The sequence below is a fragment of the Humulus lupulus genome, chromosome X (genome assembly GCF_963169125.1).
Source record: "Humulus lupulus chromosome X, drHumLupu1.1, whole genome shotgun sequence".
Lineage (NCBI taxonomy): Eukaryota > Viridiplantae > Streptophyta > Magnoliopsida > Rosales > Cannabaceae > Humulus > Humulus lupulus.
The window spans coordinates 67,625,123-67,697,211 of record NC_084802.1 but is presented as its reverse complement, the minus strand read 5'-3'; positions in this window follow the sequence as shown (position 1 = coordinate 67,697,211).

The window sequence follows — 72,089 nt, the reverse complement described above, 5'->3', positions numbered from 1 at the left end:
TTGAAAATGAGGAGACAATAGAAAAGAATAGTATTAATGATGAGTCAACTACAAAGAAAGATAATCTTCCTATATATCAACTTCCATTACCATATCCTCAAAGATTTCTCAAGAAGAAACTTGATGAGCAATTTGCCAACTTTGTAGAGATATTCAAGAAGATTAACATCAACATTCCATTTGTTGATGCTCTTGAACAAATGCCCAATTATGTCAAGTTTAAGGAGGTTATGTCAAAGAAAAGAAGTTTTGAGTATTATGAGACTGTGAAGCTTATAGAGGAATGTAGTGCTATACTTCAGAAAAAGTTACCACAAAAGCTAAAGATCCAGGTAGCTTTACTATATTCCTTGTAAGATTGGGGGATTGTCATTTGATAATGATTTGTGTGACCTTGGTGCTAGTATTAATTTGATGTCGTTATCAATTTTTAAGAAGTTGGGTCTTGGGGAGGTAAAGCCCACAACCCTTACTTTGCAACTTATTGATCGTTCTTTTACATATCCACGTGGAGTTATAAAAGATGTCTTGGTTAAAGTGGACAAGTTTGTATATCCTACTTGTTGACCACGATTTTGGCCAACGACGAGTAGACGTCAAAACTACAAAAAACCTTCAAGAGAAAATACGACACTGATAATTTTATAGTGGTTCAGCCCCAATACGTTGGTAATCGCCTAATCCACTTAGAGTTTGATATATAGATCTACACACAAGATCAGATGAACCTGTGTCAACTGAGTTTCTTAAGTGTAAATGCAAGAAAATACAAGATTTCTCTCAGAATACAAATGCTCTCTCGGAAAAATCAGAATCCGACCCCCCTAAAAGATGCCATGAGCCATTTATTTATAGGCTCATGGATCGTACATCAGATATATCCCTTTGACCAGGTCCTTCATTCTTCCAACAGACTTTAATTAATAAAGCTTAAATGAATTCAAATTACAATAATATAGCTATTATTCCGGGATTTCTGAGAGATTCCCGTGGCAGTTGAGAATGGTTCGGGTTGAAGTTGTTACTGAAGCTTTCACTGAAGAGTTATTGGATGGTAACTTCTGAGATTCTGTTTGGTGGACCGACCAAATCCATCCCCGAAGTGACTGGTCGACCAGGACAACTCACCGGTCGGCATAGGCAAAGAAATCCTCTAGCACTCCTCTGGTCTAACATGACACACCTCTGGTCTAGCATGACACATTTTTGGTCTAGCAAAACACTTTACCGGTCGAGAAAACACTTTGCTGGTCTAGCAAAACACTTTACTGCTCTAGCAAAACAAATGACTGGTCGGGTAAAACAAATGACTGGTCGGCCAAAATACTCTACTGGTTGGCCAGAACATTTTACTAGTCAGTCAAAAATCTTTATCGGTCAGACAAAAATTCTACCTGGTCGGTCAAATCACTTTATCACAACTCCGAAGAGCCAATACATTTATTGACTATTAATGTGTCATTTACTGACCATGCATTGCCACTTGTCACTTCTGATTGCCACGTCATCGAATTTAAATTTTGGGGATAACATTTGCCCCCCCCCCCCCCCCAAGTTTATTATATGATTTACTCGTATGATAAACTTTTTCTCTATCAAAATATTTTTAAGGTCATCCAAAAGCTTCCATCTGGTAAGTAACCTACACTTTTATAGTAAACCCACGATTGAACTTTTCTTTTGAATTCTTCAAATTCCATTTTTTGATCTTGTTGTAGTACCCCATGAGTAAGAAAACATGTTTGTGCCCCATGCTCTTGAGATTTGTTGTCGCCTTGGATCCTCTAGCCGATCGATCATTTTCTTGGTCCCTTGAATAAGTGTGTGACTAATAGGATAGGATTAGCTCTTCAGAAATAGCTTGGCCGATCAGAACATACACTCATTTCTTTAAACCGTTTGGACATGCAGCCTCGGACGTAGCTTCTCGGATGCCCAGCCAGCAGCTCCTCAGACATGCATCCCAACACTCGGACACCACCCAGCCGTTCAGACGCATCAACTCCTCGGATGTGCACCTCCAGCCACTCAGACACACGGATTGCTTCTCGGACACATGCCTCCGCTCGGACATGCACCCTGCTCCTCGGACACATGCATCCGCTCAGACACACACCTTGTTCCTTGGATGCAGCACCATCGCCCAACTGATCGAACATGCTCAATTCGCTCGGACACGCTGCCAGCATCTGCTCGGACGCGCCCTCCAGGTTGTTTGAACACGCCCCATCTGATCGAACACAGCACCATCAGATGTGCCAACTCCTCGGATGCCCCTCAGCTTCTTCGAATGTACCAACTTCCTAGCTCCTTGGGTTTGTACAAAACTTTATGGTTCATACATTTATACTTCACTTTTCTTTGTTAACTTGAAACATTCTAAGTCATTTTAGACTTAAAAATGTTATGAGTTTTTTGTGAATAGTAAAGTCACTCTGATGTATGTCGTATATTTTCGCATGAGTACTTAGTTTTCTAACTTAGAAATTCTAGACATTTCATAAGTCCATACCAAGTATACTTTCTCACACTCTTATTGCTCTAATATTTTATGAGCATAATGTTTATTGTCACAAAAATATTTGCTTCTAACTTGAAATTTTAAAAAACTCAAAGTTACTTAAGCTTTGTCAAACAAGTTAGCTTAATGGCCTTTTTGGACTTCGAGAATTTACAAGTCAGCCTAAAAATAGATATCTTACTCGTGCTCTTATTGCCTATGTTAAATTATATACCAGCATACCCTATGTGCCCCCCAATCGATCGAGGGTTGAAAGATCCTAGGTCACTTGCTACTTGACCGAATCTGTTTGAGCAGTTAATTGCTCGTGAAACACATAGAATATATTGAAAATATTTGAGCAGTTGAACACTGCTTGAACGTATCGACCAGTTGAACACTGTCTGATTTTACCGACCAGTTGAACACTATTCGAATAATTAACACACATGCACATTTGTAGCAAGAATCGACCACGCTGCGCGTAATCTCTTTTATTGCTCGTAAATTAGAAAAGGACAAAACGTGTCTAACAACGAGTCTTAAACAACAAAAATTGTTCAAAAATAGATGACTGGTCAGCAAATAACCAGCTCATAAACCAGATTTAAATAACAAGTTAAACAACTTGAAATTAAACTACCACTCTGAAAATGGTATTTAGTAATAATATATCCTCTGATGCTCGCCATTCTAGTGGTTCTTTATCAAGCTCTGTTCACCCAATCTGGTCCTAGCATTCCAGCTCATGTCAAAGTATCTGGGCATACCTCTCCCTTGCTTTTATACTATCTTCAGCCAAGTGTGGGCCTCCACATATAGTGTCTAAGGTAAAGTCCACAGGCCCAGGTTGCAAGGGTGGAGATCTCTGTCGTTTGAACCCAGAATTGATGCTACCTCCTTCTCCTTGGGGTGTCTCTGCCCGGTACTTTTTCAACTAGCCCGACCAGAGAAGAAATTCTATCTCGTCTTTGAGGTGATTCCATTCATTCGTGTCGTGACCATAATCTCCATGGAAACAAAAAAACTTATTCATGTCTCTCTTACTCATCTCTTTCCCGATGGGTGGGGGTTTCTTGTAGGGAACCTCTTCATGACTAGCAAGATATATCTCTGCCTGGCTGGTCGAGAGAGTGGTGTAATTAGTGAACTGAGGCTCATACTTGGTTGGCTTTTTGTTTGTACTCAACTTAGCCTTCTTTTCTTCATGGTGGTCAGACCCGTTATTCCCATGTTTCTTTCTACCATTCTGACTATTTCCATCATTCTTAGGAGGGTCAGTCGATCCGCCCAGATTGTTTATGCCATTCTCCTCTTTCTCGATTGCATCATCCAATTTCATATACTTGTCTACTCGGTCAAGAAATTGTTGAAGTGTTGAAATTGGATTTCTATGTATACTATCCCACAAAGGGCTCCGATAAGTTATCCCAGCGGATATGGCAACCATCTTCCCCTCGTCTCCTATAGCAGTTGCTATATTGTCTTCTCTCACGAATCTATGTATAAAATTCTTTAAAGACTCATCTTTTCCTTGTTTGATATCTGCCAAGTGGTTGGCATAAACTGGTGGAGTTCGGGCAGTGCTGAACTGTCTACAAAACTCCTTCTTGAATGCTTCCCAAGAGGTAATGGAATTCGGTTTAAACTTCCAATACTATTCTTGAGCAGTATCGGATAACGTGGTTGGAAAGAATCTACACCGGTAATCGTCACTTACACCGAGTAGCTCCATTTGGTCCTCAAATTTCCCAACGTGCCTAATGGGATCTGCCTTTTCTGTATACATTGTATTTTTCCGGCGGCTGGGCTGCTCTAATCCAGGCACAAAATGAGTTGCCACTCCGGTGGTCTATCGCATCCATCTCGGAAGGATGTTTTGACAACCTTGCATTGCAGCTGTTAGCACGTCAAGCTGGGCTTGGATGGCTGGTGCAACAGACGAAGTTCCAAGGTCTTGACCGCTTGGTCAGGCCTTACCATCGGGTGCATTGTCGTCAAGTATTTCTACTTGACTGGCAAGGTAGTTTAGATTTTTCCCTTCGACCGGGACGGTCCTCCTCTTGTTGGTGATAACGTCCCTCAGATCCTTCTGGGAAGCATGCTCTCCTGCCTGATCAAACACTGTACTTTTCAATTTTTTAGAGGGCTTACTACGCGGGACTTGCTCTCTCCCACTACATTGTTGGCCGGGGTGCAGTGGAGGCCTTTCATTACGTCCCGGGCAATCTTTTCCTCCTTGTTGGTCGTTGCCCCCCTTTTCCTTTGATTAGTCAGTGTGATGACTATCAGCCTCATCACGACCATGCCCATCTTTGAATTGTGAAGTCCTCTTATCTCGAGGAGTCCTGGTCTGATCCTGCCTGGGTGGAGTCTTTTTACTGCCCGATCGGTGACTCCCTGATCTAGAAGTTTCTAATGGGTGGCTCTTGGAGGGGGTTCTAGAGTTCTCCCTTTGCGCTGAGGCAGTTCTGGATCGGACCCCATCATCTTCCCGACCAGGGGGGTTACTCCTACTTCTGTCCGGTCCTCAAGAATTGACTCTGTCAGTGGTCCTCCGACCAGCATTATTATTTCTTGCTCCCTGGGTGGTTTCTTGTGCCACTACTTGAGCATTGGCTTGGGTCCATTGGGTAGCCGCTTATAGAGCAAGTGCTGCTTCACGATGTCTTCGGTCGACTTCCTCTTGTCGTTGTCTGATCTCTTCGCTTCTGGCCTCCATATCGCGCCTTTGCTGCTCTAACGCAGCTCTCTGCCTGGCCATCTCTTCAGCGAAAGACTCCTGCCGAGCATTGAATTGCATCATCTCCTCTTGGAAAACACCTATTTCTTCCTGGAGTTGTTCAACTTCTGGGGTGGTCTCCTCGAGAAAGACCCTAGGTGCAGTCTCTGGGTCCTGCGGTCCAGGACCTTTTCATCTAGCAAGCTCTTTTGACGTGCCTGACTTTTTGGATGCCACATTGGTATTCTTGGGTGCCATCTTGATATGATAGTCGTGTGTTTCTTCTCTTCAGGCTCTCAACGAAAGCACCAAAATGTTGACCACGATTTTGGCCAACGACGAGTAGACGTTAAAACTACAATAAACCTTCAAGAGAAAATACGACACTGATAATTTTATAGTGGTTCTGCCCCAATACGTTGGTAATAGCCTAATCCACTTAGAGTTTGATATATATATCTACACTCAAGATCAGATGCACCTATGTATATTGAGCTTTTTAAGTGTAAATGCAAGAAAATACAAGATTTCTCTCAGAATACAAATGCTCTCTCAGAAAAATCAGAATCTGACCCCCCTAAATGATGCCATGAGCCATTTATTTATAGGCTTATGGATCGTACATCAGATATATCCCTTTGACCGTGTCCTTTGTTCTTCCAACAGACTTTAATTAATAAAGTATAAATGAATTTAAATTACAATAATATAGCTATTATTCCGAGATATCTGAGAGATTCCCGCTGTAGTTGTTAGGGTCATTTTAGGTTTGTTTTAGGGATCGTTTTAGGTTGTGTTTTTAGTTTTTTAGGATTGTTTAGTGCAGATTTACGCTTGTTTTCTTTTTGTTTCAGGTTTTAATGATCAAGTGCATATCATGGCATGAGATGAGAAGAAACATGTTAAAAAGGATGAATAAGTTGGATTTAGTGTTGATTGTGGAGATTCAAGACATCATGTGTGGAAGATTCAACATTAAAGAGGCTCAGTACATGTTGTTTATGTTCTATAACGCAAGTCTGAGACTTTATGCCACATTTTGACAAGGATTTAATCACTTTCTGGAAACATGTCTAGAAAAGAAGTTGTAGATATTTCTCCTAGATTTCCACAGCTTTTTGAATCATTCAATTTGGATTTATATTGAAGAAGTTATGATCAAAATACGATGAGCTGACGCTGCAAGCTGTTCAAGATGAGTCAAATTTATTCTGTGCAAAGTAGTGCCCCAGCACTGTTGAGAAACAGAGAGCACATTTTTATTCGGGTTGTAGCGCCTAGGCGCTACGTTTCAGCGCCCCAGCGCCATCAATTTTCCAGAAGCGTGTTTTAAGACTTATTTCCAGCGCCTCAGCGCTATCCCGTAGCGCCCCAGCGCTAGGGTCCATACGGAAACACAATTTAGGGGAATTTTTAGGGGTAATCTTGTCTTTTCATGCAAAAAATGAATTAGGGTCTCTAAAAGCTTGATTATTGACGTTTTTAGAGGGGAGAGATCAGATCAAGGAAGGTGGCTAGAGAAGAAACAACAAGACAACTCAGAGTTCTTTTTCTTTTTCTTTATCTTTTGATTCCATGTTTATGTTTGATTTAGTCATGTTCATGAACTAAATTTCTGTTAGGTTTTCTAATTGACTCTCTTGAAACTCTATTATGATTTAATGCATTTATCTATTTCATCTTCATTCTGAAATCTATTCAATTTGGGTTTATTGTGTATGTATTTGACTGCGCATCTTCTACATATGATTTACGAATTTGAATCAAAATCTGAAAAGTGAGATTTGAATATGCTAAAATTGAATATACATAGACTTCAATTTAGAACGAGAGTATCAAATTGGTTTATGTGATTGAGGGTTGTATTCACTGCTTCCTATTGTTTGAATTTACCATAGAAATATAGGGAATTCACACTAGGTCGAGTTTTCTATTTCTTAACTCGAATAGTTAACACTTTTGCATGCCTATCATTTCAAGGAGAAGAGTTTCAGTAGTAATTGCATTAAAGATTAATAGAGTGGATAGTAGAGAAGATTAGGATTCCTAATTATTTTACGGTGAATTTAATCCTTGAGTTCTTGTTATTATTTGATTTCTGCAATTTTTATTTAATTCTGTTTTCTTGTTATAAAAATTCACAAATCTAATTTTCATTAGTCAAATAGAAACCAAAAATTAATTATTTGGTAATTGATAAATCAGTCTCCGTGGGAACGATACCGGTCTTACCGGAATAAACTGCAAAAGCGATTACGTATACTTGCGTAGCCTTAAAATATCGCAACAGTAGTTGAGAATGGTTCGGGTTGAAGCTGTTACTGAAGCTTTTACTGAAGAGTTACTGGACGGTAACTTCTGAGATTCTGTTTGGTGGACCGACCAAATCCATCCCCGAAGTGACTAGTCGGCCAGGACAACTCACCGGCTGGCATAGGCAAAGCACTCCTCTGGTCTAACATGACTCATCTCTGGTCTAGCATGACACATTTCTGGTATAGCAAAACACTTTACCGGTCGGGCAAAACACTTTGCTGGTCTAGCAAAACACTTTATTAGTCTAGTAAAACAAATGACTGGTCGGGCAAAACAAATGACTAGTTGGCCAAAATACTCTACTGGTCGGCCAGAACAATTTACTGGTCAGTCAAAAATCTTTACTGGTCAGACAAAAATTCTACCTGGTCGGTCAAATCACTTTATCACAACTCCAAAGAGCCAATACATTTATTGACTATTAATGTGCCATTTACTGACCATGCATTGCCACTTGTCACTTCTGATTGACACATCATCGAATTGAAATTTTGGGGATAACACTACTAATTTTGTGGTGTTGGATATGGAGGAGGACCATGAGATTCCATTGATTCTTGGTCGCCCTTTCTTTGCAACTGGTGGAGCTCTTATTGATGTACAAGCATGTCATTAACCTTGTGAGTTAATGAAGATAAGGTTCGATTTGATATTTACAATGGTATGAATTGGCCATTAATTGTGAATACTTGCAAGAGTTAAATCATTCTCTCCTTTAGTGAGTGAAGATCAAAAAGATGAGATGTGTGTAGATCCTTTACAACATGGTAGCGAGAAAATTTCCTCAAAAGAGAATTACCAACTGTTATGGCTCATTCCAATGTTTACAAGGAGAAGACTAAAAAAGTGTGTGATAAGAAGATGCCACGGAAAGATTTGTACTGTGACAACAAGTCTTGCTTGCCCACTCATGTTTTAAGTCTTTATAGAGAAAGCACAAATCAAGGTGGATGGAGCCCTTTACCATTACCAAAGTTTTTCCTTGTGCTCTCATCAATTTAAAAGGAGAGAAAGAGTCTGTCTTTCGAATTCATAAGCATAAACTCAAGTATTATCATGAAGACGATGAAGACTACGAGAAACTAATTTTGCTTGGAAAACCTAGTTAAAAGAGAATGGCAACGTCTAGCTAAAGAAGATAAAATAAGCGCTTTGTGGAAGGCAATCCATCTTTAGTTTTTTTTTTTTTTTTTATGTTTTGGTTTTGTTTATGCTGAACTAGAGTATTCTTTTTTGTTTTTTGTTTTTGAGTTTTAAGTTATTAAAAAAAAATTAAAAATAAATGAAATTGCAGGGCCCCAGGCAATATGGCACAAATACATATGCTATAGCACCTTGCGATGATATTTAAGAGCATATTACAAGAGTGTAATGGCCTCATGATGATGACGCGCCTGCTAATGATGATGATGATGATATGACTCAGGATCCTTAGACTTAGCCATAGGTTTTGTGTTCTTTCTTCCTTGCGATGTTTTATGAACATTAAGGACAATGTTCTGTTTAAGTTTGGGGGAGAGCATATTTTTATGATTTTTGCTTTATGTTTGTTTACCCAAAAAACGTCACTGATGACATGGCAAAGATTACTTACACATGGATTGACACGTGGCAGAATTAAAAGGCAGAGGTGTTGTTCGACTATCGACCAGAAGCATGCCTCCTTGTCGGAGTTAATGTTTGTCACGACCAGGCTAGTCATGAAGCCCGATTTATTTCCTTCTTAAGTTGTAATCTAATATTAACTGAATTTGAATATTTCTTGATAATTATCCTTGATACGCGGTTGTTGAGGATAAGATAAGACACGTTATCATATGTAACCCTCCTTGAGCCTATAAATATGCATGAAATAGCTCAAGGAAGGGACTTTTGAATTCATTTTTTAGCTCTTTTGCTTAAGATTGAGAGAAAACAAGCTAAGGTGAGTGGTTACCATCTGATTGTATTACGCCTAAGGTCAGTGAAACTCAAGAACCCTAGTTCTTTGATCATAACTTTAGGATTCTATAATAACAATATCATAAAGTGGACGTAGGTCATTACCAATCATTCGGGCCGAACCACTATAATTCCTGGTGTTTTTTCTTTTCCATTAGATTATCTTTTCAAGCGTCGTGCTATTTCCTGTCGTATATTTGACTCCGCGTCATTGGCTAATTTGAGGGTCAACATTCTGGTGCTTTCATTGAGAGCTTGTGAGAGAATCTAATGGCAAAAACATCCAAGAAGACCAGACAGGCCGCAAGCGCTGCATCATCCCAGCCTCCTCCCCCAAATGAGACTGAGGACAAACCGCATTTGGAGTTTGATGAGGAGGAGTTAGATTCTAAAACCTTGAAGGCAACACTGGGAGTGTTAGAGGATGAGTTGGCCAATCAAGAGAATGTTGCAGAGATAATGGCGTTGCAGCAAAGAGAAATAGAACGCCAGCGTCAGGAGCTGAGCGAACGGCAGGCTGAGATGGATCATTGACAAAGGGATGCCATGGACGCCCTTGAAGCAGCCATCCAGCTAGCTAGGAATCAGGCTGCGCCAGCCTCCCAGCCAGATCAGCCACCAAATGGGCCACCTCAAAGGGGTCCCAATCCTAGTCCTCCACTCCAGCCAGTAAGCCCTCAAAGGCTGGAGCAGTCACCTGTGGCTCGGGATGATGTCCCACATAGGGATCCTGAGCAGCAGCCTCCATCTCAAGCTGGTTGAGACAATCCCCCACGCCCGAGGCAGAATAGGGTCGGGCAACCGCCCCGCATCCCTAGACGCCCACGGGATGAAGAGCCACATCCACCGAGCAGGGGGCAGCGTCCTTCTGCCAATAGGAGGAACTCTGAGATAGGCTCTACGGTCAGGGGCCCCCCACGACATAACAATGCACGGGGACCCACTGACCAGCGCAGGCCTCCCCCTAACGCTCGGGCAATTCCAGCCCAAGGAGGCAACAAAGTGAATAGCCGGTCGCACCATAGTCAGCCATCATTCAGAGATGGCCACGACTACAATGAAGTCGACTCTGGCAGAAGAAATGATGATCGGAGGAACGAAGAAAGAGGTGGAGGCAGGAGCCCCCCACCTAGAGAAGACTGACCAGCGGGCCATAACACTGGGGGGCAGCCCAGGCAAAATAACGTCTTTAGTCGGTTGGGAACCAGCGAGCAGCGGCGAAGAGACGATGATCTGAGGGACATACTTAACAACCGCCAAGAAAGGAACGATGAGTACATTCCCCCGGCACCAGAGGCCCTAGCAATCCCAGAAGATGCTCAGGCTCAGATCGATGCCCTGAACCAGGAGGTGCAGCAGTTTGTCAGGGGGCGAACATCCCACATTGAGTACAATCGGAGGAGAGGCACCCCCTTCATACAGAGGATTGTTGTGGCTGAAACCCCTAGTAAGTTCAAGATTCCAACACTGCCAAATTTCAACGGATATGGAGACCCGATATCTCACGTTGATAAGTTTGAGATACAAATGGATATACAAATGGTGTCGGAAGATGCCCGCTACCGCATCTTCCCGGCAACACTATCTGACACTGCCCAGGAGTGGTTCTTTAAGTTCCCTCCTGCTAGTATAGTATCATGGGAAATGTTCGTAAAGGAGTTTTACGGACAGTTCTATGCGGGTCATGTGCACCCCACTGAGGCAAACCAACTGGTTGAGATACGCCAAAAAGAGGGAGAGCATTTGAAAGAGTATGTTCAACGCTTCATGCGAGCTGCAGCTGGAGCCCAAACTATGGGCGATGAAGGTAAGATGATGGCCCTACCTGCTGGGGTTAGACGCCCTTCACCCCTCTGGAGCAGCCTCAGAAAGAATGGGGTAAGAAGCACACAAGAATTCTTAGATCAAGTTGATCAGTACATCAAGCTCGAAGACACGATTGCCAACGAAGGGAAATCGCCAACAAAAGGCAAGGGGCCCAAGGAAGAACCCATCAAAGCCGCCAATGGGTCCAAAAAACCCAATGGAAATGACAAAGGCAACGGGAATGGCAATGGTAGAAATGATGGGAAGCAGGCGAACAACGAACCCTCGACCTCCGAGAATAAGCGCCCCAAAGGTAATCGGTATGAACCGAGATTCACCACCTACACTGCCCTTGTTGAAAGTCAATCTGAGGTCTACCAGGCGACCAGCTCAAGCGTGCCCTACAAACAACCCGCAACTATAAGGAAAGATATCTCCAAGAAAGATACCCCAAAGTTCTGTCATTTTCACAACGATTACGGGCACGACACTAACGAATGTAACCAGATGAAGGATGAAATTGAGTTCCTGATAAGGCAGGGACATTTAAGAATATTTGTGCGAGGTGTGAGAGGTTCTCAGCGAGAGGCTCAAGGTGGAAATGAGTCGGCGCCTGCACGCCAACGCTCGCCACCTTTACAGCCAGCTCCTGTGGCAGGTACCCTACTCACCATCTGCAGAGGCCCACATATTGCAGGAGATAATGGGAAAGCGAGGGAACAATATGCTCAAACCCTGCACCACGACCGGGACATCGAGATGATGAGTGTTGAGGATCGAGCACCAAAAAAGGCTCGAATGGAGGAGGAACTGATCACCTTCTCTGAAGACGACGCCCAGCACATGCGATTCCCACACTCCTATCCGCTGGTTGTGGATGTACAAATTGCAAACATGATGGTGAAAAAGGTGTTGGTTGATACTGGAAGTTCGGTCAACATCCTATACAAGTCTTCGCTGGAAAGGATGAAGTTGTCCATGAAACACCTAGAGCCATGCAACCAAACCATTTATGGTTTTTCCGAAGAAGGGTTCGCCCCAACAGGGTTGATTAGACTCCCAATCACAGCAGGCACTGCACCTGCTAATAGGACATTACTCACTACTTTTATAGTAGTTGATTGCCCTTCGGCGTACAACGCTGTAATAGGGAGACCAATTTTGGTTGACCTACGAGCCATCACCTCCATATGGCACCTCGCTATGAAATTCCCAAAAAACGCAGGGATAGGATGCATATTGGGAAACCAGAGGGAAGCGAGGGAGTGATACAATGCCTTGATCACCAAGGCAAAGAAGGGTGTATTGAGAGATGCCATCGGAAAGGAGTTGCAAATGGCGACTAATGTTTAGGCCCACTCGGGTGATAATCTCACCAAATAGGGCATTGCCCAAAGTGAGGATAGGGACTTAGATCCTTGCTTTGGGGATTTTGAAGAAGAAGTGGGGCCCATCGAGGACCTTGAAGAGGTCCAACTCGATGAGGAAAATCTGACCAGAGTTGTGAAAGTCGGTAAAAACTTAGAGACAAAACCAAAACAAGCACTGGTGGAGTTTTTAAGAAGGATCCAGGAGGTCTTTGCCTGGTCGCACAAAGCAATGGTCGGGATAGATCCTACAGTCATCAGCCATGTCCTGACCATCGACAAGAGCTTTCTACCAGTACAACAAAAAAGAAGGCTGCTCGACAAAGATAGATCTAGGGCCTTGAAAGAGGAAGTCGAGAAGCTGAAGGAGAATGGGTTCATCAGGGTGGCGTTTTATCCATTGTGGGTCTCTAATCCCGTACTAGTGCCCAAGCCGAATGGCAAGTGGCGTATGTGCATGGATTTTACAGACCTAAATAAAGCCTGCCCCAAAGATTGTTTCCCACTCCCAAGGATCGACCAGCTGGTCAATGCCACTACAGGGCATGAGATCCTCTCATTCATGGATGCGTACTCCGGGTATAATCAAATCAGTATGCATCCCCCTGATGAAGATCACACTAGCTTTTAGACTGATACAGGGCTCTACTGTTACAAGGTGATGCCCTTCGGTTAGAAAAACACTGGTGCGACTTACCAGAAACTCGTCAACCACATGTTCAAGGAGCTGATCGGCACAAACATGGAGGTCTATGTCGATGACATGCTAGTTAAGTCGAAGAAAGCAGAAGGGCGTGTAAGGGATTTGCAGGAATGCTTCAACGTCTTGAATAAATATCAGATTAAGTTAAATCCCCTTAAATGCTCCTTCGGAGTAGGATCAGGGAAGTTCTTGGGATTTATAGTTAACTCAAGAGGAATTGAAGCCAATCCCGAGAAAATTAAAGCCCTGATCGAGATGAAATCGCCAGTAAAGATTAAAGATGTTCAAAGCCTGACCGGGAGGATTGCTACTCTCAGTAGATTCATTTCGAAATCGAAAGACAAGTATGTTCCTTTTTTCAATCTACTAAGAGGCAATAAGAAATTCGAATGGACAGATGAGTGAGAACAAGACTTTCAAGCACTAAAAACACATATGGCGTAACCACCCATCCTGTCAAAGCCAGTCGATAAAGAAACTTTGTTCATCTACCTGGCAATCACAGAATATCTTGCTAGTGTTGTTTTAGTAAGAGAAGAAGGAGGCGTGCAGAAGGTTGTCTACTACGTAAGCAAAAGGCTGAATGGAGCAGAACAGTGGTACCCTCCCATCGAGAAACTAGCCTATTGCCTAGTTTTGGCCTCTAGGAAGTTACAGCCTTACTTCCAAGCTCATCCAATTATGGTCTTGACCGACCAGCCTCTTCGACAAGTCCTGCAAACACCAGAGGTAGCGGGTAGATTGCTAAAGTGGGCAGTCGAACTCGGGCAGTTTGACATATCTTACTTGCCGCAAGCAGCGATAAAGGGACAAGCCTTGGTTGACTTCATCGCGGAATTCACTGAACTTACGAGTGGCGAGCAAACTGAAGAGCCCAGCGAACCTGAACGTCAAATCCAAGCACCCACGTGGAAATTATTTACGGATAGTTCTTCTAACGAGTTCCACGCTGGGGCAGGAGTAATACTAATAATGCCAGAAGGGCATCGATTTCACTGTGCAATCAAATTTGACTTCACTGCTTCTAACAATGAGGCCGAGTATGAAGCACTACTCGCTGGATTGCGGTTAGCCAAGGATATGAATATAAAAGCGCTCGACATCTATAGTGATTCTCAGCTGGTGGTGAATCAGGTCCTGGGAGAATACCAGGCACGAGGTTTAAAGATGGTTGCCTATTTGAACAAAACAAAGGATCTGTTAGCCCAGTTCGACAGATACAGTCTCCAGCAAGTACCTCGCGATCAGAATTCCAACGTGGACGCTTTGGCAAAATTGGCAAGTGCGAAGGATGCTGATACTCTGAACATAGTGCCAGTCGAGCGACTATCTGTACCAAGCATCCAAACAACAAAGACCACTCTGGTAATCCAGATGGCGGATACGTGGATGGCACCATATGTAGAGTATCTATCAAACGGCGTGTTACCAACGGACAGAAACAAAGCCAGGACCCTTCAACGGCAAGCTGCTAGGTATATCCTGGTCAATGGAATCTTGTACCGAAGGGGATACTCAATGTCACTCCTGAGATGTATTACAAAGGAGAAAGCCAAAGAGTTAATGAAAGAGGTGCACGAAGGTTTTTGCGAAGACCACGCTGGGGGGCAAAGTTTGTCAAAAAAGATCCTAAGGCAAGGATATTTCTAGCCAACGATGAATGAAGACTCGATGGAATTCGTGCGGAAATGTGATAAATGCCAGAGATTCTCCAAAATCCCATGAGCAGCCCCTAATGAGCTTAAACAAATGCAAACCCCATGGCCGTTTGTGGTTTGGGGTATCGACCTTATCAGATCTTTGCCCACGGGAAAAGGCGGTGTCAAATATGCGGTGGTTGCCGTTGACTACTTCACCAAATGGGCCGAAGCTGAACCGCTGGCAGCCATAACGACCAAGAAGGTGCTAGATTTTGTGATCAAAAACATCATTTGTCGCTATGGATTGCCAAGGAAGATCGTCTCGGATAATGGCACCCAATTTGACAGTGATTTATTCACAGATTTCTGCGAGCGACATGGTATTATCAAGAGCTTCTCTTCAGTCGCTCATCCCTAAGCAAATGGACAAGTTGAAGCAGTCAACAAAACGCTGAAGGATACACTGAAGAAAAGGCTAGAAGAAGCTAAGGGGGCGTGGCCGGAACAATTTCCTGAAGTACTCTGGTCATACAGAACGTCCCTCCGAACAGCAACGGGTCATACTCCATTTTCTTTGGCTTATGGATATGAAGCTATGTTGCATGTTGAGTTAGATCCGCCTTCGCATCGCAGAATAGCGTACGATCAAGATTCGAACAGCCAGCTATTGATTGAATCCCTAGACTCAATTGATGAGAAATGTGAACAAGCCCAACTTCGAGTAGTTGCGTACCAGCAGAAGGTCACCTGGTATTTCAACTCTAAAGTGTGAGAAAGAAAGTTCATTGTGGGAGATCTTGTACTCTGAAGAGTTTTTCTAAACACCCGCGACCAAGCTGCTGGAGTACTTGGACCTAATTAGGAAGGGCAATACCAGATTGACGAAGTCCTTCACCCAGGCACGTATAAACTTGCACGCTTAAACGGAGATCTCATTCCTCGCTATTGGAATGGAGAACACCTGTGCAAGTATTACCAATAAACAATTCTTCTTAAAGAATTGGCTTGTATTAATTTTACTTTTTACAAGTTTTGAAAAAAGGTTGGTCATTTTATGTGACCGATTGCTTATAAGTGTAAGATCTTATTGATCACTCGTACAGACATGTTTCGTCCATTTATTACGAGAAATATAAGGGACTGTGCGCAGCCAGTCATTTCTTGCCAATTATTGTATTTATTACAAGTATTTGCTCCTTACATGTGTTGTTTTGCTGTATTATAATTCTAATTATATTGCTACGAGCAGTAATGTTCGAACAAGTTCTGGTCAAGGCAAGTGACCAAGGACCTAAAGCTCCTCGATCACTTGGGGGGCATATAATGTACAATTAAGCAAAACATATCATTAAAACGTATGTAAACACATGAGCAAAATAAGTGAAAGCATGCTAGGGTACTTAAAGTATTTTTTCAAAATTTATATTTTGTTAAATCAATTTAAAGTGCTATGCTAAGTTCGGTCATGCAAACAAGATATTATAATAAAATAAAAAGGTGTTATAATATCAAAAAAGAATTACTTTACACCGCGAGCAGAACTGCTCGGATGTAATTGTCTGATTAAAAGGAAAATAGCTACCCATACAGCAATAAAAAAATTAATGTCTTTACATTGCGACCCGTAGGTCGAGTGCTTGAAATATTAAAAGAACAAGACTAAAGGGCCGGAGGATCTTGAGGGGGGCCCTGATCGACGATATCTTCAGTTTCATTGTCCGCCCGTCCATGCCAGTTGCCAAGGAGATTTCGAGCGAGGCAGGTACCCTTGCCCTCTCCTCTTCTGCCAGTCGAGCCACGCAGCGGACTATCTTAGCTTGCCTTGCGTACTTGGGAAGGTAGCTGAAGTCCGCCCCTTGGTTGTGTTTCCAGAATTCATAAAAACACTTACTTGTGGCGTTCTTGTACCTTTCCAATAGTATTTTCCCACAATCTGCTAAAAATCTGTTTCTTTAAAAGTTCCACTATTAACCCGTACTTTCAATAGTCGGTAAAATATATAAAAGATTTTAGCCGGTATTATATCCCAAAAATACTAATTAAATTCCTTAATTATTTTTAAAGAAAATAAACTCTTAATTTTCCTTTTATTTTTCTTAAGGTTTTAATCTCTAAAACCAATTTTAAGAAAATTGCCTAATTTGTCTTAATTAGGAAAACCGTTAAAAATTTCTCATCTTGACTAGTTAATCTTTCCGAAGTCAATTAATCAAGTTTACTTACTAGAAAATAATTCACTCAATTATTTTATCAAAATATACAGTTTTAAACCCTCTTTTAATTTATTAACTTATTAATAAATTAATTCTTTTATTTTTAAAAGAATAAAATTAATTCTTTAATAAAAATAATTCACACTAAACTCAAAGTGGTATTTTAGGTCAAAATATGTTTTCAAGACATACCAAGTTTTTATCTTGCAACAAGCAAACTTTCACTTTTTACCTTAAGTTCCAAAATCTCATTTTTACACTAAGTGTGAAAACCCTATTTTTCACATTTTTAACTACATACTTTGTTAGGTCATAACTTGAAATTTACTTATCCAATTGTTACCAAAATTTTCCAATTCCATTTTTGGTATGCCATTTAGGTCTTTGTAAAATCTTATGTCAGAAGGAGCATTTTTTATTGGTGAAATTATTTTCCAACAATGAGGTAAAAATTACCTTATTTTCAAGTACTTATTTTTCCAAACTTTGACACTTAATAAATTTCAAACCGTTCAGTATTTTCTTACCAAATTTTACAGTGAAATACTAGGTTATGTCAATAATATTTCCACCAAATTTTAGAAAAAACTGGGTTCATTTTCCCTATACAGTGGCTGTCCAAACTTGGTCTCGAAATTAAGAATACAAAAAAACAGTTTTTTACCTAAACTTTGAAATACCATAACTCACTCATTTTTAAACATTTTTTAGTGTTTCAAAAGCTCAATTTTATGTACTAAATCTCAAAAACATCACAGTACAATTAAATTTTACAAAATCAATATACAATGGATGCTTGACCCCTTGGAAGTCACAGCTCACAACATGTATTTTGTTTTAGGGTTTCCAACAAAACCCTTGGGGGTTTTGGTCCCTATTTTCAAAAATCAGCACATAAGCATCATAAAAATTATAAAACAACTACCATAACCTTATTACATCACCAATAAGAAACTTTAAGCATTAACTATACAAAATAATGCTTAAAATTAACAATCATACAATAACAACCATAAAAAGTAAACTTTTTACCTCTTTGTTGTTCTTGCTTAAGGTTTGGATCTTCCTATTAGCTTTGACTCCTTCAAAAACCTTTCAAAACCTTAACCAACTCCTCCCAACAACATGGATAATTAGCTATTTGAAAATCTATGGTTAAAACTTTACAAAATTCTAGTTTATTGAAACTTTACCTTAGGGAAAACCCTTCCTAGACCAAAGCTTAAATGCTTCCAAGCCTCCTTAGTGTTCTTGAGGTTGAAGATGGAGAGAAAACTTGAGAGAGTTTTCAAAAAGATGATAGTGAAAGTGAGAGAGGTTGTGGTCGGTTTTGGAGGTTAGAAGAGCTTACACAACTCTAAAAATATCCTAAAAACACTAAAGTGTTTTGCTATCCACTTGATGACTTTAACCCTTATAGTTAAAATGGGATTAAACTTAAAACCATTTGGTCCACCCAAATAATTTCCCACAAGGCCGGCCACCTCTTTAATTATATATGTGATCATATTTTTTTATATATATAAAGGTTAATAATTATTTCCTAAGAAGAAAAATCCAATTTGACTTCCTACAACCTTTTTTCACTCTTATTAAGTTTTGAACACAAAACTCAACACTAAATAATTAAGGTCTCTCACATCTAATTTAATTAATCACACAATAAAATTTAACCTAGGGCCCATTCATGGAATAAAATTCCCCAATTCGATAAAATTAAGCATTTAACACAAAATGCCCTAAAATTTCCATTTTCTCATAGGTTTATTATTTTTGACCAAACTTTAATTTTTATGAATATATTTTATGACCAAAATATATTTGCCATATTTTTTCATTTTATTTTCTAAGATTTTACCCGAACAGGGTTTTTGTGTCGGTCCAAAACCGAAAGTCTTATCTTGACTTTTAAATCACAAAATTCATAATTTGGCTAGCAATAACTCATGGAATAATTTCCAAACAAATATAATATTATTTAAAATAATATTCTTAACTCGGGAAAAAAAATCTGACCCGAGTCATTTAAAGGTACCCAAAAATGTAGGACGTTACACCAAGATTGTGCATTCCCCTTATGTAGCTCAACCAAAACAAGCTCAAGTTCCTATCCAAGACCGCTTCCTGTCAATCTCGACTCATGTGCCCGAGTTTGTGGTCGACAGCGCTGTCGGAACCCCTGGGGTCAACCTTGGTTCTGATGCCTTGACTCGCGTGGGTCAAGGCTTCAGCAACCTCAGGGCTCCCCAGTGGGAATTTCTGACCTCCTGCCGGGATGCCAACACTCTCTTTGACAAGAGTGGCAAATTTTTTTCCTCGGTTAGTTACTTTCCTTCAAGTTCCCCGCTTTTGTGCTAATTTTGAAATTGTGCTTTTGACATTAATTTTTTTTCTTTTTTTTATTATCGCATGCATTCATATCCTTTATTCAACATAATTTTGTGCTAAACCGCAAGGTCACAGAGAGCAAGGCGCTTGCCCAAGAGGCCCGAGATTCCCAACTGAGGGTCGAAGACGACCTTAAGAAGGCTCGGCTAGAAATTGAAACAAGGGATGAGGCGATCAAGAGGATCTCAGAGCTTAAGTCCAAGCTAGAGGCGACCTTGAAGGAAGTCGATACCAGTGACTCAGAGATTAGAAGGATCCATGAGCTCAACGCCAAACTGGAAAAGGAAAAGAAGATGACCTTCGAGTTCATCGAGAGCGAGAAGGCTCGTCTTCTTGAGGAGTTTAAAACCAAAAAAGATCGCGTCGTAGACATGGTGATGTATCAGATTTGGGCTAATAATTCTGACCACGATACCAGCTTCCTTGCTGATCGGGAGACCAAATCTATCACCAAGTGGTAGGCTCGACTCGAGGAGGAAGAGGCCAGGCTCGAGGCTGAAGAGACGGCGGAGGCTTCCAAACAAACCGGGAATGTGGCTGATGGGAGGACTATTTCTTGAAGTTCAAGTCATGGGTTGTGTCCCATTTTTGTTTCCCATTGTAATTATACTTTTTATATATATATAATTTCCAGCCATAATCTCGACTTATAATTTTTGTTGGTTTATGTAGAATTCCAACTTTTTATTGTGTCAATTAGGTTTTGTTGGTTTGTTCCAGACTTGTTTAATTCGTGTTTGGTTAATGATCCATACACTTACTGTTTTCTTCATGTTAGGTTAATAATCCATACATTGTTATTAGGGTTTATTTTTATTGATGTTATATTTTTTCGAGCTCATGGTATGATTGTATACCACTTATGCCCCCTTAATATCCTATGATTGTGATCTTAGGTTATTGAATTTTGAGGGCTTGCAAAAAATAATAATAAAAAATACAATATTTGAATGAATATTCAGTGCTTTATTGATGGAAAGAAAAAATTAAATCCAAGCTTGGTTAAAACGAATAGAGATCATTCCTACATTACTGATAATAAGGTCGTAGATGTTCACCATTCCAAGCTCACGGGACCAATCCTCCATTCAACCTTGCTAGTTTATAAACCCCAGGTCGAATGATGGAATCAATCTGGTAGGGTCCCTCCCAATTAGGCCCGAGCACCCCAGCAGATGGGTCTCGTGTGGACAAAAACAAGCATCTTAGCACCAACTCTCCCAATCTGAATTTCCTGCCTCAGACTCTTTTGTTGAAATATCTTGTAGCCCTTTGCTAGTATGCAGCATTTCTTAGTTGGGCTTCGTCTCGTTTTTCTTCAATAAGGTCCAAACTTTCTTTGAGCTGGGATTGGTTCGAGTTTTGATCATATGCGTCGTGCCTTATAGTTGGGATTTTGACCTTGATAGGAAACATGGCCTCACATCCATAAGCCAGGGAGAAAGGGGTATGCCCTGTTGAGGTTCTTTTCATCGTTCTGTATGCCCACAGGACTTGTGGTAGTTCCTCTGGCCATCTTCCCTTAGCTTCTTCTAGAATTTTCTTCATAGAACTCTTTAGAGTCTTGTTTACAACTTCTACCTGGACATTTTCCTGTGGATGGGCCACGGAGGAAAAGCTTTAAATTATTCCATTCTTTTCATAGAAATGCGTGAACAAATCATTGTCGAATTGGGTCCTGTTATCCGATACAATCTGTTGAGATTGGTTAAATATAATGGTTAAGCTGTTTACACGTTGAGGTGCAAAAAACTTAACAGCTTTCACTTAAAGAGAAGTGAAAACATGAGATTGTGTAGAATGCATCTAAAAGTAACTTTTATGGGTCTAAAGTGATACAATGAGGTATCAAAAAATTTGGTAACATTTGGAGCAATTTTAGGACCATTGGAGTGGCCCAAAGTCAGAAGGGTGGCGATACGTCGCCCCCTAAGTGGTGTAGCATCACCTAAATGCGAAGGGCCTCAAAATCTCTAGCAGGTGATGCATCACCTGCTAGTAGGCGATGCATCGCTTGTGAGGCGATACGTCGCCTACATGCAGGCGATGCATCGCCTGGGCGGTCTTTTAGGGTCATACAATTTACCTAAAATGCTCCAAATGATGTGTTTTAAATGTCTAATCCTAGTGGTCAGACTAATGATGATGCCTACACTATATATATGGGTTATTAGAGTTAAAAAGCATTGATCACACTTTCCAACTCTCTCTTTCTAAAACTCATTCTCTTTCTAGCTCTCTAAGACCAAAGTTTTCTCCAAGAAACTCATCAAGCTTGCTTGACTTGCATAAGTTTCAAGGCTTGTTCAATCCCAAATCTCATTCTACTTAGTTGAAGCTTCAAGCAATTGGGAAGGCTTGGAATAGAAATTTTGGACAACAATATTTATATTGTGTATAAGCCTTAGAAGTTTCCCATGTTGAAGATTCAAGTTGCTCAATACAAAGGTTGTATCTCTCTAACCCTAATCTTGTATTTTGTGATTCTATTATGTTATTCATTGTTAGTATTGATGATTCAATGTATCTAAATTCATATTATCATCATTTAATCATTTAGTTCATTATATTCAAGATTAACATTCAAATCATGAACATGTTTCTTTGAATATCAAGAATTGTCTTCATACTTTAAATTTGAATCTTGATCAACATCTAGGGTTTGGAATATTGCATTATTATCATAATTCATTGTTGATTTGCAAAGAGTAAAGCCATATAATCCCAATAATCAAAATCCCTAATTCTAATTACTTTCATCTTGTGTTTTTCATAATCAACAATGAGGAAAAGTGGTTCATCTTCTACAACCTTCAAATCCTTGTTTCAAGATTTGGTTTGTGCTGGACACATAACCATGAAAGATCAAATAAAGTTCTATTTGGAAATGCTCTACATGAATGTGGATATGGATTCAAAGTCTTCATCAACAATGGATGAGACAACTCAATGGGATTACATGCTTAAGGAGATTGGTATCATCAAGTTCTTTATTTCTAAATGTGTAGATTTCAAGAATTTGAATAAAATGTGTTTGTTGCCATATTTTTGTGAGTTTGAGATTATTTTTTATATTAAGAGTACAATAGTGGATGTTAAAAAACAATTCAAGGGTTATTGTTGTACTTGTTTTGTTTGTAAAGATATTGATCGTCATGTGAGACATAGAAATTGTAAAATTAACCATAATGAGATTAAGGTCAATGATATTGATGATGAGATATCTGTGACCTTAATTGAATTTAATGCATTCGATGAGGAATGTATGATAACCAAGAATTGGCATGGTTCATGGATGTAGTGATGAGACCAATGCAACCTTAAGAGAAGTTGAACATGTCAATGCAATTGATGTTGAGATCATTGCAATCTTGAGTGAAGTTAATGCAACTCAAGGAAAGGTACAAGGAGGGTGGTATGATATTTGTGCCACCATTCATGCAACCTATGATAAAAGTCTTTTTAAAAACCTTTGAAAGTGCAAATGTGGGACTTGAGTCCAAATGGGAAATGAAAGGAGGTCCAAGGTACTTGCAAGGGACTGCATTGATGTGTTCTTCACAAATGAAAAGAAAGTGATCTTAATTAATGTTTTCTATGTTCTCAATATTACTAGAAAAATTATGAGTGGAATTCTATTGAGTAAATATGGTATCAATATGGGGTTTGAATTCAGTAAACTCACTTTGACTAATTTGGGAACTTTTGTGGGAAAGGGTTATACATGTGATGGAATGATCAAACTTTGTGATCTTGATGTGACAATAATGATTTGGCATATAAATCTTGCAATGTGATTAACTCTAATTCTATTACTTTGTGGCATAATAGACTTGCTCATATAGGTTATAACACAATTAAAAGAGTTGTTAAAAGTGGATTGATTAATTGTGATATAAATTAGCATGATAAATGTGAATTATGTGTTAAATCTAAAATGGTATAGAAATATTTTCCAAGTATAAATAGATGTTCAAACTTACTAGATTTAATACATAGTAATTTATGTGAATTGAATGGCATGTTGACTAGAGGAGGAAATAGATACTTCATGACTTTTATAGATGATTGCTCTAGGTATACATATGTGTATTTACTTAAGAGTAAGGATGAGGCATTTAATGCATTTAAAATCTATAAAGCTGAAGTACAAAATCAATTGGAAAGGTAAATAAAGACTCTTAGAAGTGATAGAGGTGGTGAATACTTTTCAAATGATTTCAATGTGTTTTGTGAACAACATGGCATTATACATGAATGCACTGCACCATACACTCCACAACAAAATGGAATAGCTGAAAGAAAGAATAGTACTTATCTTGAGATGATTAACTCTATGCTTTTACATGCTAAATTGTGTTATAATTTGTGGGGTGAAGCCTTGCTTGCTACGTGTCATATATTGAATCGAATTCCTATGAAAAAGAACAATGTGTCTCCATATGAGTTATGGAGAGGAAAGAAGCCTAACCTAGTGTGGATATCAAAAATCCACCAAGAAAAAAAAAGTTTATATTCCCTTAATGAAGTAAGCAGCTAAGGGGCACCAAGGGCGCCAAGTACACAATGGAGGCAGAAGGTTATTACAGGCCAACAAAATGTCAGACATTCGCAGGGCCCTAGGCCTCACGAGGTCATTCCAGGCCTCCAATCTGCATCACCTCGTAAGACGCCTCTGTCACATGCACATGGCCCTTATCCATGCCCCTTGGAGTCAAGGCCCCAGCCTCGTGAGATGCCTTGCGCATGGGCCTCGCGGACACCACTCCGGCAGCACCCAGCTGCGCCTCACGCATGGGCCTCATGGACACCACTTCGTACAGCACCCAGCTGTGCCTCACGCATGGGCCTCGCGGACACCACTCCGGCAGCGCCTAGCTGCGCCTCGCGCATGCCAACACCTCACGCACACGCCTAGCCTCGTTCCGAGGGTCTCGCACCATGTGTCCCACACCATGGACCTTGCATCAAGAAGACGCCTCGCAAGTGTGGATACTAAAAATTTAACACCGGTAAAGAACCCACATCTCATGTCTAAGGTCCCTGGAAGGTCCCAAGCAACCATGTTTGAAATCCCTTTGTTCCCTCAAAGTAGTGCTCAAATCAACCCTGCTCCAAATGATCACTTCACCTCGGACACCCACCAGCGTCTCGCGCGCCCCAGGCGCCAAGCAACCGCCTCGCACGCCCTTGGCGCCTTGTGTGCCTCACGCTCCCCACGCGCCCCAGGTGCCTCGTGCACCCCAAGCGCCTCACACATCCCATGCGCCCCGCGCACCCCAGGAGAGAAGCGTCTTGCGGCCCTCAAGATGCCACGCACAACAGTCACGCCGTGGTCCTCGTGGTGGCCTCCTCTCGCATGCCAGCCTCGTCCTTAGGGGTGTCCACGTGGTGACTATGAAACAAAAAGAGGTACAGAATGAGCCTACAGACTAAGAAGAGTTATAATACAGATGGTACGGTGTCCACGCCAGACAGATAGTGGCAGTACAAGAATGGTACATGGTCAGGACTCCCTCAACACGCTTATGAGATCCGTACCCAACAAGTAGTGGAATCATAATATGGTACCAAGACAGGAGTACTTTTGCAGACCCCAGACACATACTAGAGCAAACCACCACTCTTCCAACACGACTACCCCTGAGACCACTCTCCTGACAGTGTACTTGCGTACCATCTGGTCCCTTGGACCACAATGTATCAGGGGCCATTAAAGCCCACTATAAAAGGAACCACACTTCCACATGGAAGGGGGTTGGAAAATTCATTGTAGGCTGAAGCTATTAAGCAATATACAGTTTTTACTCCATTATTGATTTGTGCTTATCCTTCCATAAGTCCATTCTAAGTTCTTATCTAAACATCACCTTATTTACCTTTGAGTTTTCCGATCTAATTTCGTTGATGAGATTTCACCGTCAATACCTAGGCTATCTTAAAGTGTGGGGGTGCCTTGCTTATTGCAAGAGCATGGAGTCTAAAAGGACCAAGTTGGGTCCAAGGGTCGTAAAGTGTGCATTTTTTGGCTATGCCTAAAATAGCAAGACCTATAGGCTATTAGACTTATAGTCGAATGTGATAGCAACTCGCAAGAACCCACAAGTGTTGGAGAATCTCTTATAGAGAAAGATCCAAAGGTTGATGAGCAACCTATATTGCCTCGGAGAAGCCAAAGGCTTAAATAATTGGGATCAAATGAGACATTGTTTTCAAGTGGAGACACTCTACCTAGTAGAGGGAAACCTTGAAGAAGTCACATGGAAATTTCCAATGGCTCTTCAAGTTGAGGATGATCCCAAAACATTCCAAGAAGCAATGTCTTCGAGAGACTCCACTTTTTGGAAGGAGTCAATAAATGTTGAGATGGATTCAATTATTTCAAACCACACATGGGAATTGGTAGACCTTCCACAAGGATCAAAATCAATTGGGTGCAAGTGGGTATTTTGGAGGAAATATCACACCGATGGCACGTTACAAACCTTCAAGGAAAGACTAGTAGCCAAAGGGTTTAAACAAAAGGAAGGAGTCGATTATTTTGACACATATGCACCGGTTGCTAGGACAACCACTATAAGAGTACTATTTGCCTTATCATCAATATATCACCTTTATGTTCATCAAATGGATGTCAAAATGGCCTTCCTAAATGGAGATCTCGATGAGGAGATTTATATGGAACAACCAGAGGGTTTTGTTCTAAGGGGAAATTAACATAAAGTGTGTAGGCTTGTTAAATCATTATATGGTTTAAAGCAAGCACCCAAAAAAATGGCATGTGAAATTTGATAAAGCCATAATTTCAGATGGGTTTAGACATAATATTGTGGACACATGCTTATACTCTAAGACTTTTGATGACTATGCCATCTTGGTGTGTGTATATGTTGATGATATGTTGATTTTGAGTAATGATATGAAAGACATAATGGAAACGAAGAGGTTTCTATCTTCCACTTTCTAGATGAAAGACCTTGGAGAGGTTGATACCATCTTTGGTATAAAAGTGAGAAGAAATAGTGGGGGTTATGCCTTAAGTCAAGAACACTATGTTGAGAAAGTGCTTGACAAGTTTAGTCATCTCAAAATCAAAGAGGCAAATACACAATTTGATTCAACCATAAAACTTGAAAAGAATAATGGTAGAGCAGTGGCTCAACTTGAGTATGCAAGTGCATTAGGGAGTCTAATGTATGACGCTCATTGTACAAGGGTGGATATTGCATATGCGGTTAGTAAACTAAGAAGGTTTACTAGCAATCAAAGTAAGGAACATTGGAAAGTGAATGAGAGAGTTCTAGGGTACCTTAAAAGGATCAAGCAGCTAGGCCTCCAATATTCAAAGTTCCTAAAGATACTTGAAGGATATTCCGATGCGAATTGGATATCAAGTGTAGGAGATAATCTCTCCACAAGCGGTTGGGTGTTTATGCTCAGAGGAGGAGCGGTTTCTTGGGGTTCTAAGAAACAAAATGTATTTCACACTCAACCATGGAGGCCAAATTTATATCTCTAGTGGCAACCAGTAAAGAGGTTAAGTGGCTTAGGGATCTCATGTTGGAGATCCCAATTTTCGCGGATGAGGTATCGATGATCTCAATACTTTGTGTTAGTCAAGCCACATTGGCTAGAACATATAATGGCGTATATAATGGGAAGTCTAGACATATAATTCTAAGACATGAGTATGTGAGATAATTGATTCATGGAGGAATCATATCAATCTCATATGTTATGACAAGTGAGAACTTAGCGGATCCATTTACAAAACCTCTTGCGAAGAGGTTAGTGAGTTCTATTACAAAAGGGATGGGACTAAAACTCCTAGAATAATATATTCACCAATGATGGTAATCCAACTCAAAACTTGTGAACATCAAGGGCAAGATTCAAATAGGAAAGAACAAGTTATTGGGTGAATTGTTTCAACACTAACAAAATCATGAGTTTCATCCAAGGATGGTTAGTGTTGTTGCTACTGAGTGAGAGTTACGCCTAAAGCTTTTAATGAAGTTCAGTTGTGTAATGACCCAAATTTGCTAATAAGGCTTAGAACCTTGATTAGCGTGCCTGGAGGCCAATAACTGAATTATTGTTATAATATTAGAATTTGTGTGAATATGTGATTAGTGATGCATGTTTAGGTGAATTAAATATGCATGTGGGCCCCATTTGGTTATTAGGAGCATGTTTGCAATTTTAGCCAGTTTGAGAGCATAAATGTGATAATTGTGATATATCTGTGTTGCACGATCTGAGACTGTCCAAGGGAGCGGTTAGCTGGAAAGTCACAACGGGGTCGAAAATCTGACTCGGGGTGAGTCGAGGGGCATTTCAGGTATTAGACATTTTATGGGGTTATCGGGTTATGGAAATAAATATTTGGAGATATATTTGAGGTCAGAATGTTTAGGAGGGAATATTGGAGAAATTTACCATTTTTCCCTCGAGGACGTTTTTGGTACCCCGAGCCTTGAGGTAACCTTAGGAACTTAAGTTAAGTAAAACAAAACCAAAAGAAGCCTTTAGAAAAGAAAAAAAAAAAAAGAAACCGACCCTCCCTTCTGAACTCTCTCTCTCTCTCTTGGAGTTTCATCATTTGGAAGCTTGGGGAAACCTTGGTGAATCTAATCAAAGACTAAGGAATTTTAGATGGGATTTAGGGAGCTAGAGGCTTGGAGCTTAGAGAACTGACTTGGGGATTCACTTCAGCTTAAGGTAAGCTTTAATCTCAGTGAATTGTATTGAGTAGTTGCTGGTTTTTCTTAGAGTTTGCATGTGTGTTGGGTGAAGGATCATTCTTGAGAATTGATGAGGTTTAGGGCTAGTGCTTTGTTAGGTTTTGTTGTTGAATCTATAGTATAACCTCTGTGATGATTAGTTTGGATTGTTGGCTTGATTTTGGGGTTAATTGGATTGGTTTTTAAGGTGAAAATGGTGAGTTTTTCTAGGCTCGAGGGGTCGGGCCGTGGCACTGTTCTTGCTAAGCCGCGACCCCTTAAAACATAAGGGTGTCTAGAATTGGAGGTGCGCCGCAACGCCCTTCAGGAAGGGCCACGGCGCGTGTAGGCTGATTTGAGGCAGGGCCTCGAGTTGAGCTGGGGGCCGCGGCATGAGTTCCTAGGGCCGCGGTGCTTAGTGCATTTTTGGGTTCTATAGAGGTTTTAGCCTCAGGAATTCAATAGTTAAGGCTCAGGATGGATTTTATCACTCGGATTGATAGAATTCAATGTTCCGGAGACTAGAATTATGACCCAAAGCTATTCAATGGATTAGAATTTGATGGGTGGAAATTGTTAATGCGTTATGACTAGGGTTTCAATGAGGCTCGGACTAGGGGACTGTGCTCGGGACATCGGTGCTTGGAAAGCTTGGGACACAGGTAAGAAAACTACTATTCCCATAGAGCTTGAGTTACTGGGCGTGGCCCTTAATGATTGAGTTGCAGGGCTCAGCCCTATATGATTGTGTTGCAGAGCGTAGCCCTTTGATTGAATTTATGTGTTTAAGTATCTGTTTAGTTATGTTATGTGTACATATAAATGAATGAACGGAAATGGCCAGGAACGACGAAGGTCGGGAACGACGAAGGCCGAGAACGACAAGGGGCCGGGGGTAGCGTTTAGCACACGGAGTGCGAGTTTCCAAGGCGAGACCCCAAAGGATACCTGGGATATCCTCACTGTGTGGACTACGAACCCAAGGCCTAGTAAAGCGCCTGGGACGGCATAGTCGTATGTGTATAGCCTGATGATGGCTTGTTTATATGTTAAGTACTTTATATCCATATATTATCTGCTTGCGAGGGTTTTCTTGCTGGGCTTCGGCTCACGGGTGCTCTATGGTGCAGGTAAAGGCAAGGGGAAAGTCAACCAATCTTGAGTATGGTGAGCTTGATGAGCGGCACGTACATGTCTGCTTTTCCTGGCTGCCACAGCCAGGGGTACTTTTCGGGGATGATTGTACTAAACTTAAATTTTTTCGTTAGTCGACTCTGGTTATATTTTTGAATTGTAAATATTTCTAGACAATATTTTTGGGATCCCAAATGTTAAACACTTTACAATTTTCAATGAATGGTTATTTTCAAAGTTTATTACTCTGATTATGGTTTAATTACACTTTTGTCTTAAAAACCTCGATTAGCGAGTTAATGGCATGTTTTAAACTCACTTAGTAACGGCTCTAAGGCAGTAGGGCATTACAACTTGGTATCAGAGTGAGCCAACGTTTATGGTTTTTGGAGAATGACCGAACATGTACGCTCACTATCAGTGGCAAGTTCGACTATGGATTGGTTGGTAATAATTGAATTGTATGTCTGATTATGTGCTTAAATGCCCTGTTTGCCTGCTTATTCCAAATAGAGCATGATGAATGATTTAACGTATGCATGATGTCAGGGCATGACCCATTGTGTGTTATATGCTATCTGTGTGTTATGTGGATTGTTGCTTATGGTTGATTGATGTGATTGGGAGGTGGTTTTGGATGTTGTTATCATGCCTGATGAGCAGCGTCGTTGATTGCATGCATATTTGTTGAGATGCCTCGACAATCATCTAGACTCTGTGGCAGTCGGGCCGAGGATGATAACCAGGGTCAGGACCCTCCACCTGCCCCACAGAATTGGCAGTAGATGTTTGCCAAAATGGAAGCAAGATTGCAACGAACAGAAGAAGAGCTCCGACAGTTGAGGCAACAGGCCCCTCCACAGGTCACTGGTTTGCCAATTCAACAGGTTATGGCATCAGTGCTAGTTCAACCTATTGTGGAGAACAAGTGGGAACCTTTATATGAGAGGTTCAGAAACATCCTCCCACCTTTGAGGGTGGACCAGACCCACTGCGGGCAGAGCAGTGGATGAATATGGTTTCCTCTATCCTGGATATCATGAGGGTTGAGGGGAATGAGAGGGTAGCTTGTGCTAGCTACATGTTCAGAGAGGATGCCCGCATCTGGTGGGATGTAGTGATTCAGAGAAGGAATATGGCAGTTATGTCTTGGGAAGAGTTCAGAAATATCTTCAACAAGAACTATTACAGTGTAGCAGTCCGAGCTGCAAAGGTTGACAAGTTCATCAACCTGGCTCAGAACCGATTGAAAATTACTGAGTATGCTTTAAAATATGACCAATTGGCGAAGTTTGCGCCAGATTTAGTGTCGATGGATGCGGCAAGAAGGGACAAATTTGTACGGGGATTGAACGTTATGATCGCCCGCGATGTGAAGATGACCTTAGATCGAAAGACTACTACTTATGCTCAAGTCATAGACAAGGACCTTACAGCTGAGGGGGCTGAGGATCAGATTTGGAGAGAGAGAGTTGTTAGGCGCGATGCCAGGAGGACGGTGCCTTCTTTTATTGGATCCAGTCGGGGTAGTGGCTCCAGTGAGCAGAAGAGAAAGGCTCCAGGTTCTTTTGTTCCTCCTAGCTCGGATAGGAGGGCGTGGGGTGCTTTTGGTGGCCGACAAGGCGAAGGTGACAACTGGAGGAGTTTTCCAGTGTGTCCTCGGTGCCGGCGGCGTCATCAGGGAAAGTGCAGGATTAGGGCCTGCTTTATCTGTGGGAGTGCCAATCATCTGAAGAATGACTACCCACAAGCCACGAAAGAGGAGTCGAAGCAGGGCGACAGTCTCGCTCCTGCCAAGGTGTTCACTTTGACTCAGACTGAGGCAGAGGCTAGCCCCTCGGTTGTGACAGGTCAGATTTCTTGTGCTGGTTCTTATTATACTGCATTGTTTGATTCGAGAGCTACTCATTCATTTACGTCTGATAGAGTGATAGATCAGTTGTGTAGACCCAGTGTTTTGTATGCTAGGGGTTTTCTGACTTTGTTGCCGACTGGGGAACTGTAGTCTCTAGGAGATGGATTAGAGCTTTACCAGTAGAGGTAGATGGTAGGGAGTTATTTGCTGATCTGATTGAGCTTACGATGGATGACTTCGATATGATCCTAGGGATGGATTAGCTATCAAAGTATGGGGCGACGATTGACTGCAAGCGCAGGATGGTCACTTTTGAACCAGAAGGGGAGGTACCCTTTGTATTTGTGGGGACTATTAGTGGACTGCGAGTACTTATGATTTCAGCACTGAAGGCTAGAGACCTGATGTAGGAAGGTTGCATAGGATTCCTGGCAAATGTTGTAGATACCTCTAGGGTTGTGTCGGTTGGACCAGGGGAGACCAAATTGGTATGTGAGTTTCCATATTTATTTCCAGCAAACCTGCCAGGGTTGCCGCTGCGGTGGGAGATTGATTTTGTTATAGAGTTGGCGCCAGGGGTGGAGCCAGTATCTAGGACACCTTACAAAATGGCTCTAGCGGAGCTGAAGGAGTTGAAGATTTAGTTGCAGAAGTTACTGGATTTGGGGTTCATCAAACCGAGTTTCTTGCCATGGGGTGTCCCAGTGGTATTTGTCAAGAAGAAGGATGGATATCTTAGGATGTGTATTTATTACAGGCAGCTGAACAAGTTGACCATTAAGAATAAGTATCCACTGCCTAGGATCAACGATTTATTCGACCAGCTACAGGGAAGGACAGTGTTTTCCAAGATTGATCTTCGATCAGGCTATCATCAGTTAAGAACTAAAGAAGAGGAGATACCAAAGACTGCTTTCCGAACGAGGTATGGGCACTACGAATTCCTGGTTATGTCCTTTGGATTAACCAATGCCCCGATAACTTTTATGGATATGATGAATAGGGTTTTCAAGGACTATCTGGATAAGTTTGTAATTGTGTTCATCGACGACATTTTGGTGTACTCTCAATCAGAGACAGAGCATGAGTAGCATCTGCGATTGGTATTGCAACGATTAAGGGAGCATAAGTTATATGCTAAGTTCAGCAAGTGTGAGTTCTGGTTACCGCATGTTATATTTCTGGGCCATATCATCAGTAAGGAGGGGATTCTGGTTGACCCAAGTAAGATTGAGGCAGTGAGAGATTGGCCTAGACCGAGCAATGTTCTTGAAGTGAGGAGTTTTCTGGGATTGGCAGGATATTATTGGCGGTTTGTTGAGGGGTTCTCCAGGATAGCTACACCGTTGACAGAATTGACAAAGAAGAAGATGAAGTATGTTTGGACAGACAGATGTGAGAACAGTTTCCAGGAGTTGAAGCGGCGACTGATCTCCGCGCCAGTGTTGAGTCTACAGATAGATAATGAGAAGTTTATGGTTTATTGTGATGCTTCCAGATAGGGTTTAGGATGTGTGCTGATGCCAGCTGGTAAGGTGATAGCCTATGCATCGAGACTGTTAAAGGAGTATGAGCAGAGATATCCCACACATGATCTGGAGGTGGCAGCGGTGGTATTCGCACTTAAGATTTGGATACATTATCTATATGGTGAAAAGTGCGAGATATACACCGACCATAAGAGTTTGAAGTACTTCTTTACTCAGAAGGATCTGAATATGCGTCTGAGGCGGCGGCTAGAGTTGGTTAAGGATTATGATTGTGATATCCTATACCATCCTGGGAAGGCTAATGTAGTGGCTGATGCTTTGAGTCGAAAGGGCCCAGGACAGTTGTACAGTTCGAGGCAGATATCCAATAAGTTGGCGAAGGAGATGACCAGAGCAGGAATAGAGTTGGTGGCTGGTCAGTTAGCCAACATCACTCTTCAATCTACACTCCTTGAGAGAATCAAGGAGGCACAGGGGAAGGATTCCCAGTTGAGAGGTCACAGAGAGATCGTCTTAGTCAGAGTGGCTAAGGACTTTTCTATCTCAAAGATGGGGTTACTGAAATACAAGGGTCGGATCTGTGTTCCAATGGATTCTGATATCCAACGGGAGATCTTAGATGAATCGCATACCACTCCCTATTCCTTACATCCAGGTACGACAAAGATGTACCAAGATTTGAGAGCTCTGTATTGGTGGTCGGGTATGAAGAGGGATGTGGTGGATTATGTGGCCAAGTGCTTAACTTGTCAGCATGTCAAGGCTGAACATCAGAGGCCAGCAGGGTTGCTGCAGCCTCTGGGAATTCTAGAGTGGAAGTGGGAAGATATCACCATGGACTTTGTGGTTTGTTTGTCGAAGACTGTGGGACAGCATGACTTGGTGTGGGTGATTGTGGATAGGTATACCAAGTCCGCCCACTTTTATCTGTCAGGAAGACTTATACTGTGGAATAGTATGCTGAGTTATATGTGAAGGAAATTGTTCGACTTCATGGGGCTCCAAGGTCGATAGTATCCGACAGGGACCCCACCCTCACCTCCAAGTTTTGGGAGAGTCTGCAAAGGGCTATGGGAACCCAGTTGCTGTTTAGTACCGCTTATCTTCCTCAGACAGATGGACAGTCTGAGAGGACGATTCAGAAATTGGAGGGCATGCTACGAGCCTGTTTGTTAGATTTTAGGGGATCTTGGAGTAAGTATCTTCCTATTATTGAGTTCTCGTACAACAACAGTTATCAAGCAACTATCGGAGTGCCTCCGTATGAGATGCTTTGTGGGAGGAAGTGTAGGACACCTATCCATTGGGATGAGACGGGTGAGAGGAGTTATTTGGGTCATGAGATGGTTCAGAGGACCAATGAGGCGATTGAGAAGATTAGAGCTCAAATTCTCGCCACCCAGAGCCGTCAAAAGAGTTACTCAGACTTGAGACGCAGAAGCGTAGAGTTTCAGGTCGGTGACCATGTATTTATTAGGGTTTCACCTTTGAGGGGAGTGAAACGGTTTGGTGTTCGGGGCAAGCTAAGCCCTAGGTTTGTTGGCCCCTTCAAGATTCTATAACAGGTTGGAGAGGTAGCTTACAGGTTGGCGATGCCTCCAACCTTATCAGGGATTCATGATGTTTTTCATGTATCCATGCTCCGAAAGTATGTATTTGATTTGACGCATGTACTGAGTTATGAGAATTTGGAGCTGGACCAGGATTTGTCTTATGAGGAAAAGCCGGTTTAGATTCTTGACCGGAAGGACAAAGTCTTGCGGGGCAAGACCATCGCCTTGGTGAAAGTGCTGTGGAGGAACAGCAAGGTTGAGCATGCGACGTGGGAACTTGAGTCAGAAATGCAGGAGCAGTATCCCGAGTTGTTCATGTAATTTCGAGGAGGAAATTTCTATAAGGAGGGGATAGTTGTAGCATCCCAAATTTTCTAATAAGGCTTGGGCCTTGATTAGTGTGCCTGGAGGGCAATACGTGATTTATTACTATTATATGTGAATTTTATGAGTATGTGATTAGAAATGCATGTTTAGGTAAATTAAATATGCATGTGGGCCCCGTCTGGTTATTAGGGGCATGTTTGTAATTTTAGCCTGTTGAGGGCATAAATGCAATATATGTGATATTTTTGATATATTGGTGATATATTTGTGATGCACAATCTGAGACATTCCTAGGGAGCGATTTATCTAGAAAGTCAAAACGGGGTCAAATACTCGGCTCGGGAGGAGCTTAGGGGTATGTCAGGGATATTATAATGTGTTCGAGAATTATTTAATAGCAGGTGGTAATTAAGTAATGGTCGGGATATGTCGGGATTAATAAGGATTTATTAGACTACTCGGGGACTTAGCGGGGTATGGCAAATGACTGAATTGCCCTTGGGTTACCTAAGGGATTAGAATAAGTTTTAGGGGAAAAAATGTCTTTTGGTAAGGGATATTCTTGGGTTTACTTGACTGACTAAAGGCTCTAAAAGGGGTTAGGAGGAAAGGAAAATAAACAGAAGGAAAGCAGTCTGAAGGAAGCTCTCTCTCTCTCTCTCTCTCTCTCTCTCTAAAGTCAGCTCTCTCTCTCTCTCACTAGGCTAGGAAAGATTATTCTTGCTGAAAGTCAAGGGAGGAGCTTGAGGATTGAAGGAAGTGGGATCTAGAAGTAGTTAGCATTAGCTGAAGATCAAAACCGTTATGGAGGTAAGGATCTAAGCTCGAATTTTGTTTAATTTTCTTCTATTTTTGCTGAAGTTTGAGGGGTTAAAGCTTTGATAATTGAACTTGAGTTATAGTAGGATTTTGGTTGGTTTTTCTGAGCTTATGTGCTGCTTAAAGTGTATTAGGATGATTATGGGACTCAATTATGTTGTTGGGGTGCATTTGGGATGATTTCCAGGGGAGTTAGCTCATGAAAATTGCATGGAATTTCTGGGTTTCGGGGTTGAGCCGCGGCCCTGTTCATCAGCGCCGCGGCTCGCTTGAGTTTATAGGCTAGTGGGGCTTCAGGAAATTTCCCAGGCACAGCGGCGCAAGGTTTGGGCGCCGCGGCCCCAGGCTAGCAGATGTGAGGCAATTTTGTCTCTGTCTTGGGGTGTGCCACAGTGCTTAAGGGAGGCTGAGCCGCGGCCCAAAAGTGGATTTTTTTGGCAAAATGAGGGTTTTTAGCTCGGGAACTTGAACGTTAAGGCTCGGGAAGGTTTCTACTACCCGGATTGGTAGAAACCAAGGTCCCGAAGGTTAGAATTATGACTCGAAACTATTTAATGGATTAGAACATGATGGTTGATTATTGTTCATGCGTTGTGACTAGGATTTCTTCAAGGCTCGGGTAAGGGGACTGTGCTCGTGATCGCGGTGCGCGGATAGCTCGGGACACAAGTAAGGAAACTTCTGTACCCGTAGAGCTGTGTTGCAGGGCACGGCCCTATATGATTGTGTTGCAGGGTGTAGCCCTTTGATTGATTTTTTCATGTTTAAAGAATTTTCTTTACTATGTTGTGTGCATAAATGAGATTGAACGGCAAGAGCCGGGAACGACGAGGGCCGAGAATGGCGAAGGCCAGGAACAGGGAAGGCCGAGAGCGGCAAGGCCAAGAATGGCAAGGGGCCGGGAGCAGCGTTTAGCATGCAAAGTGCGAGTTGCCAGGGCAAGACCCTATAGGATACCTGGGATATCCTTACGGTGTGGATCACGAACCCAGGGCCTAGTAAAGCACCTAGGACGGCATAGCCATATGTGTTTAGCCTGTTGGCGGCTTGAATATATGTTGAATGATAAATATGTATATGTTATCTGCCTGTGAGGGTTTTCTTGCTGGGCTTCAACTCACGGGTGCTCTGTGGTGCAGGTAAGGGCAAGGGGAAAGTTGACCAGCCATGAGTACGGAGAGCGTGAAGTGATGCGTACATGTTTGGCCTGCCTAACTGCCACGGCCAGGGGTATTTTGGGAGCTGGTTGTACTAAACCTAGATTTTGTCGTTTAGCCAAATTTTATCATATTTTTTAGTTTTAAATATTTTTAAACAGTATTTTGGGATCCCAAATGTTAAATGCTTTATTTTTTTCAATGAATGGAATTATTTTCAAAATATAAGACTCTGATTATGGTTTAATCAGACTTTTGCCTTAAAACCTCGATTAGCGAGTTAATTTCACATTTTGAACTCACTTAGTAACGGCTCTAAGGCAGTAGGGCATTATACTTACACACCTAAGTAGTGGCATGGAGTACCCTCTTATGTACAACTTTCCTTCCAAGATGGTATACCTTGGTATTTTGCACATAAGTTTTCTAGCCTCATTTCGATCTGCTGGGAGACTTCCGGTATTGAGGTAGTCAACTATCGGGGTCATCTAGGTGGGTTATGAATCAATCATGTTGACATCTTCTTCCTCGGGCTCGGCTATGTTCGGGACCGGTAGGAACTCGACCGGAACTGTAACGTCCAAAATTACCTAATAAGGCTTAGGGCCTTGATTAGAGGGCCAGGATGGCAAATTATGGAATTATGTGATATATATATATATATGTGTGTATCATTTTATGATTATGTGAGATATATTATAATATGATTTGATATGCATATTTAGGTGTATTAAATATTCATGTGGGCCTATTTCTTATTAAAAGGGAAATTTTCATAATTTAGCTCGTTATGGGTATATTTGGCATATATGTGATATATGTGTGGGACCACATTATTATTAGGTGGATATATTTGGGTTACATGGCATGAGGCGATCCTTGGGAGCAAGCTAGTGGGAAAGTCACAACGATACCCATATTTGACTTGATGTGAGTCAAGGGGTTTATTGGGTATTTAATACATTACCGGGTTATTGGGTAATGCGAATAAATATTTGATCATATATTGGGAATTAGTGAGATCAAAAGGTAATTATGGGAATTTTGACTATTTCGCCCCCGGGAACGTTTTTGGGATCCCGGGCATTTGGATTTGGTTGAGTTTACTTAAGTTCAAAGTAACCTGTCAGAAATAAAAAGAACGTTCGATTACGATCTCTCTCTCTCTCTCTCCTATTTTCTTTTTTACGCCCGTTAGCATTTTGGAAGAAAACTCAAGTTTTAGGACTCGGATTCAAGCAAGGTTAGAGCCATACCAATTCTAGGGAAGATTAGAAGCTTGTTAATCGGACGATTTAACTAGAAAACAGCTCAATCAGAGGTAATCCAAGCTTTAAGTTTTAAGTTTTCGAGTTTTTAAGCTTTGATTGGATTTTATTGTTTTTAAGAGTTTTTTATTGCATTTTAACTTGGGTTTTGATGGTTTTGGGCTGCTGAGTTGTTTGGGAACTTTGTTAATGAGATTTGGCTATGTTTGGATAGGTTTATGGAGGGATTTGGCATGTGAAAAATGGAGGAAAAAACTAAGTTTGCAGGTCAAGTCACGGCCTTGTTCTATGGGCGTCGCGGCTCGAACTGAGCGAAGGAGAAGCAGGTGCCAATGGGTTGTTGGCGCCGCAGCACTAGTGCATGCAAAGAAGAGGCCTGGGCCTCTAACTTGAACGGGCTGCGGCTCAAATGTTTAGGGGCCACGAAACATAAGGAATTTTTGGCCTTGGGGAGGTTTTGAGTGCGAGAACTTAAACCTAAGGGCTCAGGATCATTCCTACTATCCGGTTTGGTAGGATTCGACGTCTCGAAGATTAGGACTCAGTCCGAAAGCCTTTATATACTTGTTTTTTTTATAGGATTTTATATTATTGTTGTGACTAGGTTATCGCTAGGGGCTTAGAATCAGGATCGTGCTCAAGGGTCGTTTATTGGTAACTTGTGCTTGGACTAAAGGTAAGAAAATTGCACCCAGTATGTGATACATGTGACTATGGCATGGCCTAAATGTTGACTATAGAATTGATCAGAGCTTGAGTCTCTGTTAATGTGCATGATTATTATTATGCTTGTGATTCCTGAATTATTGAACAGGAACATGAATAGGGCATGAGCGCCTGAGTATGTGCATGATAATGATTATGCTGGTGATCATTGATTAAGCATATTGAATGCTTTATATCTGGATATTTGACATATGACATATGCATGTTTGCATTTTCTTATAGAGAAAGATTTAACTTATCCATCAAGGACGACAATAGTGTTGAGCGCTGGTTGTAAAGCATTGACTTATTAGTCAAGGTCGGCAATAGCATTGAGCGCTGGTCGAAAAGCATTAACTCATTAGTTAAGGGTGGCAATAGCGCACTGAGCATTGGTCATTTTGATTAGGCTAACCAGAAGTGCCAGGTACGCTTAAACAGAGGATAATACCAAGGGATCCAGCGTGACTTATTAGTCCCATATCCTAGCACTGACTTATTAGTCAAGAACGGCCTTAGCATGTTGAATGTTGGTCAGCGCATTATACGCTTAAACAGGGGATAGGATTAAGGGATCTAGGGTGACTTATTAGCCCCATATCCTAACATTGACTAATTAGTCAAGGAAGGCATTAGTACGATGAGTGTTGGTCGTAAAGCATTGACTTATTAGTCAAGGACGGCATTAACACACTGAGTGTTGGTTGTAAGGCATTGACTTATTTATCAAGCAGGACGATAACGCACTAAGCATTGGTATATATGATTTAACTTAACCAGGAGCGCATCATACGCTTGACTGATCTATTGGTCGAAGAAAACTTAGCGCCGAGTACGCTAGATCAGCTCCAAAGTTGGTTATATAGAGGATAGGGCAAAGGACCCTAGGTTGACTCTATGGTCATCTATTCAGGGCAGAGGACTCTGGGGTTTGCAAGCCCTAGAATAATTCCATAATCATTTATTTATACCTGTATGCATGCATGAGTAGGTTTATTACTGCTAGGCATGCTTATTATGATTAGGTAACATGTTATTAACTTCTTATGAGCATGTTTAAGTTTTCTTGCTGAGCCTCGGCTCACAGGTGCTATGTGGTGTATGTAAAGGGAAAAGAAAGTTGAACCATCCTTGAGTTGGAGAGCTGTAACGACCCAAATTCGCTAATAAGGCTTAAGGGCCTTGATTAGTGTGCCAGGAGGGCATGTTGGGATTTATGTGTGATTTTATGAGTTAAATGCATGGTTATGATTTAAAGCGTGTTATGTGACTATTTGATTATTTGAGATGCATGACTATGTATATTAGTATGCATGTAGGCCCGGATTGTGTTAGAAGGGCATAATTGTAATTTTGGCCATGTTGGGCATAACTGTATTAATATGTGATGATTGTTGAGACCACAGTGGTATGTGGGTATATCCGTGATGTGTAACTTTCGGCACGAGGCGATCCTAGAGCTGGATAGCGGGGAAAAGTCACAACGGGGCATTATGTTTGACTTTGAGCGAGTCAAGGAGTATTTTGATGTTGGGTTATGAAAATAAATAATTGGAGATATATTTGAGGTTAGGATGTCTAGGCGGGAATACTGGGGGATTTTACCATTTTTGCCTCGGGGATATTTTGGTACCCCGAACCTTGAGGTAACCAGCTTAAGTTATAAAAACAAAACAAATAAACCATTTGGAGACTTAGAGAAACCGACCCAGCCTCCACCCTCTCTTCTTCTTCTTTCTTTCCTCTTTCTTTCATGAATCCACAGAAATCTTAGGAGAAATCAAGCTTGAATTTCTGAAAATTGATTGTGGGATTTGGAGGTTTAGCTCAAGAGTTAATCAAGAACAAATCAGGGTAAAGGTAGCAATTAATTCTTTTTCTTAAGTTAAATTTCTGAGATTTTGTTGGGTTGTGAATGTTTATGGATTTTGATGTTCAAGGTGGAGTTTGAGGCTTGAAACTTTGAAGATAGGTCATGGGATCCTTTGGGAAATGATTCTACAACTGAGGTAAGGTTTAAATTAAAGTTTGATGGTTGAAATTGAGAATTTCCATGGTTGGTTTTGAGTTTTAGGTTTGAAATTTCAGAAATTTGGAATTGGGATCTTGGTGAGTGTTAGGTTGGATTTTTGGTGGAATTGTGTTGTTTAAACCATCCTAATGTTGTGATTATTAATTGGTTTTGATTTGGGAGCTTTGGGATGGCTTAAGGTGAGGTTTTAAGCTTGAAAATGGTGGGTTTTTCTGGGTTCGAAGGGTCGGGCCGCGGCATGGTTCTTGGAGGGCCGCGGCCCTTGAAGGCTTAGTTGTGCTGAGGATGGAGGGCGGGCCGCGGCATGGTCCATGTAGGGCCGCGGCCCTTACCTGTTTCTGGGCATTTTGTGGCTCTGTTTGGGGGCCATGCCGCGGCATGGTTGGGCCATGCCGCGGCGCTTAAGGAATTTTGGGATTTTGAGAATTTGGGCTTGGGAATTTAACCTAGGGTGCTCGGGGTTGAGTCTTTTACAATGTTTGGTGAATTTCAACGTTCCGAGTACTAGAACTTGGTTTAGAAACTCATTTGAGATTAATCTTATTGGTATCCATTATCTTGGTTGTGACTAGGTGTTAAGCTAGTGCTCGGGAAGTGGATCGTGCTCGGGGGCCGTCATTTTCTATTTAAAGCATTTGGAACTAAGGTAAGAAAACTATAACACCCGTAGGATAGGGCATGGGCCCATAGTGTGATTGCCGGGCATGGCCCTATATTGCATGTTGCATGATGAGATGATTGCAGGGCATGGCCCCAGATTGTGTTGTGTGCAAATGTTTAACCTTAAATGAATCATGATGTGTGAATGATTATTTTGAATGTACTATATGTGTGATTATGATGAAATGAACGGCAAGTGCCGAGAACGGCGTAGGCCGGGGCGGCCGTGGGCCGAAAGTAACACCTAGCACATGGGATGCTATATTCAGGGTGGGACCCAAGGGATACATGAGTTATCCTCGCGGTGAGAATCGATACCCCAGGGCTTTGGTAAGGCTCTGGGGCGGCATGGCCGTGTTTGCTTAGTCTATTGATTGACTTGTTTATCTGTGGATTATCTGTTATGATAAACTGTATTAACTGCATATGTTATGTTCTGCATGAGTTTTCTTGCTGGGCTTCGGCTCACAGGTGCTCCGTGTTGCAGGTAGGGCAAAGACTGAGTCAACCAACCATGAGTACGGAGAGCGTGAAGCGACGCGTACATGTTTGGCCTGCCCGACTGCTTTGGTTGGGGGTTTATTTGAAATTGGCTGTAATAACCTATGATTTTATAACTGATCAACTGTAAACTTACTTCAAGATGAAAATGGTTTTCAAACCTTATTTTTGGGATCCCAATTGTTTAAAACTAGAAGTTTTTATTGAGTCAACGCATTTTCAAGGATTACAGCCTTAACTTTTATTAGTCACACTTTTGCCTCAAAACCTCGGTTAGCGAGTTCATTGCACTGTTTTGTCTTAAAAATTCACTTAGTAACGGCTCTAAGGGAGTAGGGCGTTACAAGAGCTTAGGTGACGATGTGTACATATGCAGCTGCTTGACCACCATATCCGAGGGTTTAAAGAGGAACTAGGGTCAAACCTTATTTTGCCGCTTAGGTCTGCAAGTTGTAACTCTTTTATTGTAATTAACCTTTTGAATGTATTTTGGGATCCAATGTATATAGTAAATGTTTTAGTGAAATGTTTGTATCTTTGACCAAAAATTTTAACCCTAAATCGTTAATCATGTTTAGTTACACGATTATGGCCAAATGACACATTTAACGAGTTTAGCACTATTTAAAATACACAATGTAACGGTCCCTGGGTATTAGGGCTTTATAACTTGGTATCAGAGCGTGCCAAGGTTAAGGGTTCCTGAAGATAAGTTGGGCATGTACACTCGTCACTAAAGACAAGCTCCACTCAGGGTATGGGGACTATTTATGTAGTTATGTGTTTAACTGTTTAAATAAGATATAATTGTATTACCTGCATGCCTTATTAGGAAACATGAGATTCTGATAGGGCCTGGCTTTTGACTATTGATATGATTATGTGATTATCTGCTCAGTGAATATATGAATGTGTTATCTGCATGCTAGAGTAAAGAGCATGATATTTGGTTGGCAAGAGCAAGTTTATTGATTGATGTATGAATGTTGTGGGCATGTCTTTTAGCACTACAGTGGTATGTGAATTTGGTGTTGTCTGATTGTTTCTATGGGGAAAGCTTTTGAATGTGCTCATCATGCTAAATGGGTCAAGTTATTGACTGCAGACTCAATCAGAGGTTATGTACCCAAGGCAGTTAATAGGACCCGGTGGTGGTTATATTGGGACTGGGAATTACAGCCAGGGCCTGTGTCCTTTGCCTGCCCCTCAGAATTGGTAGCAGGTGTTTACAGATATGTAATTAAGATTGCAGAGGCAAGAGGAAGAGATCAGATGTTTGAAACAATAGGTTCTGTCAGGGAACACCTCTTCCTTTGATATGCCAGGAGTGGCACTGGTATTGGCTCAGCCTAGGGTTGAGAACAGATGGGAATTTCTGTGTGAAAGGTTCCAGGAATATTACCCTCTAGTTTTTTAGGGGGGTTTAGATCCATTCAGATCTGAGCAATGGATGGGCATGATTAGTTCTATCATCGACAGTATGAGGGTGGTGGGTCACGATAGGGTGATCTGTGCTATATATGTGTTACGGGAAGATGCCCGAACGTGGTGGGAAGTGGTATCCCAGACACGAAATACAGCTGCAATGAATTGGGACGAATTTAGGCAGTTATTTAATGAGAGGTATTATTGTGATGCAGCTAAGACTGCTAAGACAAATGAGTTTCTAAACCTGGTTTAGGGAAATGCAACAGTAACAGAGTATGTTAACAGATTGAATTGGTTGGCCAAGTTTGCTTTTGATATGGTACCCACGGATGTGACTTGAAAGGAGTGGTTTATCCAAGGATTGAATTCTGGGATAGCTCAGGGTGTTAGAATCACCCCAGTTCATGAGATCCCTACCTATGCTCAGGTGGTAAGGAGGGCTCTTGTTGTTGAGGGCATAGGAAATGAGATTAGGAAGGAGAATGCCGGAGAGCACAGAGCTCAGGCAGCGATACCTTTGTTTATTGGATCAGATAGGGGCAGAGGCCCTGGTGATCAGAAAAGAAAAGTTATCAATGTATTCGATACCTCTGGTTTAGAAAAGGGGTTCTGAAGTGCTCAAACAGGCCATCAAGGCGAGGATTGGAAACTTTACCCAGAATGTAATGTTATATTATTTTATAATATAATGTAATATTATATTATATTATAATATAATGTTTTAGATTAAATAAATTTGACAAAGAGTGTCACATATTGTAACATATAATAGAGAGTTACAATATTTAGATATATGAGATATATCCAAATATGTAACATATTTGGTGTTACACAATATTGAGATGAATTTCATAAAGCCATATATGATATGGCTGTTAGAGATATGATTTTAACCCCAATAATGTGTTTTGGGGGATACAAAATCAATTGGGTGGGTTTGGAACCGTTTGAAAAAACAGCACAAAATTTTGTGCTAAAAATGGTCAGTGGCCGTGGCCACTGAATGTTGGTGGTCGGGGCCTATGGGACAAGAGTAGTGGCTGCGGCCACTTATGTCCCTGGCCGCGGCCACAGGCCAAAACTGACCATTTTTTCAATTTTTTCAATCTTTGTTGAACGGCTCAAAAAAACTCAAATAACTCCCAAATCTCATTTTTAATTCCATAATAATCCAATCATTGGTAACAGCCATGGGGGTTGGTGGAATTTGAAATTAAAAGGGTGTCTCTAAACTCTATAAATAGGAGCCTATTGCTCACTTGAAAGACACAACATTTCTATCCATTAGAGCACTTGGCTAGAAACACCTTGAGGCTTGATAATTCCAGAAAGCTTCTCCAATATCTGAGAGAGATCCCTTAGTGCTTGAGCTAGGGGGAAATAAGCTTTTGGACAATGGTTTTAAACCTTTTTCAAGTTGGTGATCCCCAACACTCTTCACTTAGGTTGTGTAAGTGAGAGTTTCCTTTTGTTTTGTTCTTACATTTTTCTCTATTGCTTTTCTTCTTATTTTCCTATTCTATTTACTTGCAACTTTTGTTTAGAGTTTTAATCTTCTTTTCTTTTGTTTAAAACACCATTACTATACTTGTAATCTTTTGCATAGAGTTGTACTTTTACTATTCTCTTCATCTTCTTCTTCTTCTTCTTTTCTTTGTTTATTTATATTTTCAATTATAGAGTTGTAACTTTATTTAATCAATCATATATTTTCAATTATATATTTGTAATATTTTGCATAGAGTTGTAATATTCTTACCTATTTCCATTGAGGCAAAACTATTTTTGCTAACATGCACTCGGTGTAAGAGACGTCATTTGGGAGAATGACGATCAAAGGCATGTTTCTTGTGTAGGATGGTTGGGCACTTCAAGAAAGATTGCCCAGGACTGATGTAACGCCCTACTTCCTTAGAGTCGTTACTAAGTGAGTTTGAAATGTGCTAATCACTCGCTAATCAAGGTTTTAGGTTAAAATGTGTAGTTAATTAAAATGTAACTTGTTTAAATAAGAATTTGGTATAAAATGTGGTCGTTCTTTTAGATCATGAAAAGGGTTACATTGGGATCCCATACATATTATCTGAAAACATATTTACAACTCAAAAGGTTACTTTATAGTCGGCCTAAGCGACAAAATAAATGTTCATGACCAGTTCCTCAAAATACCCCAGTCGTGGCGGACAAATAGGCTAAACATGTACGCACTACTCCAAGCCCTCTAACTCATGGTTGATTGATCTTTTCCTTGCCCTTACTTGCACCACAGAGCACCCGTGAGCCGAGGCCCAGCAAGAGAACCTTAAAGCACAACATACTATATTTTATCCCACCAAACAACACTTATTTAAACCGTTATTAGAATACGAAATGGCACAGTAGCACAGCAACATCATATTATAGCAGAACAACACATAGGAACATAAACAAAGCACCATAGCAACATATTAACATATAAGCACAATATCACGAAATCTTAGCAGTACCATACCATAGCAGTTTAGTAATACAATAGCATATAATGAAGCAGCCAACAAGCCAAACACATATCGGCTATGCCGTCCCAAGCACTTTACCAAGCCCTGGGTTCGTGGTCCACACCATGAGGATATCCCAGGTATCCTTTAGGGTCTCACCCTGGCAACTCGCACTCCGCGTGCTAACGCTGCTCCCGGCCCCTTGCCGTACTCAGCTCTTGCCGATCCTGGCTCTTGCCTCTCCCGGCTTCTGCTGCTCCCGGATCTTGTCGATCAGTCACATTCACATATACGACATGGCAAACCACAAGAAATACACACAGTACAACACTCCACATAGCTCTACGGGTACAAACAGTTCTCTTACCTGTGTCCCGAGCTTTCCAAGCACCAATATCCCGAGCACAATCCCCTAGTTCGAGCCTCGTCGAAACCCTAGTCACAACACATCAACAAAATCCATCCATCAAGGTCTAATCTGTTAAATAACTTTGGGGTACTACTCTAATCCCCGATACTTTGAATTATATCAATCCGAGTGATAAAATCCATCCCGAGCCTTAACAATTAGGTTCCCAAGCCAAGAACCCTCAAGACACCCAGCATTTTGAACTAGGGTCGCGGCCCAACCCCTTAAGGGTCACGGCTTGCCTCAAAACAGAGGCAAAACACCTTCCTGGAAAGATACATGGGTCGCAGCATGCTTAGCCAAGCGCCGCGGCACGCCCCAAAATCAGAGGCTTCCCCAGGCCTTGTGTTCGCATGGGCCGCGGCATGCCCCTCCTAGGGTCGCGGCTCAACCTGCAAACCCACAAAACCAGCCTTTCCTTCAAGTTTTCCCTGAGCTTAACCGCATATCTCACACCCCAAACTTCACCCAACCTCAGAATTAAACCCATAATTCATACTCATACAACTTAAACATTCTAACAAACTCATGAACCAATTCTTAACCCATCAAACATTCAAAATCAATCCTAGAAACCAATCCATGCATGCCTAAGTTCTAACACCCAACACCAGCAGAATTTCAGCTTGTTCATCAAGTTTAAAACTTACCTTTGAGCTTGATTAAATCCCTGAATTAGTCCTCTAAGTTCCAGCTTTGAATTCCTCCTTTGCTTCCAAGAAAATCAGCTTTCTTCCTCCTCTTCTTCTCTTAGCTTTTCTTTTCTTCTAGAGCTTCCTAAGGTGGTTCCAGCATATGCCTAGGTAAGGAAAACGTAAAGTACTTTACCTCTGCCAGCTCTAGTTATCTTAAAGCCAAATTCCCTTTTTGCCCCTTAAACTTATCCTTAACCCTTAAGAAATCCCAAGGGCAATTTAGTCATTTTCCAAACCCCGTTAAGTCCCCGAGGGCAACATAGTAAATTTCCCAAATATTCCCTCCTAAACATTCTAACCTCAAATATATCTCCAAATATTTATTTTTATAACTATATAATCCCATAAAACGTCTAATGCCCGAAATACCTCTCGACTCGCCCCGAGTCGGGTATTCGACCCCGTTGTGACTTTCTAGCCAAACAGCTCCCTAGAACTGTCTCGGATCGTGCAACACAGATATATCACAAATATATCACAATATTCACATTTATAACATTTATTCCCTCAACGGGCTAAAATTACAAACATGCCCCTAATAGCCAAACGGGGCCCACATGTATATTTAATTCACCTAAACATGCATCCCTAATCACATACTCATAAAAATTCACATATTATAATAATAAATCACTTATTGCCCTCCAAGCACGCTAATCAAGGCCCTAAGCCCTATTAGCAAATTTGGGTCATTACAACTGAGGGTGGATGAACCAAAGGGGGCGGATAGCTCAACTTCAGCTTGAGTGTTCGCTCTAACACAGTCAGAGTCAGAGATTGAGACTAAGGCTGGTCCTTCAGTAGTGGCAGGTCAACTTCCTAGTTCTAATTCTTGTATTATTGTTATTGGTTTTGATGTCATGTTGTTCCTTATGTTGTTTCATCTAGAGAGGCAGAGACTTGATATGCATATTACATGGTTATGATGTGATAGAGTTGGTTATGGCCAACTTCAATATGATCCTGGATATGGATTTGGTTAGCCAAGTATGGGGCAATGGTAGATTGCAAGGAAAAGATAGTGACCTTGAGCTTGAGGATGGGAAACCCTTGTTTTTGTTGGAACTGTACATGGACCCTATATACTTATGATATCTGTACTTAGAGCTAGAGACCTATTGCAGAAGGATGCATAGGACTTTTAGCGAGTGTGGTGGATATGACTTAGGCTGTGCCAGTGGGACCAAGACAAATTGGATTAGTCTGTGAGTTTCTGAATGTGTTACCAGGGGTTTGTCAGGGTTACCTCTACACCAAGAGATAGATGGTGATTATGTTGGTGCCAAAGATGGAACTAGGTCTAAAGCATTGTATAGAATGACTTTAACAGAGCTGTAGAAACTAAAGGTTCAGTTATTGAGTAAGATGGTATTCTCTAAGGTTGATCTTCGATCTGGTTATTACCATCTGAAGATCAGGGAGAATGATAAGCAGAAGATTGTCTTTTATATCAGATATGGGCACTGGGAGTGTTGAGTTATGTCTTTTGGGTTTGGCTAATGCCCCAGTTGTTTTGATGGATAAATGAATAGGGTGTTCAAGGATTATTTGAATTGGTTTGTGATCGTCTCTATCAACGATACTTGGGTATACTCTCAGTCAGAGATTGGCCAAGGCCAAGGAACGCCTCAGAGGTCAGGAGTTTCCTTGAATTGGCATGGTATTATATTATGTGTTTTGTGGAAGAGTTCTTAAGGATTGTTACCCCATTGACAGAAAAAGGTGATTGCCTATGAATCATGTTCATTGAAAGATATGACCAGAACTAGAGCAGAGTTACTGGTGGGCCAGTTGGCCAACATTACGCTTCAGTTTACTCTTTTAGAGAGGAGTAAAGGAAATAGTTGAGTGACCCACAAATGGGAAAGGTTAGAAGGGATGTCTTAGCTAGATTAGCTAAGGATTATACCGTGTCAGGCATGAGTTTATTGAGATATAAGGATCGGACTTAGGATCCGATGGACATTGGGATTAAACGGGAGATTTTGGATGAATCTCATATTACCCCTTATTCTCTTCATCCATGCACCATGAAGATGTACCAGGATCTGAAAGCTCTATATTGGTGGCCTGGGATGGAGAGGGATGTAATTGAGTACGTGGCAAAGTGTCTGACTTGTTAGCAGGTCAAGGCAAAGTATCAGAAACCAGTAAGGCCTTTACAGCCTTAAAGTATCCCAAAGTGGAGGTGGGAGGACATCACGATGGATTTCGTGATGGGATTTCCCAGGATAGTGGGCCAATGTGATTCAATTCAGGATATTATGGACCGGTATATGAAGTCAGCTCACTATTACCAGTGAGGATGAATAATACAATTGACAGTTATGTAGATCTCTGTGTGAGAGAGATAGTACGCCTTCATGGAATTCGAGGTCTATTTTATTAGATGGGGACCCTATATTTACTTCCACGTGTTGGGAAAGGTTACTGAAGGCAATGAGTATACAGCTGGAGTTCAGTACAGCTTATTATCCTCAGACTGATGGTAAATCAGAGAGAGTTATCCAGCTATTAGAGTGGCACCTTATGAGATGTTGTAGGGTAGGAAGTATAGATCGCCCATTCACTGGAATGAGATTGGTGAGAAGAAATATTTGAGTCTTGAGGTAGTTCAGAGGACCACTGAGGCTATTAAAAAGATTAGATCTCAGATGCTCACTTCTTAGAAGAAACAGAAAAGTTATGTTAATTTGAAATGAAGGAACGTGGAGTTCCAAGTGGAAGACTATGTCTTCTGTAGAGTATCACCATGGAAAGGGGTGAGGAGATAAGGGCAAGTTCAGCCCTAGATTTGTAGGACCATTTGAAATCCTAAATAGGATCGGTCAGGCGGCCTATAGATTGGCCCTATCTTCAACACTGTCATCCATATACAATGTATTTCAGAATTTCATGTTGAGGAAACATGTATTAGATGAGACTCATGTGTTGAGTTATGAGGATCTGGAACTAGAGGCAGAGTTATCCTATGAGGAATAGCCAGATCAGATTTTAACAGAAAGGATAAGGTTCTGAGGAACAAAACTATACCTTTAGCTAAGGTATTATACATAAACAGTAGGGTCGAATGAGCGACCTGGGAACTGGAATCCGATATGCGAGATCTATATCCTGGGCTATTCAAATAAAATTTCAAGGACAAAAATTCTGTAAGGAGGGGATAGTTGTAACGTCCCAAATTACCTAATAAGGCTTAGGGCCTTGATTAGGGGGCTAGGATTGCAAATTATGGAATTATGTGATTATGTGATATATATATATATGTGTATCATTTTATGATTATGTGAGTTATATTATAATATGACTTGATATGCATGTTTAGGTGTATTAAATATGCATGTGGACCCATTTCATATTAAAAGGACAATTTTCATAATTTGGCCCTGTAACGCCCTACTTCCTTAGAGTCGTTACCATGCGATTTATAATGAGCCATTAGCTCCCTAATCGAGGTTTTAGGTTAAAAAGTGTGATTGAATAAAAATAAAGACTCTTTTAATAAACATTAAGTACAAAAAGTTGGTCTTTCATTGAAATTCGTAAAAATGTTACATCAGGATCCCAAACACTATTTTGAAATACTTTTACAACCCAAAGGTACAGTATAGTCGACCTGAGCGACAAAACTGAACGTTTACCACGTGTTCCTTAAAATAATCCTCAGTCCTGGTGGCCAGGTAGGCCAAACATGTACACACCGCTCCATGCCCTCCAACTCATAGTTGTTTGACCCAATTTCCTTGCTCTTACCTGCACCACAGAGCATCCATGAGCCGAGGCCCAGCAAGAGAACTTCAAGCACAGCATGCAATAATAATATATCCCAACAAAGCATACTCAATCAAGGAAACAAACAAATACCAAATCCTACTAGCATGCACAACGATACAGCATTAGAACAGCTCAAAAGCATAATGGCATAACAGCCTAATGGTACAGCAGTACAATAACCCAATACAGTAAGATAACATGACAACATAATAATACAGCAGTATATTAACACAGCAACTCAATACTACAACAGCGTATAACAAAACAGCCGACAGGCTAAACATATAGCGGCCATGTCATCCCAAGCGCTTTACCAGGCCCTAGGTTTGCGGTCTCCACCGAGAGGATGACTCCAGCATCCTAGGAGGGTCTCTCCCTAACGGCCTACACTTTGCGTGCTCAACGCCATTCCCAGCCCCTTGCCGTACTTAGCTTTGCACTTCATATGCTCAACATCGTTCCTGACCCCTTGCCTCTCCTGGATTTGCACTCCACGTGCTCAACGCTGTGCCGCTCCCGGCTCTTGCCGATCAATCACAACCACATGTTTGACATAATAGTCATAAGCAACACATATAACATAGCACACCACATAGCTCTACGGGTCCAAACAGTTCTCTTACATGTGTCCCAAGCTATCTGAGCACTGTAATCCCGAGCACAGTCCTCTATCACAAGCCTCGTTGAAAACTTAGTCACAACATGTTTATAATAGCCAATAATCAAATTATAATCCAATAAATAGCCTGGGGACATAAATCTAGCCTCGGGGACATTGGATTCTACCAAACTGGGTAGTAGAAACCTTCCTAAGCCTTAACATTTGAGTTCCTGAGCTAAAATCCTTCAAAATGCCAAAATTTTGTATTTGGGACGTGGCTTAGCCCCCCTTAAGGGTCGTGGCGCACCCCAAGTCAGAGGCAAAATGCCTCTCTGCTAAGAGACATGGTCTGCGGCGCCTAAACCTTGCGCCATGGCGCCTGGGCAATTTTCTGAAGTCCCCTGGCATATAAACTCGAGCGGGTCGCGGTGCCTGATGAACAGGGCCGCGCTCGAGCTCGAAACCCAGAAATTCCCCTGCATTTCCTCGAGCCAATTCCTCTAAAATCAACCCAAATCAATACCTAAACCCAGAATTTAGTCCCAAACCACTCATACCAAACTCAGAGCAGCACATAAGCTTAAAGAAACTAAACAATAACCTTCTACAACTTAAATTCCATCATCTAAGGTTCCGATCCCCAAAACCCCAATCAAAGCATAGAAACTCAATAGAAAACCAGTTCTAGTTCTTACCTTTGTGATAGTTTCGGCCTGAACTATTTCCTTAACTCCTCAAGCTTGCACTCCAGCAATCTTCAGCACAAATCCTCAAGATTTCTCCAAAATTCCCAAGCTCCCAAGTGAGAAAAATGAAAAACGAATGAGAGAGAGTTGAGAGAGACAATCTGTTTTTGCTTCTTCTTTCTTTTCCTTTCCAGAATGTATTTGAGACTAAGTGTAACCCCAGCTGCCTAAGACCCAAAATACCAAAAATACCCTTGAATCCATTGTAAACCCTTTAATGCCACCAAGGGCAATTTTGTCAATTGCCAAATCCCGCCAATTCCTCGAGTGTTCCCGTAAAGCCCTATTTAATCCTGACATGTCCAAATCACAGCTAAATTACTACCCATTACTCGTTAAACCCCAAACACGTATAACATTCCCAAAATACCCCTAGCCTCCTCCCGAGCCCGGTATTTGACCCCGTTGTGACTTTCTAGCTAAACTGCTCCCTAAGACCATCTCGGATCGTGCATCACAAATATATCACCACTCACTCATGGTATCAATCAAAATATACACAAATATTGCATTTATGCCCTCAAAAGGCTAAAAATTACAAGTATGCCCCTAATAGCCAAATGGGGCCCACATGCATATTTAATTCGCCTAAACATGAATTTCTAATCACATAATCATCAAATTCACATATTAACGTAATTAAATAAATTATTGCCCTCTAGACACACTAATTAAGGCCCTAAGCCTTATTAGCAAATTTGGGACGCTACAACTATCCCCTCCTTATCAGAATTTCATCCTCGAAATTTATTCACACACCTCGAAACACTAATCTCCCAAACCTGACTATAACCCCAGAATCAGGTCCTTTGCTTGGTCACTACTTGCAACATTCTCACAAGAATACTAGTCTTAATCTGTAAGACTTCCTCTCTTTTATCCATAATTCCACTGGCTTTTCCTTACACTGTAAGTTCCACTAAATTTCCAGGGTCTCCTTACACAATCACGGGTTGTATTTGTCACCCCTTTCTTCAACATTGGCACCAGTAACATCTCGTAAGCCTCTACTCGTACTGGGGTACAGCCAAACTATAGGCCCCTGGCCTAATCCTTATTAGGATCTCACAAACTTAAGTCAACTTGTTTTTCCTTCCTGAACTATCGTATCCTTGTTAGTTCATAATACACAAAGGACACAAAGCTCTCAATCCCGGAACTCCTCATTCCCATATCTAAACTTGCGAACTCGTATGTCCTTGTAATAACGCAGGCACTCCTACCCTCAACGTTCCAAATAATTTCACTGGTCCTTTGAGCCATTTCTGAACTAGGGTACTTCCTGTCCCTAAGTTTACTTTCTGAAGTAAGTACTTCTCATTCCTTATTTCACATTATTCTACTCGGAGTCACCCTATGACCCCCTTTTTTCGAGAACCTAAGAGTCCATGGGTTCCAATCTGACACTATCACCCTTGGTGTCCAATGGAGACATACAGTCTTCTCTCGTACCCATTCCCTCTTTTGATACCTCACTCACACCAACCATGGTGTGCCAACCAAATAGGTCAAATCACAACTTTCACATTTACTCACCTCGTCTGTAACCCAAGGTGGTCCGCCCATAGAGTTCATAAGTATATCCCTTAATACTAACTCCAGGATACATTAGAATCATAATAGTCCTTCCGGCCTCTGATTATTATCTCTTTTCTACTAAACGATTAGGTCGCGTGTCTCCTGATATACAAAGTGTAGTCTCAACACCCATTTAACTTCCTGGATGTAATAACCATAAGGGGTAATTTAAGGTTCATCCCACATCTTCCCCTCAATGCCAATATCCTTTGGATCACTCATCTGATCTGCATAACTTAACTCATATATTCCAATGTAGTAGGATTCTTAACCTTTCCTATAAGATCCTCTTCCTGCGTTTCACTGTTCATTCACAAAAATATATTTGCCAATTATCAACCGCAAGTTCCAAATCAAACTCAGTCATTACTTCATTCTAACCGTGGTTAACCATCATGACTATCAGCTTGCCACCCACTACAAGGTTTAAACGATCACTCTTTCAGTTACACACGACACACCTTAACTCATAACATACTGCATCAGAACTCCACATTCTAAGCAAGGACGATGTCTCTCACATCGTTCTCCTATACCAGTCCATACATACAAACTCTAATACCGTGACATGTGAATCAATCTTTATACAAACTTCTGAAAATCTGGTACACAACCATCGATTCAAATCAACTTTATGTTCCCATGTTACCTCAGTCAAAGTATGGATGTGTTCGAAGATGCCTCATGTAGTAGTCGATGTGTCCCTCTAGTTTCACTATGCTTTTCGCCCCTAAGGCATTCCTTTAGTAATTTCCTTACGGTTTCCATCTTAATTACCTTATACATGATCCCATTACTTCCTATAACATGACCTTGAAAATCTTCTGGAGAAATCAGCACTTGTCCATCTTGGAACCTTATATGTAACCCTGTTTCCTTAGCCTTGGTACTATCAATAAAGGTGTTATTCATGTTTTGCCTCTAACTAGGAGTAGTCTGAAACATCCTTGATCAATTTGAATATGGCTCATCAACATCATCCCTGTACTCTCTGCTTAACGAACTTACCTAGGCCGCTGAAGCATTGGTCAGTTTAAAAGCCTTTACCAATAATCCATCATATCCTACTTAGTGCAACAGGAAATTCTTGAAACGTCTCTTGTCTTGATCTGTAACTGGGTAATTCTTGAAAACATTGTCCTATCCTCGTAATCGAGTAATGAAACCTTTATTCTAGGCAATAGATACCTATCCCTAACAATCATTTCCTTGACTACCTGCATGCAATACATCTCCTCGTAGACTTGGCCCTTTTCTTGTCAAACAGTATTGGCATCTCCCGTGATAAGATGCTTCATCTGAACAACCCTCAAGTCTAACACTTCTTCAACTGAACCTTAATTCTTCATGTTGAACTAGTGCCATTCTTCATAATGTCCCAGATACCGCTTCTATCTCTACCTTAATCCCATTGCACGCTCAACTCTCTAAATACAAAAAATTATCCCATCAAATCCTCACGAACCAATCTCGAACCTTACCAATCGATCCAGTATTCATCTGGTCTAACTGATATAACCACAGTGGTATCTTCCTCAAAATCTAGGCCCCCTGCAACTACAACCAAGTCCTTTCCTTTTAAACTCAGATGTCACAATCTTATTTTTCAATCCATGGTTGTCCCTTATTTGACCGGTAAATCCACACTCAAGATCACCTCGTATACATCATAGAACCAGGTCAATCAATTACTACCAATTTTCTAGGTAGATGCTAAAATTTTAAGCCCCGTGGCACAACAACCATATTACATGCGCCACCAATCGATGTCTCCCCCAAGAGATGTGTAGCACCCAAATTCAATCAGCTCACTTTTATAAACGGAACAAGAACTAAAAAAGTCAACCGGTCGCCTTGGAGGGGCTAGCCTCGGGCTCTTATCACCTCGAGACAATCACTCGAACTGGAATAGGGTTATCTGTATTCTTTAGTTCTTTTGTCTTTATCTTCGGGCAATTCTCCTTGATGTGCCCTACCATCCTTCACCGATAACATGCCTTTGCTCGGCATTCTCCCACATGACACCTTATGCGCCTAGTGCATACCATGTAACCCCTCCAGACCTCACCGTCTTCCTAACGACCACCCTGAACACTATGAACTCTCCTGTTAGGACCAGGAGTAATAGAACCATCGGAGGTATTTCTCTCCTGGTTACTGGGCCTTCGCCCCTACCTGCTCCCACAAATAAGGATACCTTTGCCCGAGTTTTCCGCCCAATGACACTCTTACTTCATGTCTCAACTCCTGCATCCTCTATAATAAGGGCTCTCCCTACTGCCCAAGCGTAGGTGACAATCTCCTATACTAGAGCGATCCTAACACTCTGGCCAGCCCAAGGTTCAATCCTCGAGTATTGCTCCTTCCGGCCACATCCGCTTGTACCAAACCAAACGCAGATTTGGTCGATCTACAAAGCTCACTAACACACTCTGTCATTGTCATACTATTCTGAGCAGAGTTCATAAACTCATCGGTCTTTTCAATTCAACTGCTTCACTGTAGTGCCTCTCGTTGAACCATTGTCTGAGTTTCCTTCCAACCCACCATTACAATATTCCAAGTCTGGGATACAACTTCCCACCATGTTCGGGCATAAATGTAATTATGTTTGTATTATGAGTGAGACCCCAGTGTTATGGGAATATATTTGAGATATGTGGTCCGAGACGATCTTAGGGAGCGGATTAGCGGAATAGTCACAACGGGGTCAAGTACCCAACTCGGGGGAGCCTAGGGGTATTTTGTGAACATAGTACGTGTTCGGGAATTACTGAGTAACCAGTAGAGATTTAATATTTGTTTATAAGTGTCGGGGATTAAATGGGGATTTATGGGAAGATTTGAGAATTAGCGGGAAATGTGGAAAATGATAATTTTGCCCTTGGGTCCATTTAAGGATAAGAGTATGATTAAGGGGTGTTTTGGTCTTTTAGCCAAGGGATAGACCCAACCTTAGAGTGACTCAGCCAACTTGAATTGTGTAGAACCTAGAGGAGCACTTGGAACATACAGGATACTCTCAGCCTTATCTATTTCCCTCTCCCTATTTGATTTTCTCCCTCTTTCTTTGGTGTGCTTGGAGCTGTGGGGAATTCTTTGAGGAATTTACTAAAAAGTAAGACTAGAAGTTGGGGAAGATCAAGCTAGGAGAAGGTCTGAGACAGCCTAAGGGGTTTGATCCTTCAATGAGGTAAGGCTTTTCCCTGAATTTTGATGGTTTTAGTTGTGGTTTAAAGGCTTTCTTAAGGTTTTAGTTTTGGTTTGATTGTTTGAATTTTAATGGGTTATGGGCTAAGGATTGGGGTGCTTTTGCTGGTCATGTTGTGTTGTTATAAGTTTGGGATGTGAATCTGAGTTTGGGGCAAGTTTAGGTAGGAATTTGGTGATGCTAGCTTGAGAAAATGCATAGGATTTCTAGGTTCGTAGGCTCGAGCCACGACCCTGTTCTTCAGGAACCGCGACCCGTATGAACAAAAAGGCTTGGGAGCCTCTATTTTTACCCAGGCACGGCGACACAGGGTGAGGTACGTCGTGGCCTGTGTCCTTCAGCAGATAGAGTCGTGCTCTCTGACTTGAGCGTGCTGTGGCCTTTAAGGGCTAGGTCATGGCTCAAATGGGCAATGTTGGCCAAATAAGGGTTTTTAAGCTTGGAAACCCAAATGTTAAGGCTCGCAAAGGATTATACTACCTGGTTTAGTAGGATTCAAGGTCCCGAAGGCTAGTATTTGTATCTAAAGTTCTAAACTGATTAGAGATTGATGAATATATATATTTGTTATGGCGTTGTGACTATGTTTTACCGCTCAAGCTCAGGACTAGTAGTCGTGCTTGGGGTCACTTTGGGTTGTCTGCTCGAGACACCAGGTAAGAGAACTGTCTGTACCCGTAGCGCTATGTGGTGTATAGTGTTGTATGTATTGGCTATATCTGTTATGTCATACATGTGATTGTGACTGATCGGCAAGAGCTGGAAGGGGCAAGAGCTAGGAGCAGCAAAGGGTCAGATCGACATTAAGCATGCTGAATGTAGACCGCCAGGGCGAGACTCTTTAAGGGTGTTGTACACACCCATTCGGTTAAGGTTGCGGACTTGGTGCTTGTTAGTACACCTCGATCGGAGAAGGCCGCAACTATGCTATTGTGTTGCTGTGTTACAGGGAAACTATGATATTGTGTTGTTATTGTATTATTGTGTTATTATGTTATTGTACTGATGTGCTACTATACTATTATGTTGCTTTGACATTGTGCTATTGTGTTGTTACACCGTGATTGTTGTTTTGATTAAGTATGTATTTGTTGAAATATATTATTGTATGCTCTTCTTGAAATTCTCTTGCTGGGTCTTGGCTCACGGGTGCTCTGTGGTGCAGGTAAGAGCAAGGAAAGGGTCTAACAACCAAGAGTTGGAGGGCATGGAGCGGCGTGTACATGTTTGGCCTACCTGGCCACCACGACTAGGGTTGTTTTGAGGAACACGTGGTAAACTTTCGATTTTGTCGCTTAGGTTGACTACACCATACCTTGGATTGTAAATTTATTTCAAAAAAATATTTTGGGATCCCAATGTAACATTTTTACAAATTTCAAAAAATGACCAACTATTTTTACTTAATGTTCATTAAATGAATCTTTATTTCGATTTAATCACAACTTTTAACCTAAAACCTCGATTAGCGAGCTAACGAAACATTTATAAATCACATGGTAACGGCTCTAAGGTAGTAGGGCATTACAACTTGGTATCAGAGCCTTGACCCAGCTAGTGTGGCTGACGGGGACTTCGGACCTCTAAGGGAGGGTGATTGTGACAGTTAGAATATCGTGATCCGCAAGGGGCAAGACTGGGTAAAAAGCTGTGTAATCCCACATCGCTTGGGGAAGGTCAAGTATGATGATTCTAAGACTGTGTAGGTATGGGACTACACAGTTGAAGAGGGCTTGAATGGATTGATGGGTACTACCTATGCCAACAAGATGCATCTTCTTCTCGGTAGCCCATCACTTAAGAACTCCAAAGTTAAGCGTGCTTGACCTGGAGTAGTCTCATGATGGGTGACCTCTTGGGAAGTTTTCCCATGAAGCGTGCGAGTGACGACAAAGCACGCTGGAAAGACTCATGTTGGTTTGTCGGGTCAGTCGTCATTCCATGAAGCAGCCATAGTGACATGGTGTGTTACAAATGGTATCAGAGCGTGCCAAGGTTTATGGTTCCTGGAGATTGACCGAACATGTACGCTCGCTGCCAAAGACAAGCTCAACTCAGGGTTGGTTGGTATTAAATGCAATATTTGTTTAATTGCTTATCTAAGTTGCCTTATCTTCTATAATAGGGAGCATGGTGAATATGTATGTGTTTTGTGGGAATGAGGTTTGATGATTGATGCATGAGAATTATGGATTTGTATCTTGGTATATGTAATATATGGCTATTGTGTTGTTTGGCCTTGTTATGGTATAGTGCTTGATAAGAGTATCAAGACTGGTAGGCTAGGTTTTGGGCTACAGATAGATTTGGAAGTTTTGTATCCAAGGCAGTCAACTGGATCAGGTAGTGTTAATGATGGCAGTTGAGGCCAGAATCATTCGTCAGCCCTGGGTTTGGCGGCAGGTGTTTGCTGGCATGCAAGCAAGATTGTAAAGGCAAGAGGAAGATATTAGGTAGTTGAGACAACACGTTCTGTCAGGGAATGATGCCTTGTGTATGCGTTGGAAATAATGGCACCAGTTATGATTTAACCTGAGAGTGGAAACAGATGGGAAATTACTATATGAAAGATTCTAGAAGTGTTATCCTCCCGTTTCTGAGGGGGATTTGGACCCGTGTAGAGTTGAACAGTGGAAGAGCATGGTTAGCTCCATCCTCAGTTATATAGGAGCGAAAGGTAGTGATAGGGTGGCTTGTGCCACATACATATTGTGGGAGGATGCCCAAACGTGGTGGGAAGTTGTATCCCAGACCTGGAATGTTGTCATGGTGGGTTGGAAGGAAACTCAAAAAATGGTTCATCGAGAGGCACTACTGTGATGCAGTTTGAATACTGTAAAGATTGATGAGTTTATGAACTCGGTTCGAAATAGTAAAATAGTGATAAAGTGTGTTAGTGAGCTTAGTAGATCGGCCAAATTCGCGTTTGATTTGGCACCAACAGATGTGGCCCGGAAGGAGCGATCCACTCGAGGATTAAACCCTGGGATGGTCCAAACTGTTAGGATCGCTCTAGTGTAGGAGATTATTACCTACGCTTGGGCAATAGGGAGAGCCCTTGTTATAGAGGATGCAGGAGACGAGACATGAAGTAATAGTGATGTTGGGCAAAAAGCTCAAGTAATGGTATCCCCATTTACGGGATCAGGTAGGGGTGGAGGCCCAGTAACTAGGAAAGAAAGACCCCTGACGGTTCTATTACTCCTGGTCCTGACAGGAGGGTTCATAGTATTCAGGGCAGCTGCTAGGACGGCAATAAGGTCTAGAGAAGTTATCCAGTATGCGCCAAGTGGAGGAGACGTTATCTGAGGGAAATGTCGATTGAAGGCATGTCTTATGTATGGAATAGTGGGACACATCAAGAGAATTTTCCTGAAGTCTAAGGCGGGAAGACCAAATAGTACAGATAGCACAGCCCCAATTCGAGTGACCATCTCGATGCGGTTAGAGCCCGAGGCTAGCCCCTCGGAGGCAACCGGTTGACTTTATAGTTCTTGTTCCTGTTTATAAATTGAGTTGATTGAGTTTGGTGCTACGTACCTCTTAGGAGAGACATTGATATGTGTCACATGCTATATGGTTGTTACTCCATGAGGCTTGAGATTTTAGCATCTACTTGGGAAAATTGGTAATAATTGATTGAGTTGGTTCTATGAGGATTTTGAGGTAAACCTGAGTATGGATTTGTCCGTCGAATATGGGACAACCATGGACTGTAAGGTATGATGGTGACTTCTGAGGTTAAAAAGAAAGGACCCAATCGTAGTTACAGGGTGCCTAGCTATTGAGGAAGATACCACTGAGGTTATATCAGTTTGACCAGATGAACACTAGATCGGCCGGTAAGGTTTCAGATGGGTTCACGAGGATTCATTGGGATTATTGTCGCATTTAAGGAATGGAGTGTGCTACGGGATTAAGGTAGATATATAATCGGTATCCGGGACATTATGAAGAATGACACTAGCTCAGCAAGAAGAATTAAAGGTTCAATTGAAGAAGTATTTGACTTGAGGGTTGATCGAACAGAACATCTTATCATGGGACACGACAACACCGTTTTCCAAGAATGAAGGATTCATTGCCCAGTTGCGATGGTAGGACAATGCTCTTAAGAATTAACCAGTTAAGGATCAAGGGAAGAGACATTTCAAGAATTGCCTCTTGCACTAAGTAGGATGTGATGGATTATCAGTGAAGGCTTTTAAACTGACCAATGCTTCAGCAGCCCAGGTAAGTTCAACAAGCAAAGAGTACAGAAATGGTATGGATAAGTCGTATTCATATTGATCAGGGATGTTTCAGACTACTCCTAGTTAGAAGCAGAACACGAATAATAACTGCATTGAAAGTACCAAGGCTAAGGAAGCAGGGTTACAAGGTAAGGTTCTAAGAGGGGCGAGAAGCACAGTGAAACCAGTGGGACACATCGGCTACTACTTGAAGCTTCTTCGAGGACAACCCTACCTTGACTGAAGTAACATGAGAACATAAAGTTTTTCTGAATGGATAGTGGCATACCGAATGTAACGCCCTAAACTCCAGGGACTGTTACGGTGTGCCTTGTAAACAGTGCTAAACTCGCTAATCGAGCCATTTGGCCAAAATCGTGTAACTAAGTATGATTAGCGGTTTAGGGATTAAAAATTTTGGTTAAGATGTAACGTTTCATTAGAACATTTACTGTATACATTGGGATCCCAAAAATATAATTTAAAGGCCCATTACAAGAAAATATTTACAACAGGCCGATCTAAGCGGCAAAATAGGGTTTAACCTTAGTTCCTCTTTCAACCCTCGGCCGTGGCGGTCGAGCAGCCGCATGTACAAGTCGTCACCGAAGCTCTCCAACTCAAGGATGGTCCAGCTTTCTTTTGCCTTTACCTGCACCACATAGCACCCGTGAGCCGAAGCCCAGCAAGAAAACTCAACATGCTCATGGACAGTAATAACATGTCATCGAATCATAATGTGCATGCCTAGCAATAATAGCTTCCATCATGCATGCAAATAAGTTCAAACAAATGATTATGGGGTCCTGCATCTGAATAGAAGACTAATGAGTCATTCTCTGAGGACCTGCTTCTTGAATAAATGACTAATAAGTCGATCTCAGAGTGGGTGACTAATGAGTCACACCCTGTATAAGTGACTAATTAGTCACACTCTGTATAGATGGCTAATAAGTCATACTCTGTGTAGATGACTAATGAGTCCATCTCTGTCTAGGTGACTAATGAGTCCATCTCTGTATGGGAGACTAATGAGTCTCACACTTTACAGGTGACTAATGCGTCACGCTCTGTATAGATGACTAATAAGCCAATCTCTTTATGGATGACTAATGAGTCATACCCTGTATAGGTGACTAATGAGTCACACTCTGTATTAGTGACTAGTAAGTCACGCTTGGTATTAGTGACTAATAAGTCACACTCTGTATAGATGACTAATAAGTCAATCTCTGGAGGTCCCATACCCTCCTAGCCATGTGACATGTAGGTCACCTTAGCCTTTCTGGCTCTGGCTCTAATTAACTAGCCCATAGACTAGACAAGCGCTTTTAATTTTCATCGAACATGAGGTTGATCCGGCATTAGTGCTCATTTGAGTCATTCAATGCAGATGTCGATTAGATCTAATCTTTTATCGGCTTGCGTTAAACACGCTAAGGTCGTACTTGACTTATAAGTCAATCCCATGTGACTAGTGCTCAATACCACTGCCGAACTTGACTAATGAGTCACAGCTTCACAGTTAATATTGACACCATTGCCAATCCCTGACTAATAAGTCAGTGCTTTCATCATTTAGGTAATACAAACATACATATATCATATGTCAAATATTCGGATATAAGGCAATTGGCATGCTCACTCATTAATCAAAAGCATAATTATAATCATGCACAATTACAGAGACTCGATCTCTGATCAATCTCAAAATCAATATTCATAGCATGCCCTAATCATATGTTTCTCATGCATCACATTTAATCTCTTGACATGCCTCAATAATAACCATGCATGTCACATTTAATCATCCCACATGCATCAAGAATAACCATGCATGTCACATATACACAGGGTGCAGTTTTCTTACCTCTGATTCGAGCAAGACTGAATAAAAGAATGACCCTTGAGAACGATCAACTTTTAAGCCTTTAGCAGTCACCTAGTCATAACCAAATATGGGACACCATCAATAAAATGAACATCAAGGGTTCCCAAACCAAGATCTAGCCTCCGAGACATCAATCCCCACTAATCTGAGTAGTAGGAACCACCCCAAGGCCTAAAACCAAGTTCCCGGGGCCAAAACACTCAAACGGGCTCAAACCTGACCAAGGGCTGTGGCCCTAACACCTTGGGCCACAGTCCCCAGCCACTCTAGGAGCAAGGGCCATGGCGCCCTACACCTAGGGCCGCGGTGCCCAGCAAGGCCAAAACCTCCCCAGCTGCTTCTTCGAGCTAGGGTCGTGGCCCCCAACCCAGAACCAGCCATAAGCCCATTTTCCATCATTCCAAACACCCCAAAAACATACCTAAACACTTCCAAATCATCAAATCAAAGTTCCCAAGCTTCCCAATGATCCAAAACCATCAAATCCTGAGGCTCAAATGAACCAAAAACTCAACAATTCACAAAGTCCAATTCTAAGCTTAAAAATTTTTAAAACTTAAAACTTGAATTACCTCCAATTGAGTTGTTTCCAACTAAATCCTTCGACTAATAAGCTTCTAATCTTCCCTAGAATCGCTATGCCTCGATCCTCACTTGATTCCAACTCCTAGAACTCGAGATTTCTTCAAAAATGCTTCAAACGGTAAAATGAACTATCGAGAAAAGAAAGAGAGGTTTTCTTACGTACAGTTCTATCTGACAAGATACTTCAAGCTTAAGTAACCTCAAATAAAACCTAGTGCTTGGGGTCCCTAAAATACCCCCGAGGACATTATAGTCAAAACTTCCAGAATTTCCTCCTGATCTCAGTAACTCCCAATTTATCATCAAATAACATCCTCATAACTCAGTATCCCAATAAAAGACCCCGTTATGACAAAACCGTTAATCTATAATATAAGATCGTCTCATGCCAAATAGATCGAATATATCTCCATAATAATGGTATCTCATTCACAAATCACAATATGCACCCAAATATACAAATATGCCCTCAGCGGACCAAATTACCAAAACACCCTAATAATCAAATGTGGACCCACATGCATGCATATAACATCATATTATAATATAATTCACATAAACATGCATATTATCAGTTAATGGCATAATTAAACAATTATGGCCCTCCCAACCTACTAATCCAGCCATTAAACCGTACTAGGGATTTCGGGGCATCACACCAGATTTCCATAAGTTAGAATAAAGTTTGGTTAGTATGTCATGGTACTATGATATGTACCTGATGGATTGGGATAGGGGGACAGTGCGATAGATACTGTCCTTGCTTTGAACATGGGATATTGGTGCAGTAGGTTATGAGTTGGGGTGCGTCCGTGTGTAATTGGAGGAGTAATTATTTGCAACTCACATTGGATGAAGAGATAAGGACTTAGATGTTCTACATTGGATGTCGTGTTGATAGTAATGTCAGTTAGCCACGGTTAGAATGAAGTAATGACCGGGGTTGGTTTGGAACCTATGATTGATAATTGGCGGATACATTCCTATGGATGAATGGTGAAACACAGAAAAAATATCTTATAGAAATGGTTAAGAATCCACTTTGGAATAGATGGGTTAAGATATACAGATCGGATGAGTAATTCAAGGATACTGGCATTGAGGGGAAGATGCGGGAAGAACTTTAGGTTACCCCTTACGATTATTGTATCCAGTAAGTTTGAATGGGTGTTAAGATTACAAATTTGTATGTTGGGAGGGCGCACGGCCTAATAGGGTGATAATTAGAAGCCAGAATGGCTATTATGACTCTAGTGTACCCTAAGGGTGGATCACCTCATACTGCAAACGAGGTGAGTGGATGCGAAAATTGTGATTTGACCTACTGGGTTGGCAAACCATGGTTGGTGTGAGTGAGATATCAAAAGATGGAGTGGGTAAAAGAGGAGACCGTATGTCTCCATTGGACACCGAGGTCGATAGTGTCAGATTGAGACCCATGGGCTTCCAGGTTCTGGGAAAAGGGGTCATAGAGTGACTCTGAGTAGAATATTGTGAGACGGGGAACAAGAAATACTTATTCCGAAAAATAAACCCAAGGGGCAGGAAATGTCCTGGTTCAAAAACGGCTCAGAGGACCAGTGAAATTATTAAGGAACGTTGAGGGCAGGAGTGTTTGCGTTATTACAAGGACATAAAAGTTCGCAAGTCTAGATATGGGAACGTGGAGTTCCAGGACTAAGGGCTCTATGTTCTCCGTGTATTATGAATCAACAAGGATATGATGGTTCGAAAAGGAAAGAGAAGTTTGACTCTAGAGTTAATATATGTTTGTGAGATCCTAATAGGGATTAGGTCAGGGGCCTACAGATTGGCCTTACCCCAGCATGAGTAAATGCTCATAGGGTGTTACTGGTGCCAATATTGAAAAAAGGGGGTGACGAGTACGACCTCTGATTGGGTGAGGAAACCTTGAAAATTCAGTGAAACTTATCGTGTAAGGAAAAGCCATTGGAAATTCTGGATAAAAGAGATAAAGTCTTAAATATTAAGACTACCATTCTTGTGAAGGTGTTGCAAGTAGTGACAAGGTAAAGGACCTAATTATGGGGTTATAGTCAGGTTTGCGGAATTAGTATCCCGAGAAATTTGAATAAATTTTGAGGACGAAATTTTAATAAGGAGGGGATAGTTGTAACGTCTCGAATTTGATATTAAGGCTGAGTGCTTTGATTACTGTGCCTGGAAGGCCTAATTGGGACTATATAAGCGAGTAATGGATTTTATGCGTGATTATGTGATATAAATGAATTGTGTGGTAATGTGATTAGACATGCATGTTTATGTGTATTAAATAAGCATGTGGGCCCATTTCTGTGAATTGGGGCATGTTTGTAATTTTGTCCCGTTGAGGGCATAAATGTAATTATGTTTGTATTATGAGTGAGACCCCAGTGTTATGGGAATATATTTGAGATATGTGGTCCGAGACGATCTTAGGGAGCGAATTAGCAGAATAGTCACAACGGGGTCAAGTACCCTACTCGGGGGAGCCTAGGGGTATTTTGTGAACATAGTACGTGTTCGGGAATTACCGAGTAACCAATAAAGATTTAATATTTGTTTATAAGTGTCGGGGATTAAATGGGGATTTATGGGAAGATTTGAGAATTAGCGGGAAATGTGGAAAAAGACAATTTTGCCCTTGGGTCCATTAAAGGATAAGAGTATGATTAAGGGGTGTTTTGGTCTTTTAGCCAAGGGATAGACCCAACCTTAGAGTGACTCAGCCAACTTGAATTGTGTAGAACCTAGAGGAGCACTTGGAACATACAGGATACTATCAGCCTTATCTCTTTCCCTCCCCCTATTCTATTTTCTCCCTCTTTCTTTGGTGTGCTTGGTGCTGTGGGGAATTCTTTGAGGAATTTACTAAAAAGTAAGACTGGAAGTTAGGGAAGATCAAGCTAGGAGAAGGTCTAAGACAGCCTAAGGGGTTTGATCCTTTAGTGAGGTAAGGCTTTTCCCTAAATTTTGGTGGTCTTAGTTGTGGTTTAACGGTTTTCTTAAGGTTTTAGTTTTGGTTTGATTGTTTGAATTTTAATGGGTTATGGGCTAAGGATTTGGGTGCTTTTGCTGGTCATCTTGTGTTGTTATAAGTTTGGGATGTGAATCTGAGTTTGGGGCAAGTTTTTGTAGGAATTTGGTGATGCTAGCTTGAGAAAATGCAGGGGATTTCTGGGTTCTTAGGCTCGAGCCGCAGCCCTGTTCTTCAAACGCTACAGCCCGTATGAACAAAAAGGCTTAGGAGCCTCTATTTTTGCCCATGCGCCGGCTGAGGCACGCCGTGTCCTTCAGCAGAGAGAGTCATGATTTCTGACTTGAGCACGCCGCAGCCCTTAAGGGCTGGGTCACAGCTCAAATGGGCAATGTTGGCCAAATAAGAGTTTTTAAGCTCAGAAACCCAAATGTTAAGGCTCAGGAAGGATTCTACTACCCGGTTTAGTAGGATTCGAGGTCCCGAAGGCTATTATTTGTATCTGAAGTTCTAAAATGATTGGAGATTGATGAATATCTATTTGATATGGCGTTGTGACTAGGTTTTACCACTCAGGCTTGAGATTAGGAGTCGTGCTCGGGACACCAGGTAAGAGGACTGTTTGTACCCGTAGAACTATGTGGTGTATAGTGTTGTATGTATTGGTTATAGTTATTATGTCATATATGTGATTGTGACTGATCGACAAGAGTCGGGAGCAACAAGAGCCGGAAGCGGCAAGGTGTCGGGATTGGAGTTAAGCATGATGAATGTTGTTATACACACCCGTTCAGTTAAGGCCGCGGACTTGGTGCCTGTTAGTGCACCTCGATCGGCGAAGGCCGCAACTATGCTACTATGCTGTTGTGTTACAGGGCTGCTATGATATTGTGTTGTTATTGTGTTACTGTGATGCTGTGCTACTGTACTATTAGGTTTTTATGGCATTGTGTTATTGTGTTGTTACACCGCTGTGTTGTTGTGCATTCCATTAGGAACTGGTAATTGACTGTTGTTTTGATTAAGTATGTATTTGTTGAAATATATTATTGCATGTTGTGCTTGAAGTTCTCTTGCTGGGCCTCGGCTCACAGGTGCTCTGTGGTGCAGGCGAGAGCAAGGAAAGGATCTAACAACCATGAGTTAGAGGGCATGGAGCGGTGTGTACATGTTTGGCCTACCTGATCGCCACGGCTGGGGTTGTTTTGAGGAACACATGGTAAACATTCGATTTTTTCGCTTACGTCAACTATACCATACCTTTGGATTGTAAATGTATTTCAAAACAGTATTTTAGGATCCCAATGTAACATTTTTACGAACTTCAATGAATGACCAACTCTTTTTAATTAAAGTTCATTAAATGAATCTTTATTTCAATTTAATCACACTTTTTAACCTAAAACCTCGATTAGCGAGCTAACGGCACATTTATAAATCACATGGTAACAGCTCTAAGGTAGTAAGGCGTTACACAAATGCTCGTAATGAATCCTCACACTTTGATGTCCACTCAAAAGTAACATCTTTGTCTAGGAGGTTGCTTAGTGGACGAGTAATCATTGAAAATTTTTGTATGAACCACCTATAGAAACCAGACCAAGGAATGACCTAATGTCTTTGACAATCTTAGGAGTAGGCAGGTTGGAGATAAGGTCGACTTTTCATTGATCAACCTCAATTCCTCTTTCAGAAACAATGTGGCCTAAGACTATGCCAGAAGATACCATGAAATGGCATTTCTCCCAATTGAGCACAAGTCCTTTCTCAATACACCATTTTAAAATTGCTTCAAGATGAAGAAGACATGTGTCAAAGGGATTTCCAAAAACGGTTAGGTCATCCATGAATACTTCCATTGATTTTTCAATGTTGTCACTAAAGATGCTCATCATGCAACTTTGGAATGTAGCTGGTGCATTACACAAGCCAAATGGTGTTATCCTCAAAATTTGAATACGATGACATGCTGATCAAAATAGACAAGTGGCAATACATGGTAGTCAATAAATGTGTTATCAAGAAAGGCAAAAGGTTTGAGATTAATATTCAGAGTTGCGATATTACTGGTTATAAAAATTATTTATCTGGTTTGGAAGTGATTTGATAGACCAGGTGAAATTTCTGACCGACCGGTAAGGATTTTTGACTGACCAGTAAAGCGCTTTGGCCAACCGGTAAGGATTTTTTACTGACCAGTAAAGCGCTTTGGCCGACCAATCATTTTGGAGTCAAGTGTATCCGGTCTGTCAAATGTTTTTCCCAACCAGAAGGGTGTTTTGACCGACCAGTCTCACTTCAGGGAGTGGAGTTGGTCGACCAGACAAATCATGATTCTACAACAAAATTTCAGTAACGACTTCAGCTAGAATTAGTCATACCCACAGCGGGAATCTCTCAGATTATCCCAAAGAAATCGCATATTGTTGTATTTTAAATTTGATTATTAATTAAATATTGGTTAGAGCAACTGAATTATCCCAATTATGAGGGATTTTGATTTGTACGATCCTGAGCCTATAAATAAAGAGCTCATGGCATCATTGAAAGGATTCGAATTCTGATTTTCTAGAGAGAGCATTTGTATTCTGAGAGAAATCTTGTATTTTTCCATTTACACTTAAGAAACTCAGTTGACACAGGTTCGTCTGATCTTAAGTGTAGATCTATATATCACAACTCTAAGTGGATTAGGCTATTACCAACATATTGGGGCTGAACCACTATAAAATTATCAGTGTCGTATTTTCTCTTGAAGGTTTACTGTAGTTTTGACGTCTATTCGTCGTTGGCCAAAATCTTGGCAACATTTTGGTGCTTTCATTGAGAGCCTGAAGAAAAGAAACGTACTATTATCGTATCATTATGGCACCCAAAAATACCAATGCGGCCTCCAAGAAGCCAGGCACATCTAAAGAGCCTGCTAGATCAGAAGGTCCTGGCCCTCAAGACCATGAGATTGAACCCAGGGTCTTTCTCGAGGAGATGACTCCAGAGGTTGAACAACTCAAGGAAGCCATGGGGGCCTTCCAAGAGGAGATGGCACAATTCAACACTCGGCAGGAGTCATTTGCAGAAGAGATGGCCAGACAGAAAGCTGTGTTTAAGCAGCAAAGACGGGAGATGAACGCCAGGAGCAAAGAGATTAGGCGATGGCAGGAGGAGGCTGATATGCGACACCGCAAGGCTGTACTTGCTCTGGAGGCAGCTATGTAGTTGACCCAAGCCAATGCCCAAACTGTAGCATGAGGAGCAGCTACCCAGGGAGCAAGGAATACAGATGCTGGTCGAAAAACTACTGACAAAGCCAATTCTCAGGGACCGGACAGAAGTAGGAGTAACCCTCCTGGTCGGGAAGATGATGGGGTCCGATCCGGAACTGCCTTGACGCAAAGGGAGAACTCTAGAACCCCCTTCAGGAGCCACCGATCAAAAACTTCTAGATCAGGGAGTCACCGATCGAGTAGTAAAAAGACCCCACCCAAGCAGGATCAAACCAAAACTCCTCGAGGTAAAGGAACTTCACATTTCAAAGATGGACATGGTCATGATGAGACTGATAGTCCTCACATCGACCAATCGAAGGAAAAATATGGCAACGACCAACAAGGAGGAAAGGATTGCCCGGCACAAATAGGAAGGCCACCACTGCATCCTGGCCAGCAGCGCAGTGGGAGAGAGCACGTCCCGCGCGGTAAGCCTTCTGAAAAAAACTCGGAGCACAGTGTTTGATCGATTAGGAGGATGCACTTCTCAGAAGGATTTAAGAGATGTCATCACCGACAAGAGAAGGACCATCCCGGTTGAAGGACAAGATCTGACCCGACCTGCTAGTCATGTATAAATACGATGACCGTGCGCCAAATAGGAATGACCGACCAGGCGGTCAAGACCTTGAGCCCCCAATGGTCGCCCCAGGCATCCAGGGCCAGCTTGATGCGCTAACGGCCGCAGTTCAAGGTTTGTCGAAACGACCTTCCACAATTGATCCAGTAGACCACAGGAGTGGCAGTCCGTTTTGTGCCCGAATCAGAGCAGCCCAGCCACCAGCAAAGTATAAAGCACTGGTACTGCCAGTATATACAGAATTGGCAGACCCCATAAGGCACGTTGGGAAGTTTGAAGACCAAATGGAGCTGCTCAGGGTGAGTGACGATTATCGCTGTAGAGTTTTCCCCACTACGTTGTCCGATACTTCCCAAGAGTGGTATTGGAAATTCAAGCCAAACTCCATTACCTCTTGGGAGAGTTTCAGGAAAGAATTTTGTAGACAGTTCAGCGTTGCTCAGACTCCTCCAGTTTATGCCAATCACTTGGCAGATATCAAACAAGGGAAGGATGAATCTCTCAAGAATTACATACAGAGGTTCATGAGAGAAGCCAACCGAGCAACTGCTGTTGGAGATGAGGGGAAGATGGTTGCCATATCTTCTGGTATAATTTATCGAAGTCCTTTGTGAGACAGTATACATCGCAATCCAATTTCAACACTCCAACAATTTCTTGACCGAGCAGACAAATATATGAAATTGGATGACGCGATTGAGAAAGGAGAAAATGGCCTAAACAATCTGGGTGGATCAACTGATCCTCCTAAGAATGGTGGGAATGGACAAAATGGTGGAAAGAAACGTGGAAATAACGGGTCTGACCGCCATGAGGAAAAGAAGGCTAAGTCGGGACCAAGCGACAAGCCAACCAAGTATGAACCTCGGTTCACCAATTACACCACTGTTTCGGCTAGCAGAGTAGAAATATATCTTGCGAGTCATCAAGAGGTTCCTTATCAGAAACCCCCACCCATCAGGCTGGAGATGAGTAAGAGAGACATGAATAAGTTCTGTCGTTTCCATGGAGATTATGGTCACGACACAAATGAATCCAACCATCTCAAAGACGAGATAGAGTTTCTCCTCAGGTCGAGAAAGTTAAAAAAGTATCGAGAAGAAAAGACCCAAGGAGAAGGAAGTAACAACAATCCTGGGTTTAAGCGACAACGCTCTCCACCCTTGCAACCCGAGCCTGTGGACTTCACTTTAGACACTATATGTGGAGGTCCACACCTGGCTGGGGATAGTAACAAAGCAAGAGAGAGATATGCTCGAACACTTCGACATGAGTTGGATGCAACATCGACATTTGAGGTCATGGCTGTAGAGGAGCGACCTCCAAAGAATCCACAGTATGAAAGTGAGTCTCTCACTTTTACTGAAGATGATGCTCGGCATGTAAGATATCCTCATAATGACCCACTCGTCATTACAGTCCAAATAGCGAACATGAAGGTGAAGAGATGTTTGGATGACACGGGAAGTTCTGTAAATATTATTTATAAGTAGTCTTTTGAAAGGATGAAATTATCCATAAATGACTTGAAGCCATGCTCTCAAGTTATTTACGGATTTACTGGAGATGGGTTGTCACCGGCCGGAACAATCAAGTTATCGATCACAATAGGAAATGCTCCTAGGCACGAGACAGTCATGATGGATTTTTTTATAGTCGATTATTCGTTGGCTTATAATGTGGTGATTGGTCGACCACTACTCACAACCTTGCATGAAGTTCCCGACCAGTGCAGGAATAGGTTGTGTCTGAGGAGACCACAGAGAAGCTAAAGAGTGTTACAATGCTTCGGTAGTTAAAGCACGGGAGGGAGCTAAGG